This window comes from Anastrepha obliqua, chromosome 4, assembly GCF_027943255.1.
Source record: "Anastrepha obliqua isolate idAnaObli1 chromosome 4, idAnaObli1_1.0, whole genome shotgun sequence".
In the NCBI taxonomy this organism is placed as follows: domain Eukaryota; kingdom Metazoa; phylum Arthropoda; class Insecta; order Diptera; family Tephritidae; genus Anastrepha; species Anastrepha obliqua.
Genome location: NC_072895.1, coordinates 33,217,704 through 33,289,792, shown reverse-complemented (window position 1 = coordinate 33,289,792; position 72,089 = coordinate 33,217,704). Strand labels below are relative to the sequence as shown.

General features: G+C 38.2%; 2 protein-coding genes across 2 annotated transcripts; both read left to right on the top strand.

Annotated features, from left to right (window-relative positions):
• The first annotated feature begins 18,172 nt into the window (after nucleotides 1-18,172).
• Nucleotides 18,173-66,533, top strand: LOC129244074 (neogenin). The gene is made up of 12 exons (XM_054881688.1): nucleotides 18,173-18,239; nucleotides 36,138-37,313; nucleotides 39,221-40,049; nucleotides 45,990-46,116; nucleotides 46,175-46,330; nucleotides 46,424-46,633; nucleotides 51,124-52,463; nucleotides 52,541-52,641; nucleotides 52,716-52,847; nucleotides 55,965-56,142; nucleotides 57,289-57,461; nucleotides 65,812-66,533. The coding sequence occupies exons 1-12, from the start codon at nucleotides 18,173-18,175 to the stop codon at nucleotides 66,042-66,044; spliced, it is 4,722 nt and encodes a 1,573-aa protein (XP_054737663.1). The 3' UTR covers nucleotides 66,045-66,533.
• LOC129243987 (uncharacterized) lies at nucleotides 56,260-57,169 on the top strand. The gene has a single exon (XM_054881526.1). The coding sequence runs from the start codon at nucleotides 56,459-56,461 to the stop codon at nucleotides 56,978-56,980; it is 522 nt and encodes a 173-aa protein (XP_054737501.1). The 5' UTR covers nucleotides 56,260-56,458; the 3' UTR covers nucleotides 56,981-57,169.
• Nucleotides 66,534-72,089: the final 5,556 nt, after the last annotated feature.

Sequence of the window (72,089 nt, the reverse complement as noted above, 5' to 3'; positions counted from 1 at the left end):
AAGGGTTTGCCATTATGTTTTAAAAATGATTTCGGGCAAGTGGCCGCCGCGGCTGGCTCGAATTAATTCCAGCCGAGAGGCCCAATTTTCGACCACTTTTTGCAGCAATTGGGGCCGTATGTCAGCAATAACGCGCCGAATATTCTCTTCCAAGACGTCAATCGTCTCGGGCTTATCTGCGTAGACAAGCGACTTCACATAGCCCCACAAGAAATAGTCCAGCGGTATTATATCGCACGATCTTGGAGGCCACGCCACAGGTCCACGGCGCGAGATAATGCGCTCACCAAAAGTTTCCTTCAATAAATCGATTGTTGCGTTGGCTGTATGGCATGTAGCGCCGTCTTGTTGGAACCAAAGGTCGTCCACATCAACATCGTCCAATTCAGGCACGAAAAAGTCATTAATCATGGCTCTATAGCGCTCTCCATTGACTGTAACATTATGGCCGGCTTCATTTTTAAAGAAATATGGACCAATGATTCCCTCTACCCATAGAGCACACCAAACAGTGACTTTTTGAGGATGTAACGGCGTCTCAGCAATGGCTTGTGGATTATGTTCACTCCAAATGCGACAATTTTGCTTATTGACATACCCATTCAACCAAAAGTGAGCTTCATCGCTGAACAAAATTTCCTTGTGATGCGTCGCGCGAACCGAACCATTATTTTCGTAATAAATTTGCACGATTTGCAAACGTTGTTCAGGTGTAAGTCTATTCATTATGAAATGGCAAACCAAACTGAGTATAAATCAAGTGAGAGCTGTCAAAAAGACCATCTACGAAAAAAGTAGTGCCAACTTGAAAACCTAACCTCTAAAAAAACACCCTTTAGAACTTGTTAGCAAGAAAGATTCTCTATTGGGTTTACAGACTGTCATTGTTATCGGTGTTAATGCTGGTTCCTAAATAAACGAAGTCTTTTACAACCTCGAAATCATAGCAGTCAACAGTGACGTGGGTGCCGATACGCGAGTGCGCCGATTGTTTGTTCGATTACAGGAGGTACTTCGTTTTGTCCTCGTTCACCACCAGCCCCATTCACTTTGCTTTTTTATCCAGTTTGGAAAAGGCAGAACTAGCAACGCCAATAATAAGGCCGATGCTTTTAATATCGTCGGCATGTGCCAGGAAATGTACGCAAATGTACGACATATTAAATTCCTATAAATGAATTTTGTTTTTGTATTTTATGATAATTAGACCTCAAATAGCTAGCCCAGCCTGCCTGCATTATAACCAATTTCATTCTCGACTGTTAAGCAGGACTTCGCTGACACTTGCCACTGCTCGTAGTTGACCGCAAACAGATTTGTGCAACTAATTGCATTGAATTCAATTCAATTAAGTGCCCAGTTGAATTTTTTTTTGTTGCATTCATTGTTATTTGGTTGATTGCAGCATTATATTAAGTTTAGTTTTCGGTCGAGAGACTTCATGCCCCACCGCACATATCAGCGTTCCCAACAGACTACTGTGGCCGACCACAGTCCGTCCGATGATGCAACCGCCTGACTAACTGCCACCACTGGATAATTACATCATCAGAATCATGCACATTTACTGGGGTACCCCCGAGGTCAGGCGGGCAGACAGGTAGTGCTCGTATGATGAGTTGTTTGTAGTGACGACTGTCCTGCTCCTGTGCAAATAATTCACTTTCCTGCGCTTGGCATTATTCGGCAATGTGGCAGGCAACATGACATGTTATGGCAGCAATATGCGAGCTTTACAAATGCTTCATTTAGTTATTTGTTGTTAATACATACATACACACACAACTCGTCCAAGTCCTCTGCCGCTTAACCGCTTGCCCGCTTCCATGCAATGCCGAGTGAGGCGGAAGCTGCAGAAACATGACAGTCGACAAGTTGCAATTTGCATTTTAATTTTAGCAATTGTTTGTCATTATCACAAAACAATTGCAACTGTCTGCCACATATCTGCTTAGCGCCGAATTGAGTGTTTATTTGCAGAGCTGGTGGCCAGCTTCGTTGGGAATAAATCCACATAAGGGTTGCTAATTAAATCAATTTTATTTGTGAAAATAACACAAATGCATAATGAATGAAGTTTACTATGAATCGCGGCCAAACAGTGCGTGTTTCCTATTCAAATCAATTTGGGTTCGAAGCCCACTGTGGCATGAAAGAGCTCGTTCTCGGCGTGTTTTGGCAAGCTCCTGAGTGTATTTGTGCCAAGATAAAACTTCTCATGAAAACCGGCTGCTATTCGCGGCATAAAACTGTAAGTCCCCCCCGCTGTAGCGCAACATACCTCTGAATTGAAGGAGAAATTCGGCCAAACATCTAACAAAGGTTGCATGCCGGTGTATACTTGAATGCTTTTATTTAAAATTTATAATTTGAATCCAAACAATAAGCGTTAATTGAATTAATACTATCAATAATATAGCAGTGGTACAAGATGGCGCAAAATTAAATTATTATTATGCCATTTGCTGCAGGGGCCGAAAGAACATACAGCGAAGGAGAAATATAAAGCTTTAGATCCGAAAAAGCGAAATACTCAATATTCACAGATGGATCAAAAGCCCGAAACTCAGTGTCTTTTGCCGTCCTACATTTATGCTAAATAAATTAAAAGCAAACCAAAATTATACGCGAATTGTTAAGGCCAAAGTCGCGTTTAGTATGCTCCGCAGTATTGGCGATCAGGTCAAATTGGGCAAAAAAATAAGCTGCGAATATTCAACTCTAACGTGAAGTCAGTATTAAATTATGTTTCGGAAACCTAGAAATATTCAAAATCTATTGATCATTGTGGCAGATTCTAAAAATAATGTAGCCTTCTCGCACATCAAACGAAGAGCTCTGGGATCGAGCCAATCAAGTATGGGCAAGCAATGAAATCAATAAGCTGAAATGGCAATGGATGGGACATACACTTCGCAAAGATAACAACTAGATACTTGTATTGCAAAACAAGCACTGAGGTGGCACCCGCAAGGATCCCGTCAGCCAGGTGTCCCTGCTAAAACCTGGCGAGAACTGTCGATAGCGAACTGAATGGCAGTGGGTATTCATAGACCATATTATGCAGGGAAGCAAACAACAGAGTTACCATAGAACCATAAGCCATCCAAACAAAATCAAACTTTGTGGAACCACCGCACTCACCAGAATTGGGCTTTAGCAACTTCCATCTGTTTCCAGACCTAAAAAAATGCAAGCGTGGAAAGCGTTTTTCATCAAATGATGAGGTCATAACAGCTGTGGAAGCGTATTTTGCAAACCTTCCCGATTCTCACTTCAGGGATGGAGTTCATAAATTGGAATCTCGGTGGAAAAGTGTACCGATGTTCAGGGAGACTATATTGAATAATAAAGTGTATTTCGAACCATAAAATAGTGTTTTTCATATCGAACCTCAAATCGTATTGAACGACCTTCTTCTCCGTCTTCTTAATGGCGCCATAACCGCTTAAGCGATTTGGCCGAGTTTAACAAAGTGCGCCAGTCGTTTCTTTCTCTTATTAAACGACGCCAGTTGGACACACCAAATGAAATCAAGTCCTTCTCCACCTGATCTTTCCAACGCAGAGGAGGCCTTCCTCTTCCACTGCTACCACCAGCTGGTACCGCATCGCATGATTTCAGAGCCGGAGCGTATGTATCCATTCGAACGACATGACTCGCCCAACGAAGCCGCTGGTTCTTTATTTGCTGCGCTATTTCTAATCGTCGAAAAAGCTCATTCAGCTCATTGTTCCATCGTCTGCGATACTCGCTCTCACCAACGTGCAAAGGTTCAAAAATCTTCCGCGGTCCGAAATCTTTCTCTCAAGCACGCCAAACGACGCCTAATCGAATGTTGTAATCCTCCAAGCTTCTCGTATGGCGCGATAGGACGGGCCTTTCATGGGTCTTCTCCAAGAATTATTGTGAATATCTGATCGATTGTGGATTTTCTAGGTCTAAAGTCTCACTGATAAGCCCAATTAGCTGGTTTATAGTGGGATTCAACCTTTCACACAATACACTCGCTAGAGCCTTGTACGCGATACTTAGAAGACTAATCCCGCGGTAATTGGCACAGATTACAGTATAACCCTTCTTATGGATTGAGCAGAGCACACTTAAATTCCAATCGGCAGGCATGCTTTCATTCGACCATATTTTGCATAGAATCTGATGCATGCACCTGACCAGCTCCTCGCCGCCATGTTTGAATAGCTCAGCCGGCAGTCCGTCGGCGCCCGCGGCTTTATTGTTCTTTAGCTGCGTTATCGATATTCTCACCTCATCATGGCCGGGTAGCGGAACGACAGTTCCGTCGTCAACGATTGAGGTATCGGGATCTCCATATTCTCTGTGACATACAAAGCTGTCACTATTTAACAAGTTCGAGAAGTGTTCCCTCCACAATTTAAGCACGCTCTGGATGTCAGTCATCAGATCACCGTCTTTGTTTTTACAGGAAAACGTCCCGGTCTTAAAACTTTATGTATGCCGCCGAACTTTCTGGTAGAATTTTCGGGCATTGTTCCTATTGGCCAACATCTCAAACTCCTCGCAGTCACGTGTTTCGGCCTCCTTTTGTTTTTTTGTTTTTTGTTTTTATAATACGTCGGTCTTCCTTTCTTAGCTCCCGGTAGCGGTCCCACATGACTTGCATTGCGCCCGATCGCTTTCATTCTGCGGCAACATGGCATTCCTCGTCGTACCAACTGTTTTTTCGAGCTCGCCGAATTCCGAGTTCTTCTTCGGTAAAGAACAAAAAATGTTGCTCCATTGCTCGTGCATGCCGGATTGTTGGACAGTACTCTCTGAGAGCACGAGTGAGAGACGAGTGGCGAATCTTCTGGCTGATTGAACAACCAAGTCTGCATGAAAATAAGTAGGATTCACATAATTTTTATTTGCGAAGTTCTGATCAAACACGCAGCCTTCGGATTAAAAGTCGATTTATCGTTAAAAAAATCGATATGAAATGCGTAACTCTATGCAGCTTCACATCACCACATGGGATTATTTATTATGTGCCATATTTTTTATTTTTCTTTTATTAAATATGTATTAGAAATATAGTATGTACTTTGGCTCATCTATTCAATTGAGACATATAGTACGTATGTATGTATGTATGTATGTATGTATGTATGTATGTATGTATGTGATGCGTCAATATTATCAATTCATCCATCTATCGAACTACTGAATGGGCGATGAACTCAGCAGACGTTCGAAGTGCGTGTGTGCATTTTCATTGTATTGCATGTGGAAAATTGTATGCAATGATTTTCATGAAAATAAGAGAGGTGTTATTTTTATATTTCTTAATAAAATGCGCATGGAAAATATTTAATTATGATTTCAAAGTCGAAAGTTATGAAATTTTATAACTTAAATCCCATAAAATGAAGTGAAATAACACAAAGAAAATAATTAACGTAAATTCCTATATTAATTCCACAAATAAAATATAAACTTTACTATGGAATACTTCAGAAATTCAGAAATAAAATAAATTGATGAATAGGTAAAAAGAAATTAAATAAATTTTCATACGGATCTGAATCTGGTACGAAATTCGCCTTGATCCTCTTCTCTCGTTATTAATAAAATAAAATACTGATATGTGTGCCAATATTACCCGGTTTTTCGGCACTCGTTCTGAGATATTTCTCTTAAGCGGTTAGGGGTAGTTAAAATTTTCAAAAAAAATTTTTTTTTTTTACATTTTCTTAAAGTATAATATTTTAAAAATATTGTGTGAACATTTTAAGTGAATCCGACAAATACTTTTCGAGTTATTCAATGATTAACAAAGGGCGCTCGGGCGCTCCGGAGCAGGTAGCCAAACTTTAAAAGCTATGTTTTTTGAACTGGTGATCACTGTAACTTTGAAACCGCTTGGTAGTTTTCAATCAAATTTATACTGCTTTTGAAAGGCATAAAAAACTTGGGCCTGATCGAAAATTTTTTTTCAAAAATTTTGTGTTTTTTTTTAATTAATTGACGGTTTTTTATCAAAAATTTGAAAAATATTTCCTGAGGCCGCCATATTGTTCATTTTGAAAAAAGAGCTTCGTTCAGGCACAAGATTATCTATTAATAAGACTAATTTCTCTTGTCCGATTGATTTTAGATGAATCTCCAAGGACTTGTGATGATCACCGCAAGGGACTTCTGGAGAAACCGGCTCCACACAAACAGCGAAAACTTTTACAATTATTAATTTTTTTTTTTTGAAATTTTGCTAAAGTCAAGTCGCAACATGATGTATTAATGCTGTTTTTATTTTTGTAAAATGAAGCAATTGACTACCAAAATCATCATTTTTTCGGGTCTCTGACTTCTCCTAACCCCTTAAATTTAATAGGAATTCTATGACTCTAAAGCCTTTATAGAAATTGCAAACATTTTAAAATTGATATTTCAAAATTTTATCAAAACTTTCAACTTTTTAACCAGAATTTTTAGAATTTTTCTGTTTACGCAATTTTATAGCCCATTAAATTTTAGTTTCAAGTCACTAAAAAATATCCTTGATTTTTGACAATTGTTATCTGTTGAGGTATCACACGATTTCTTCAATCAAAATACTTGCTCGATTTTTTTACAAGAAAGAAAAAGCTGTGGGTAGTTATATATGTATATTAGGCCGGGTCGATTTGTGGGGAGGTAAAAAAATCGCCCATTGCTCTCTGAAAATCATATTCTAGGGATCAAAATAAGAAACTTTGCCGAAGGAACCATACCTCTAAAACGAATTCTGATGTCTCCCAATTTGGGTCGAACTTTTTAGTTTCTTTTCTCATGTAAAGGCCAAAAATTATGATATTTTGAAATGTATGGGGAACCCCCAGGGGAGTTCCAGGGGGTGTGCCACTGGGATGGGTGGATCGGTCGTCCAAACTTAGTGGGGGTCGGTCATACATTTGGACTCGATTGGAGCACTCTAAATGGGTCAAAGTGGGATTTTTCGTTCGACAATTTTTAAATCGACCCGCCCTAATGTATATATATGATTTCCTTTAACTCCTTGTCGAACATAGGGCATCAAAAATTCCAGATCGCCAGCGAGTACGGTTTTGCGCTATAACCCTCAATTCGCCCCATTATAAGCCAAGAGTTGCCATTTCGGATTCGGTTGATCTTCTCCAGGTTGAACGAGGTCTTCCAACTGCACGCTCTGCTTGTTGGGACAGGTTTCGCCTTAACGCTTGTTTAGCCACGTTGTTGTCGTCTTTTCGTAGTGTGCTGACCAATCCATTGCCATTTCCTTCGCCGCACTTCACAGGCAATCTCGACCTGATTGGTAATCCTAAGCAACTCAGAATTGCTTATTTTACGGGACCAGAAGTTTCTTAGTATGCGTCGAAGGCAGCGGTTGATGAATATTTGAAATCGTTTTATGATTGTCATTGTAACCTCATATATCAACACAGATCTAACGCTTCCATTGAATATTTTCAGTTTGGTACCGACGCTTATGTTGGTGTTCTGCCATAGGGGCACGAGAATATCAAATGCAAACTTCGCTTGGCATATTCTTTCTTTAAAATCTATGTCAAAACCTCCACTTATGTCGACACTACTCCCGAGGTAGCAAAACTTCGCCACGCTCTCGAACTGCTGCCCATCGACGTCCAATGACTCAGAGGTGGTACTATTGAGATACAAGGCTTTAGTTTTATTGAAGTTGATTTTTAGTCCACTCGAACGATTAGGTTAGTTTAGGCTGAACTGGTTGACTTGCAGTCACGCATAGACCGGTTTGATCCATAGCGACACCAGATGAAGTTCATTAGTTATGTGTTTCGAAATAGTCCACCCGCATGGTGTGTGTTTCTATTGCGAATTTAAGGAGACATTTCCAACCTAGTGCTGAGATATCTTTTAATCCGTCAAACTCTGTAGTCCCCAGATATTTAAAGCTTGTTTTGAATAACTCAGCACCTCCGCAAAGGAACTGTTCTACTGTTTCTCTTGCGCCCTGCTGCCTATATTTCCTGCATTCCTCGCTGTCCGAGATTCATGTCTTATAAACAAACGCTACAACTAGGCTGTGTCCCGTCAGCACTTTCAAGAACTTTACAAAAATATATAATAACAAATTTCAAAAAATTCTCCTAAAAAATGCCACACAAATTATAAACAGATCCATGTATTCAGTTTGAATCTGCCTATTTTGGCAATTTTTTTTTTGTTTGGTTTATGATAAACCAAGCTTAGACATATGGTAAACAAACTGCTTCGACACATTAGTGATTTTGTTTTGGTATCATATACATTTGGTTTTGTGAAAATGTCTGATTTTGTGCCGAATAATCGTCATTTGCGGGAAGTGTTGATTTTCCTCTTTCATTCGAAAAAAAACGGCGGCTGAAGCGCATTGAGAGTTATAAAAAGTTCATGGAGATGCTGCTTAAAGTGAAACAACGTGCCGAGATTGGTTCCGTCGCTTCAAAGACAGTGATTTTAATGTTGACGACCGTCCGCGTGAAGGAAGGCCAAAAACCTTCGAAGACGCTGAATTGGAGGCATTGCTCAGGGAGGATCCGTGTCAAATGCAAGAAGAGCTTGCTTCAGTATTAGGAGTTACCCGACAATCCTTTTTCAAGCGATTGCATGGTTTGGGAATGATTCAAAAACAGGGGACTTGGGTTCCTTATGAGTTAAAAGCAAGGGATGTTGAACGTCGTTTTTTCGTCTGTGAACAACTGCTCCAGCGGCAAAAAAGGAAGGGGTTTCTTCATCGCATCTTGACGGATGATGAAAAATGAATTCATTACAGCAATCCAAAGAAAAGAAAGTCATGGGGACTGCCCGGTCATGCTTCTACGTCGTCACCTCGGCCGAATATTCACGCTGCGAAGGTTATGTTATGTATTTGGTGGGACCAAGTTGGTGTTATTTAATGGTCTATGAATAAGTTCGTGCGGTTTTTTTTCGAAATTTGAATTTCGGATCATTCCCATGGCTTTTAAACGTTTGGAAATGGTTGATTGATCAACTCCCAAAGTTTTTGCAACCTCTTCTTGCGTTTGAGCCGGATCTTGATCGAGCAATTCCTCCAATTCGGTATCCATGAACTTTGGCGGCGCGGCCAAAATCACCACTTTTAAAGCGTGCAAACCACTTCTGGCACGTTCGCTCAGCTAGAGCATGCTCACCATAAACTTCCACCAAGATACGATGACTTTCGGCTGCTTTTTTCTTCATATTAAAGAATTCCCCGCAAAAACACATTATTTGGCACGAAATTCGACATTTTCAAGTGTGGTAAAAATATTGTTGTTTACGCTTCAAATAAAAAACTTATACTGACGTTTGTGCCTTACGACAGTAGCTCTCCAATGAATGTTTGGAAATGTGGATCGATGGAATAATAATCAAGTTACGCCATCTGTTGTAAAACCGCACGAACTTATAGACCATTATTATGAACTGTTAAAACCAAGCGAACCCATCACTGGGGATCGCTATCGACTTCAATTGATGCAATTGATCCGATTGAGCGGCCCCAATACGCGGAGAGGCATGAAAAAGTGATTCTACAGCATGACAACGCTCGGCCTCACGTTACCTAATTGGAAGCACGTTAAAACCTACCTGGAAACACTAAAATGGGAAATCCTACCCGACCCGCCATATTCTCCAGATATTGCGGTCGATGGCACATGATCTAGCTGACCAGCAGTTCCATTCATATGAAGACATCAAAAAATGGCTTGATCCGTGGATAACCTCAAAAGACGGTATATGAGATCTACCAGAAAGATGGGAAAAAGTATTAGCCAGCGATGGGCAATACTTACTTTGAATGATTCACTTGTAACCATTTTTTCAGAATAAAGTTGTGTTTTCAATATAAAAAAAAGCGAGGACTTAATTGCGGGCCTAATAATTATACAAAAAAACAAATCTGTTCTTTTCTAATATTACATCCGCTACTGCACTTGGTTGCGTACGTATATTTATATTTATTTATATACAAATTTATTTATATTTACATCAAAATATGCTTCAAGTAAGTAATTACTGCGGTTGCTTTGTACTTCTCAATGGCTAAACTAAATAATGCCGCCGATTTGCTGCTGCAATCGCATTTGTTGCAGTTGGCAATTAATCAAGCTCATCATTAACCAACTCTCCACAACAACAACAAAAACAAACGGTTTCAATCACATCTCCAACACAATTCAAATCCCCCCTTCACATCGACTTCAATGACCTGACAGAGACAACACAGCGCAGTAACACACACTCGAGCAGCGCTAATGAAATATTTACCTGCACAAAATAACAAATCAGTTTTCATTAAATGGATAAAGTGGAAAATTCTGAAATCCTGAAGTCGGAGCAGGATGCGCTGCAAGGCTCATTGATGACAAATTGTTAAATCAATAATTAAAACAACTTTGCCCTGCCACATACGAATGTGGCGCAGTATTGGAAATACTGAGCGAGAGAGAAAATAGTGCAGTTATCTTCAGTGCTGTCAGGTAGCAAGCTGGAGAATGATTTTGTTGGCTTCGATTACAATTACAAGATGCAGGAGTGGGGTGTTTTATTGTATGTATTTTCTATTCTACTGACCTGCCTTCAACGGATCCAATTGATTAGTTTGTAGCAAATGTGACGTTGATAGGTTTCCCCTGTCGACAAAAGGATGTCACAGCATTACGGTTGCTGTAGGATTTGTATGGATTTGGTAGAGACATTTATTGGCAGAGTTGACTATTGCAGTTGATTGGAAAAGAGAAAACATGGCTGAATTGAAGGAATTTTAATCTCGGCGCACACACATGGGTCAAATGTCAATCATCATTAGGGGAAGCCTTTACATTATTTTGTTGCATCAGTTGGTAGAGGGATTTCTATTAAGTACTATTTATATGTATTTTCTTTGCATGCAGCTCCGTGCCATTCAGTTATGGCTGAGAGAATCTACTATGAATGAATCAGTTGATGGCTTTTTAATATTTATTGGATTTTTGGGTCGTATTTAATTTACTTTTAAAAAATATTGATGCATAGATCTGATGTTTTGCTTAGACTGCATGAAAACTATCTATATCGACAACAATCATTTGACAGCTGAGACTGCGTTGATATTACTATTAGTAAGGTTTGGTAGTAAGGTTATGTAGCCGCGTCTCACATAGGAACAACGATGCCACTTAGACAACCTGCTCAAAATGCAATCAGCTTAAAGGAGGTTGGCCTTCGGAGTCAATCTCTCAAGGGACATGGTAGCATTTTCGGGCAGTTAACACCGTATTTCTCCGAACTCCGAACAGATCTCTCCATCCGCAAACTGGAGTTTGAGGGTCGTGCTAGGGCAATCTTTTCAAATAGGCAGGATTGGATCGTGGGGAAAATCTGCACCGAAGCTTGCACCTCTGTCTTCACTGACGGTTCTAAGATGGAATCGGGAGTTGGAGCAGAGATTTTCTCTAAATCAACCAATATTTCAGTCTCCTTTAAACTGCCGAATACTGCTAGTCTTTATCAAGCAGAAGTCTTTGCGATCCTGCAGGCATGCAAAATGCTTAGGGAACGCGGGAGCGAGGGAGATATTAACATTTTCTCCGATAGTCAAATCGCGATCAAGGCTCTGACGACGCCATGGGGCAGAGCGAAACTAGTAAACTCCTGTCAGGAGGAGATCAAATCTCTTGGGTGTGCGAGTAACATTTCTCTGATCTGGGTTTCAGGACATAGGAACATAGAGGGAAATGAAATTGCTGATGAGCTTGCAAGGAAGGGGACTGAATTGGCCTCAGACACCAGTTAGCTGGAGCACCGGCATCTTCCTGATAGTTGCTAAAGGGGAACTGCACAAATTATTTCTCAGGAAAGCGCAGAAAAGATGGAGCTCCATTTCTTCATTTCGAAAACCCTTTGGCCCCAGTACAATATACGAAGGACTCCTCGCCACTCAATTTCCAAACTCGTAGCTGTGTTTACCTGCCACTGGACGATCGGCACACACGCGGAAAAGCTAGGGTTACGATTTAACCCCCATTGCAGAAGCTGTGGGGAACTTTCAGAGAAGGAGACTTTTGAGCGCTTTCTCCGTAAATGTCCGGTGGCTAGACGGTTAGGATCACTGGGTGTTCCTTTCTTCGACAGCCTGAGGCATTAGGCCAACCTAAATCCCAACAATCTTCTCCATTTTATCAACAGCTCCGGCTGGCTGTAGATATCTGCCTGTTGGAGGTCTCATAATGCTATCAAAAAGGCGCTTTAGTGCTACTTGAGGGGTGCCATACTGGCAGTTCAACCATTTCACTTACCTACCTACCTACCCTAGACCACGAAATGGGTGAGCCGCAGGGACTGGGCTACATTTCCCAAAGCCTAAAAGGTTATTAATACCTAAAATCAATAAATATAAGTAGAATGGGGACTGCCATTCATTTGATTGTTGAACGAATATTCGTATGCTTCATTCTGCCAGAATTCATCCACTATTGGCTTGAAGATTTTTGCACTAAGATAAGTTCAAAGAGGAATACCGTCGGGGCTTGCTCATTTATTTATACGTAGACTTTTTATTACTGCTTAAATTTCTGCTTCCTCTAAACTATCGCAGTTGATGCCTTCCGTCTCGATGTGAACAATAAACCCGCGTACTCTGATATTCGCTTCTGTAGGGCCAAAAAACATATATTAATATGTTCTTCTTTGTTGCTCGATTCGATGCGGCCATTATCATCCTTCAGTGGCTTGAGTAGGTAGGTAGGTTTGGCAGCTGCTTCGCACATAAGAACAGCGATGCCACTAACACTACAAAATGGGTCCGTTGTGAGCCGCACAGGCTAGGCTACAGCTCTGGACAAAGTATAAAAAGTTATTGAACCCTAAAGTGTATAGATTATCTATATTCATTAGGAAGTAGGACCTTAAATACCAGCGGTTCCTGGCTGTTCTGGCTGTTCTGACTAGAGCCGGGCTTGTGCAAAAAAGGTGTTGAATTGTTTCCAACTCCTCCTCATTTCTACAGTTACGACAGAAATCATGCATGTAAACGCCTAATCTCCTGGAATGATTTCCTATGAGACAATGTCCTGTGGGGACCCCTACTAAGGTCCTTATTTTAAGTCTACTCAATTTTATAATATTCTTGGATAGTTGTAAATGTAGCCGTGACCAAGCAATTTCACAGGTATTGGCACTAATCTATCATTGATTTACAGAATTGATTAGTGCGTCCATAATAAGAGGCTTACAAGTTGCGAGAGGTACACCCATAAAATTATTTATGGTCGGCATACAGGTACCTGCTCTTGCAACAGTTGCTACAGTTCCCTGGTATACCTCTGTGGCCTGCAACCCAGCATAAGATAATACGATACTGTTTAGCCATGCCATTAAGAGATTGGCGAGAATGTAAGACACTCCTTGACGTTATTTGGAATGCATCCAGAGTCCGTAGGGCAGCTTGGCAGTCAAATAGAATGCAGATATCTTTTTTGATATTCTGTTAATCTCTAACCGTCTTAAGGCTGCATGAATAGCGTTTATTTGGGCTTGAAAAACTCTACAGAGATCCGTGATAAAAAGCTCTTCGCAATATGACCCTGATCCTGCACCTGCAACCATTTTAGAGGCGCCCGTGTAGATCTGAACTGGTGTCTTGGGTGGATCTTATTCAAGTCATTCCAGGCTAAAAGGGATTTTCACTGAGTAGTTCCTTTCGAAGCAGAATAGAATAGAATAGAATAGAATAGAATAGAATAGAATAGAATAGAATAGAATAGAATAGAATAGAATAGAATAGAATAGAATAGAATAGAATAGAATAGAATAGAATAGAATAGAATAGAATAGAATAGAATAGAATAGAATAGAATAGAATAGAATAGAATAGAATAGAATAGAATAGAATAGAATAGAACAGAATAGAACAGAATAGAGAATAGTGATAATTACAATCCCCAAACAGTTTGGCAAATCATCATGAATCGTTTAACCTCAAAACCAAGATTCCAAATTGTGGAAATTTACTTTGAAACAAATAAATCTGTTTACGATATTCATAGAAGTGTTGAAAAACACACTAAAATGTCTTCTTCGTCGTTCTCAACTTGTTGGCCTTTGCCTTGAGACTACGTGGACAATTTTATGCAAGGATCTTGGCAAGAATTGAAGCCAAATGACCAACCTTTGCGTCGTTCAGATTTATTATTCAGATTTATTGGAAAAAGTAGTCAAAAATTTGCCTGATCGAATCGACCATGTAACTCATAGCCGCGACGCTCATTAGCCGAATATCATATTAAGAAAATAAATGTCATGAAGTTATCTAAGAGATCGTAATAAAAAATTCGCTCCAACAATATTTTTGTTTTGTTTTAAGATTTTAAGTTCTCAAGCTCTTCAAAAAACCCCCAATACAAGCGAAAGTAATAAAAAATCTACGACACAAGCCTTTTCATTTTAAAAAATTACCGTTGTTAATTTTCACTCTCAATGTCGGCTCCTCTGCTTTCCCTAATCAGCGCTTCCATGGTTTCCCCATTTACAAATACAGTGAAATAACTCTGATCTTGAAATTAATTAAAACGTGCTTCAGAAGCTTTCGCTTCGCAACTTTTCTCATAGTTTGCCAAGATAAATCCCTCAGATTATTTTGCTGGATGAAAAAAAACAACCAATTCCAACAAAACGGAAGGATTTGCGGAAAAACAGGAAACCACAAATTAAACTGGAAAAATCGCACTTGAGAAGAATGCAGAAAGAAGTTGAATAAAATAAGCACTCACTTCCACTAAGCCGCAACGCCTAAAAGCTGACACTAGCGAACAATAAAATGCAGTAAAACTAAGCAATTACTCAAGCAATTCTTTCACATGTGTGCGGTTTGCCACACAAACGAACACATGCACATATACATTTACAATTGCATGTATGTACATGTGTGGTGGCATGTTTTATTGTTTCGGCTTGCCGCTGCTTACGAGTACTTTGCGGCATACGAATAGAAAAAGAATAAAGCAGGAAATTTAATTAAGTGCAAACCGCATATAGCAACCAAACAGCCATCAAATGATGGTAACCGTTGGGCCGCCAAGATGGCAACATGGCAACTGGCAACAACTTTTTCCTCTATTCTATTTCTAAGCAGGCAAAAGAGCAGGTACAGTGACTGAGGTCAGCATGCGATTGTACTAAGGCATAGAAAAAGATAAATTGAAACGAACACAAAAAGAAAATTATTTATTTATTAATTATTCATTTATATATATTATAAGTTAATACCGAGTTCAAATTAAAATGAAGTTGAAAACTAACGTATTTTTTTCAAAACTTGCGACATTCAAACGCTGCAGACCTCCCACATTTTCATTTCGGCGACTAGATTTCAAACCAAATTATCGCATCAGGGGATCGGAAAACCTAAGAAGCATCCGCAGAGAGTGCCAGTTCGGTGTGCTGCCATCAAAGCTAATGCTTCAAATATGTTGTTGGGAACGCTTTTTCGGTTACAGAGCCATGTTTGCCATATTTTTTTCGGGTTGGATTGGATGTTTGATATGTACACAGCTTATCAACCGGTCGAGATTGAGTGCGCGCGTCAGCGTTTCGTTAAATCGGTGAACTGATTTTCCACATATTTTTCACTGATTCGCTGTACTTGTTTGAATATGGTATTATATATTTTCAAAGATTATTGAGCGCAGACTCATCTGTGAATGACAAAATAAGAAATGGAACCGATTGTTTTTTTTTAATTAATATACAAAAAAAAATTCTTAAGAGTTAAAAACAAAAAAATTAAAGCATATTTTATCCGAAAAAATATTAATAATATTAACTAAAAAACAGCACAATTTTGCTTATAAGTATATTTTATTCGAAAAAATTAAAAACAAAAATTAATAATTGGTAAAAAATTAAAAAAGGGGGGGGGGGGGTATACCGTTAATTGTGGAAAATAACATCAGGCAAATGACCACCACGACCACGCTTACAGGACACTATCCTTTTCATGAAATTTTCCATAACCGAATTGCAAAGTGGCTGCCCTATGTCCTCTATAGCCTCACGAATTCCATCTTTGAGGTCTTGAATCGACCCTGAGCTGTCCGCGTAGACCTTCTCTTTCACATGGCCTCAAAGAAAAAAGTCACAATGTGTTAAATCACAAGATCTCGGTGGTCAATTGTGATCACCTCTTCGAGAGATAACACGGTCCGGAAACTTTTCCCGTAAAAGATCAATGGTTTCGTTGCTTCTGTAGCACGTAGCGCCGTCTTGTTGAAAATATACGTTGTCCAGATCAATACCATCCAATTCTGGCCATAAAAAATCGTTAATCATCTCTCCTGCTTAACACCTAACACCTGGAAACCCCTTTATATGTTTTTAAGGTTGCTGGGTCCGAATTCGTTGTCAATTTGTCCTTGCGGGGGCAGTTAAAGGTCAAACACCGAATATTCATCAGAAATTTTAAAAAAGCTGATTATATGTTTCTGGGGTTGTGGAGTCCGAATTCGTTGTCAATTTGTCCTTGCGGGGGCAGTTAAAGGTCAAACACCGAATATTCATCAGAAATTTGAAAAAAAGCTGATTATATGTTTCTGGGGTTGTGGAGTCCGAATTCGTTGTGAGTTTGTTCTTGCGGGGTTAAATTGAAGGTCAATTCAAGTTCAAACACCGAATATTCACCGGAAATTTGAAAGAAAGTTGATATAATTCCTTATCCATATGCCCTTGCCTTTTAAAGCCACTGTAAGCAACGCTAATATAATTCACATATCAAAATGTGCTGAGTGCGTTTATCAACATATGTCAGACTTTCCAATGGAAACGTTAGATGGCGCCTGCCAACAGTAAAGGGGCCCAAAGCCACAAATATAAATATCAACCCTCGTACTTATATTTGACCACCTAACATTAGAAGTACCCATATCCGTAAAACGGTAAATAACTGAGGTCAATAGTCCTTTAAATGTTGCATTGGTTCCCTTTATACTCGCGAACTTTTATTCAGAAATGGGCGGTGTGCTTCAGCCTAAGTGACCTTTTGGGTTTACAAAATGCCAAAGCTAGGCAAATTTGCGCTAACAACTCTTTATGTATTAATTAACAATAGTTTTCCACTTGTATTTTTACGTTCAAATATGCATTTCAAGTGTTGTTGCCTTTAAAATTCAGTTAGCAAAACAAAATTATTATTGAACCTGGCAGCGACGATTAAGCAGCAGCCAAGTGGTGTTCCTGAAATAACAATGGCAGGCCACAGCACAGAGGTCATTAGAGAGACTTGTTAGTGCAACGGCCTCAAAAGTCATAGTTAAATGTTGTATGCTAATGTTGCACGATGGGCAGATTGGCAGCCGAGAAAGGATGCTTGATGCTTTGAAATTTTCTACACTCGTACTTGCGCTCGGTATTGAAACTTTCGACGTGCTTTCATGCGATGCATACTTACGAGTACACACGCATATATACACACATACACATGGAAATAAAAGTTGCATGTTGTTTTATGGGTTTCGCAACGAACTGAGTTTAATTTGCATTGACGCTTTCGTTAGTAATATCGCAACGGATTTACGGCTAATATGTTTTGGATAGAGAAGGCAACTAGCAATTAGTTTCTTAATTTTCTGCCACAAACCTGCCAATGCCCGAGAGCCAGCTCGCATACTCGTATTGGCAAATGTATTGCGCCTGTGTCGTGTACTCGAATTAGTTATGCAGCTCCACCAGCACCAGCAACACCGCCGGCACCGACAACTGCCCTTTTTTCACGCTGCGACTGCGACTCCCTACGTTCATTTAATCGAAATCTACAGCTAAGTAAATCCCATTCAGGGCTTAGTACTATGCGCATGCAACTGCAGCTGCAAAAGCAATGCAAGGAAAAGCGCAAACAAAACGCCAGCAGCCCCACCAAGCATCGCCACACCAATAGCAGCAAAATCAACAACAGTAGCAGTGTTGGGATGGCTGGTTGGAGGCAGCAGGCGCTGCAAATATTGATACAAGGCTCATTAAACGCCCACTTATCAGCGATGGAGGTCTAGCATGCATACACTTACACACACACCAGCCCAACTACAAATGCTGTTGGTGGCACACGAGCTGTTGCTGCAACACATGCATGTGGAAACAACAGCGATAACGCCAGCAGCTGCTTGCCACTCTTATTGCAGCCAAAGCGGCCGATATTGCCACAGCAATGATATCTCAGCATCAGCAGCAACTGCCAGTCGACACGCCACACGGACACATAGGCATGTATGGGTGTATGTGTGTACGTAAATACATACCCTGCAGGAAAAATATAAGGAAATTTCTGTTTCAGTACCACTCCTCTTTCAAGAGTACTTTACAGTACAGTAGTTTAACAGTCAATTGCCCATCGGAGTAGGCAACTGCAGATAGAAACAATTAAATGTACTATAAACTGCGTGTTGTGTGCTTTCGAGTGATTCAGATTCACTTTAGAAAGTGCCAAATGTACTTCGGAATATACAAAAAGATGAACTTTGATTTCCGGCATTTTAAATTAGACATCAGACACTTCTACTTCGTTAAATAACTATAACACCAGGACTTACTGACAAATTTTGACAATTTCTTTATTTCTATAAACAAAATTTATTTTTTAATATTTTTTTAAATTTTTTTTTTCTTTAATATATTTTTTTTTAATTCTTTATTTTTATTATTTTTTTTAATATAAATACACATATTTAATATATTTAATATTATATTTTGAAAATTTCTTTATTTTCTATAAATTTTTTTTTATTATTAGTATTATTATTTTATTATTATTATAATTTTTTTTTTTATTATTATTATGTGTTTTTTTTTGTTTTTTTTTTTTATTTAATATAATTTAATTTTATATTTTTTTTATTTATTGTATTTATTTTGTTTTATTTTTTAATATTTCTTTTTTTCTTTAAAAACCACACATACAAGTCCATGTTTCTAACTTTGTGAAAATTAAAAAAAAAGACAAATTTTCATAAAAACTTCAGACTTTTTTAATCAGAATTTTTCAAAAAAAATTGGTACACAGTTTTATAGCCCATTAAGTTTTGTTATAATAAAGGCGGCCGCCGTAGCCGAATAGGTTGGTTCCTGGCTACCATTAGGAATTCACAGAGGGTAGTTTCGAATCTCAGTGAAACACCAAAAAAAAAAAAAAATGAAGAAAAACATTTTTCTAATAGCGGTCGCCCCTCGGCAGGCAATGGCAAAGCTCCGAGCGTATTTTTGTATTGAAAAATATCCTCATAAAAAATATCTGCCGTTCGGAGTCGGCTTAAAATTGTAGGTCCCTCCATTTTCTGGAACAATATCAAGGCGCACACCACAAATAGGAGGAGGAGCTCGGTCAAACACCCAAAAAAGGGTGTACGCGCCAATTATATATATATATATAGATAATAAAGTACAAGTGTGAAGTGGCTCAAAATTTTCGTTGATTTTTGAGAATTTTTTCCCCAATGCGCAATAGCATTTTCTCAATATAACGAATGCGCGACATTATTTTTGTAGGGAGAAAATGCGCAGCACCGTCAGGGAATAAATTCTCAAAAATCAACGCGATTTTTGAGCCACTGAAGGCTGACACTTTATTGCACCAATATTTAATAAGCTATAAAACTGCGTACTCAAAACTTTTTTGATTAAAAGTTTGAAAAATTTGTTGAATTTTTTATAAATCTCGTACAAAATTTGAAACTTTGATTTATGTATTGGGTTGTCCGGAAAGTAATTGCCGATTTTACGTATAAACGGCGTTGATAATTGTTTTGAACAGCTTGTGACTATTTATTTTAATTTTTTCTTTTAACAGTTATTAGCTGTCACTTTTAGCTTGCTTTAGAAAAAACAGAGCCCACAAAAGAGCATTTTCGTCATATTTTACTTTAGTATTTCCATAAAGAAAAAGCGCAGAGAAGCTTGCTAAAAAGTTGCGTGATTTGTATAGTGATAAAGCCCTAAAAGAAAGACTATGTCGAAATTGGTTTATCAAAGTGATGTCGATGCAGACGTTATCAAGGCTTTAATCGAATTGGATCGTCATGTAACTTTGCGTGAGATTGGAGAGAAGTTAAATATACCAAAATCGATCGTTCATGAGCATATGAAGAGTCTTGGACTGGTAAAAAAGCTTGATATTTGGGTACCACATGAATTGTAAGAAATTCATTTAACAAACCGAATCAACGCTTGTGATATGCATCTTAAACGCAATGAAGTCGATCCGTTTTTGAAGCGGATTATCACTGGTGATGAAAAATGGATTGTTTACAATAACGTCAATCGAAAACGATCATAGTGCACGAGCATGATGAAGCGCCAGAAACCACTTCAAAGGCTGATATTCACCAAAAGAAGATTATGCTGTCAGTTTGGTGGGGCTGGAAGGGTGTGGCATATTTCGAGCTGCTTCAGAGGAACCAAACGATTAATTCGGATGTCTACAATTGGACAAATTGAATACATCCATCAACGATAAGCGACCAGAATTGATCAATCGTAAATGTGTCATATTTCATTAGGACAACGCTAGACCGCATACATCTTTGGTCACTCGCCAAAAACTGAGAGAGCTTGACTGGGAACTTTTGATGCATCCACACCATATAAACCTGACCTTGCACCGTCCGACTGCCATTTATTTCGGCCTTTGCAAAACTCCTTAAATGGTAAAACTTTCGGCAATGACGAGGCTATAAAATCGGACTTGGTTCAGTTGTTTGCAAATAAAGGCCAGCAGTTCTATGAGCGAGGCAAATAATGAATTCGCCGGAAAGATGGCAGAAGGTTATCGAACAAAATGGAAAATGTATAATTGATTAAAGTTCATTCTAAGTTTTAATAAAAATGTATTTACTTTCTTTTAAAAAAATCCGCAATTTCTTTCTGGACAACCCAATATTATTTCTTGTAGGATGAACTTCCTTCGACAACCATCTCCCATCGAAAATACTAAAGACGCCTACCCAGGAATGAAAACGACAGATTACTTGACTAGATTGAGTCTCCGAAGATTGACTTTTGAAACCAAAAGTCTCTTGACTTAAATATCCCATGAATTAATTTCCAACTTTACTTAATTTTTTTATTAACTTATGTGTCGGTGATCTGCATCTGTCGGACAAGCCTTCTTTTTCTTGTTGAGCGCGGATGGTTCCATGTGTAGAAGTCCACGCAAGTGAAGAAAGTACCTGATTGCCATTCACTTGTGAGTGGCCAGGCCGATTCTTCTATATACGGTCCAAGTAGCTCACAACTTCCGGGCTTCGCCCAAGTAACCTCCGGATAGCTCCCGAACATCCGTTTGAGAGGGAGCTAATGTGAGAAGGCGAGTAAAGTCAAGGTGTCTGATTGTGCGCTAAGTTTGGGACCCGCCGCGTAAAAATCCCTCGCTAAAAAAAATTAAGATATCTTCTTTATGAAATTTTCGATGGGGTAAAAAACATTAGAAAAAAATATAACCGACTGAATACAGGTTGGTATGAGAATAAATGAAAGTTAATAACATCCTGAATGTATTTATAGTGTTTATATATAATATAATTGGCGCGTACACCCCCTTTTTGGGTGTTTGGCCGAGCTCCTCCTCCTATTTGTGGTGTGCGCCTTGACATTGTTCCACAAATGGAGGGACCTACAGTTTCAAGTTGGCTCCGAACGGCAGATATTTTTTATGAGGAGCTTTTTCATTATTCTGATGTTTCACCGAGATTCTCTCTGTGAATTCCGAATGGTAGTCACGCACCAACCCATTCGGCTACGGCGGTCCCCCATTACATATATAGGGTGGCAAAAAATGTATCAACCTATTGAAAGATTTATAGTTTTTGCAAACGGCGTCGTACGCCAATCATATTTAACACTTGTAGAGTACACAGTTGCAGTATATGTACAAACAGACATGCAAAAAGCTCGTGAAATTCAAACTAGAGATTAAGATCACTGAAAAAAAAATTGTTTGTATTTACTAAAAAAGTTATCCAAAAATCAAATTGGATGATTAATTTTGCGGCATTTTTTTAGCCCATTAAATGTTGTTATAATAAATTTTATACAAGTATGGGGAAAATGCGCAACATGAATATACGGATTGCATGACATTATTTTTATGTGGAGAAAATGCGCAAAACCTTCGAAAAAAATTCTCAAAAATAAATATGATTTTTGCGTAAAGTTCAAAAATTTCCGTCTTTCAAAACATTTTTTTTCTTTTATTTAGTAAAAAAGTTATTCAAAAATCATATTGAATGATTAATTTTGAGCCACCATACATGTATAAAATACTTAATTTAATTATACAATAATTATAATTAAATAATTATTTTTCATTTCAATTTGAAAATGCTTTATTTTGGAATTTCCATTTATCCTTTTTAACATTTATTGCCTTTTTTGCATTTTTTTTTTTTTGTTGAATGTTGCGGCGCTTTCGTGTTTTCTTAGATGGCGTTTGGAATCAGCTGATCGCAATTGGGGAAAATTGTTGCAGTCAGCTGATAGACAACTTACTTACAGTCGACATTTTTGATGAAATTTTTTTTGATAATTTTTATCAAAAATTTTTGTTCATATTTTTTTTGAAAATTTTTGAGATTTTGCAAAAGGTGTACAAAGTGTGAAACTTTCAGTTATATGACTTTTCTTTATAGTATAACCTATATTTTTATAAACAAATTTAAAAAAATTTCAAAACTTTGCAAAATGTCGCTATGCTATAATATTATTGTGGCCGCGACTGTAAAATTTTAAATATTACATTTATTCACCGCATGGCAAGGAAAAACGTAAATAAATAAATAAAAAAAAACATATATAATATACATTAACTGTTAAAAATGATATTATAACTAAACAATTGCTTTTACGTAGAATGGAACTCTCAACCTCCTGGGTGCTATACTAATGATCCACTCGATTGGTTACTGTGACACAGCTGTTCTTGGTAGAAATCACTTTCATCGCTTCTTCTTCTTCTGAGAAATCAACTAAATTTCGTCTTATATAAGCCTTGTTCGAAACTATCGGAAAACACTTGCAGAAGGTACCAGATCTCATCTCTCGGGAATAGTACAAGGTGGCTCAAAACTATTTATCTAATTTTGTTTTTGAAACTTATTTATTAAATAAAGAAAAAGTTATTTTGAGTTAAGTTCTCAAGTGTCAAATATGATTGGCGTACGACGCCACTGGCAGAAATTATAGCTCTTACGATAAAATGATTTATTTTGCCCCACCTTGTAATAGTTCTAAGCTATTGGAAAAGTGACGTGCTATCCATGTACAGTTTCTAGTTGGAAAATAGAAGGTCTCATCTTCCTTAACTAGTCATTCTTCTAAATTCACTAGAAATGCGCCCATTCTGTACTACTGGATTTCCCCACAGGGGATGTCTGAATGTGCGTTGAAATTGTGGCTATTGAGATGGCTCTTGGCATACTTGAATTGACGATAGTTGAATGGCGCATAAACGACATGCATACGAGTGTGTGTCTGTATATATAAAGTGCAATGTTGTTGGTGTCAACTCGCGTCTTCTTCGCAATGTGTCGATATTGCCAAAGCAGTTTGCGGACATTGAAATATGGACATATACGAAATCATACGTTTTTTGCCATTTTTTGAGCCGAATGTAAATGGCTGAAGACAAGAGGTAGGTAGGTTAGATGACAAGAGTCCCCCAGGTACACTACAAGTATCACTTACGTGCCATTTTGATACCATAATGTGGATCACTACCTGCGAAAAGAAAAACTTAGGGAAGAGAAAACCGTCTACAGCCATCCAGTGCTGTTGATGTGGTGGAGGAGAGAAAAGGGAGAATTACTTTAAGCCATTACCAAAGGGCACGCTAAGGAATCTCTTGCGCCTAGCCGTCAGAGCCGGACATTCGCAAAGAAAGTGTTCGACAGTCTCTATCTCTGCAAGATCCCCACAGCTTCTACAATAGTGGTTGTACGGAATTCCAAGCTTCTCCGCATGAATACTGATCACCCAGTGACCAGTGAATACCGCAGTGAGTTTGGAAATTGAATTGTGGGGGACTCCCATCACCTTAAGCGTTCTGTTTATATTGTATTGAAGCCATAGTGTTTTCGAAGTAGCAGACGATGAGACAGACCTCCATCTGTCTTCCGCTTTTTTTAGAGAAAAAATTGTGTAGTTTCTGAAGAAAATAATTGAAAGGACTTTTTTTGTCTTTATAAAAATTATTTCTTGTAGATATTTCACTATTACAAAATCTTAAATTTAGAAAGATTATCTCAAATTGTATGAGTGAAATGATTAAAAATAAAATATTTCAAAGGCGTCTTATTCAATAATTTGAAGAGTCTCCTTTAGTATCAACATATCTTTTATTCATTGCGACAATGAAATTGTCAAACTTTGCAATATTTTTGCAAAAATACCGTTATATTTTAACTTTTCGACAAAACGATCTGTTTCGATCCAACTCAGCCTCAGGAACCAACGAATCAGGAAGCACCTACCATATTTTAAACTCTGACACTGTACTAGAAATTATGTTCCCGAAATTATTTAAGCTATCCTACATAATGCTGGACCCAGTAGAATTCCAATGGTTCCTGGTTTCGCTTCCTCAAGGAAGCTTCTCCAAAAATGATTGGCTCTCACAATTCTAGTTATCTTTGGTACTTTTTGGCTGATCGTGGAATATATAACCAGATAACAAAAGTCTCCCATGCATGGCTCCCACGGCAGCGCTATAGTGCGGAGTAGATTGAGACATTTCGGCCATTTGCAGCCAGAAGAAAGGCACATACACTCAGTCCAACCCAGCTTTATGGCAAGTTTAATAAGGGAACTGGGTCTGGATGAAGAACTGTGATGAGTAGTAGGCACAAAAAGCCATGAGATCGAATGCAAAGCTGCAATTAATCTAAATTTAATTCTAAAATAGTTCCCGCGGTAATTTCGGTGCCAGTGCTTTCTGTCAATTCCTCCTACTGATATGAAAGATCACAATTTATTAATTTTAACAGTTTGAAGCATACCCAAGCTCTTGTTTTTGCGCTCTTTTAACTGATCTTTTCTTGAACTGGGCGCTTTCACAACTCCATTTCCTTTTTCATAAAAACTTTCGACAGCGGATTTCATGCACTCTTACATTTCGGTTTTTTTCATCTATTCGCAATGACCTATGCGTTCAGTACTCTTTTGCAATAACTTCTCAAGAAAATAAATTACTAATAATAACAAAGTATTGCGTTGGCAACTAAGTAATTGCGGATTTAACTCATAGATGGCTTCAGTTGAATTTTTAGGTTTGCAGACGTAGTACAAACGTCAGACACATTTTGTTATTTGATAGTTGGTAATTCAGCAGTCAATCAGTAAAATAAGTTTTTTGATCGGTTGCGTAGTTTTCGTTTGGCGTTCGTTAAAAAATGGAAAATCAGAAGGAACATTTTCGTCATATTTTGCTTTTTTATTTTTGCCAAGGGAAAACCACATCGCAAGCTCATAAAAAGTTATGTGCTGTTTATGGTAACGAAGCCCTAAAAGAACGGCAGTGTCAAAATTGGTTTGCCAAATTTCGTTCTGGTGATTTTTCACTCAAAGATGAAAAATACTCTGGTCGTCCATTTGAAGTTGCAGAGAAGCTTTATGTATCACGTACATGCATTGAAAATCCATTAAAACCACTTAGCTATGTTCAAAAAATCGATACATGGGTTCCTCACGAACTGAAAGAAACGCATTTAACGCAATGCATTAACAGCTGCGATTTGCTAAAGAAACTTAATGAAAATGATCCATTTTTAAAACGACTGATAACTGGCGATGGAAAATGGGTTGTTTACAACAACAACAAGCGGAAAAGATCGTGGAGCAGGTCAGGTGAACCAACTCAAACAACATCAAAGGCTGATATTCATCAAAAGACGGTTTTGTTATCAGTTTGGTGGGATTACAAAGGAATTGTCTACTTTGAACTCTTACCACCCAACCGAACGATCAAATCTACATGTCTACATTGAACACCTAACGAAATTAAACAATGCAGTTGAAGAAAGGCGGCCCGAATTAACAAATCGAAAAAGAATTGTATTCGATCATGACAATGCAAGGCCACACACATCTTTTGCCACTCGGCAAGAATTATTGGAGTTTGGTTGGGATGTTTTGCCACATCCACCATATAGTCCTGACCTTGCACCATCTGATTACTTTTTGTTTCGATCTGTACAAAACTCCTTGAATGGTAAAAATTTCAATAATGATGATGATGCCAAATCGTACCCGATTACAGTTTCAAGCCGACTCCGAGCGGCAGATATTTTTTATGAGGAGCTTTTTCATGGCACGAATACACTCGGTGGTTTGCCATTGCCTGCCGAGGAGCGACCGCTATTAGAAAAAAAATAATTAATTTTTTTAATTTGATCTTTCACCGAGATTCGAACCGACGTTCTCTCTCTGAATTCCGAACGGCAGTCACGCACCAACCCATTCGGCTACGGCGGCCGTTATTTAGTTCCATGAAAACATTGTCTTTGATTTTCTAAAAAAAATCCGCAATTATTTAGTTGCCAACCCAATTCATTCTTTCCTTCCGCCGAACTCTCTCGCCGATTTTCTGTGTCCATATTTGAATGTCTGCAACTGTATCTATTTGCCTATTTGCTGCTGATGTTCAGCGTCTACGTACTATGACAATAACAGCAGCAGCAGCATGACTAATCTAAATTGCGCTTCATTTGTGTGATTAAGTTTGGCTTGGCTGCCTTAAAGTGCTGGAAAGGATTTGGCAAAATTAGGAGAATATGGAGAATGTACAAACTGATGAATATGCGATGAGCCTCAAGATGATCGGATGCATACATTTGCGTTGTTTAAAAATTCAAGTACTTTGAGTGCATCGCTTTTTCCAACTGAATATGTATTTAGGTAAATGACCAACGGTGGCGTTCTAAAAGTGGCACTTTAGAGAATTTCGAGATATCGCAAAAAAATGAGGAAACATCGATTTACTAATTTAATCAATTCCATCTCCATCCAGAGGTTAAAAAAAAGAACGAATGATGGCAGCTTAGATTCGAGTTTTTCTGATTCATAGAAATATTTCTTAAAGCATATTTTTGTACCCAATTCTTTCTTCCAGACGCCAATTTGTGCGGTGTGGTAAGGATTTCGCGGCGAAGCAGGAGCCTACGAAAAATTGTAGGTCTATGGATAAGTTCGTGCGGTTTTACAACAGATGGCGTAACTTGATTATTATTCCATCGATCCACATTTCCAAACATTCATTGGAGAGCTACTGTCGTAAGGCACAAACGTCAGTATAAGTTTTTTATTTGAAGCGTAAACAACAATATTTTTACCACACTTGAAAATGTCGAATTTCGTGCCAAATAATGTGTTTTTGCGGGGAATTCTTTAATATGAAGAAAAAAGCAGCCGAAAGTCATCGTATCTTGGTGGAAGTTTATGGTGAGCATGCTCTAGCTGAGCGAACGTGCCAGAAGTGGTTTGCACGCTTTAAAAGTGGTGATTTTGGCCGCGCCGCCAAAGTTCATGGATACCGAATTGGAGGAATTGCTCGATCAAGATCCGGCTCAAACGCAAGAAGAGGTTGCAAAAACTTTGGGAGTTGATCAATCAACCATTTCCAAACGTTTAAAAGCCATGGGAATGATCCGAAATTCAAATTTCGAAAAAAAAACCGCACGAACTTATTCATAGACCTATTATATGTCTGACAGTTGATAGAATATCAGCAATAAATAATGCATCTTATGGTGACCAGGTTTCTTCTACAAAATTTTATGTACGTTTCTGTGGACACTTGGCAAAGCAAACTATTTGACTTTGCTTTAAAATTAACAAATTGGTCTTGCGTAAAGTATTCGCTAGAAGCTACATATATCTGGGTTATATAGACGGCGTTAAATTTCTTCAAAATCAGCCTCCCTTGAAGCCAGTCTCGAAAGACGTGCTCTGTGAACTGGTGCATTGTTTTGGAGAAACTAAATTCCATTGCCAAGTTTGTCTTTTTTCACAATCAATTGGGATGTTTTTTCAAAAGTGCAGCGTATTATTCGGTGTTCTTTTTGCTTATTTTTGGAAGATAATAAATTGATAAAATTCCTTCAGAGTCTCAGAAAAGGTGCAAATACATACCTGAATTTTCCACTTTGAACTTCTTTGGTTGTTTTAGTTAGGTAAGTAGGTGAAATGGTTGAAGTACCAGACTGGCACACCCAAAATACGAGGGGGGTTCAATAAGTACCTGTGTTAGAAATGAAGACACCATTTTTTCAAAAAAAGCTTTTTTTATTTTTTAACATAGTCCCCATTTACACTTCTCCCAGCCATTTTTTAACCTCTCCAAAAAATAGGATTTGTCGAACTGTCCAAAACACGCCTCTGTCTTGGCGATGACTTCTTCGTTGAGCCTCAATTTTTTCCCGCGAACAATTTCTTCAAGTTCCCTTCAAATAAAAAGTCATAGAGAGCCAGATCGGGTGAATACGGGGTTGCGGCAGCCACTCATAATGTAATTCACGCAGTTTGGCGGCGAAAACTCCGGATGTATGTGCTGGTGCGTCTGCCGGGCGGCCTGGTCGTTCCTCATCAAAAACGGATGCTCGGCCACGTTTAAATGCGTTGAACCAATATCAAACTGTGATCATACATGGCGAGGCGTTCCCATAGCATCCCTCGTCCCTCGCAGCACAAAAGCGCCGTTTTGATACCATTTTGAGACCTCCATCAGGCAGATATCTACAGCCAGCTTTGATGGAATTTTATAAAAGCGTTTTTAGTTTCTGCAATGGGGATTAAATAATGAGCCTAGCTTTTCTGCGTGTGTGCCGATTGTCCGGTAAACACAGCTGCGAGTTAGGAAATTGAATGGCGTGGAGTTCTTAGGACTTTCTGAGATGATTCTTTCTTAATGGGATAAATGGAATGCATACATACATTTTCACATCCCTCAAGGCTATTTTCGGAATAATGAACTTTCTTTCTTGAAACAAGTTTAAAGTAGCTATGCTGTAAATGCTGAAATTGAAAGAGCCTTAAAAGAACTGAATTCCTTCTCAAATTCTTTATACTACTGTGGGCAAAAAGTAAGGTGAATTTATTTGTCAAACTTCGCGGGATTAAAATTTCGCTCTAGTTATTTTTTCATGATTCATGATTCGACCATGTCGCAGAAAAATGTTTATAAGTGGTACAAAGACTTCAAAGAGGGTCGAGAACGTGTTGATGACTTGGAGCTCTCCGGACGACCATCGACGTCAATAAAGTGAAGGAGTTAGTGCTCAAAAATCGTCGGTTGACTGTTAAAGACCTTACTGATATGATCGAAATATCAGAAGGATCTGTGAAAACCATTTTGAAAGACCATTTGGGCCTACGAAAAGTCAAATCTCGTTTGGTACCGAAAACTCTCAGTTTCTTGGAAAAAGTCGTCGCGTTGATGTGTGTGAAACAATGCTTTCAGACTAACAGGACAAGCTCAAATGCATCATTACGGGAGAAGAGACTTGGATTTATGCTTACGACCCTGAAACAACCGACCAATCAAGCGAATATCGTGCTAAAGGCGAGGCCAGACCGAAAAGAGCACGTCAAAGTCGTTCAAAAATAAAGGTCATGATGACAGTTTTTTTCGATTTTCGTGGTGTGGTGCACTATGAATTCCTTCCACCTGGCCAAACTGTTAATAAGGAATATTATTTGAGCGTTATGCGTCGTTTACGTGAAGCAATTCGTCTAAAAAGACCAGAATTATTGGCCAACAACTCTTGGTTTTTCCATCACGATAATGCACCGTCTCACACTGCACTCGTTCTTCGTGACCATTTCGCCAAAAATTCCACGCATATCGTTCCGCAACCACCGTATTCGCCTGATTTGGCTCCGTGTGACTTCTGGCTATTCCCAAAACTCAAGAGACCCCTCCGGGGAACGCGTTTCGAGTCGATTGAGGAGATAAAAGCTGAATCGAAGAAGGTGCTGATGGCTATACCGGAAATGGACTATTTGGCATGTTTCGGGGATTGGAAAAATCGTTGGCATAAGTGTATTTCATGGAGAGAGGATTATTTTGAAGAGGATGAAATTGATTTACAAGAATAAATAGAGATTTTCATTTTACAACCAAATTCACCTTACTTTTTGCCCACAGTAGTATATATCTTATTCTTTTATTCCTCTATGGAACATAGGGCTTCAAATTCTTCAGCCTTTGGTTTATTTTCGTCTAAGTCGATCTTTATAATATTTTTAGACGGAAAAATAGTAACCGCTTCCAGCCTCCGAATAGCTCGCCAGCAAGCAGCCAGCAAAGCTTCTAAGGTTTTATTTTTCATTATTCGGAAAATTAAGTAATAATTTTCCATTAGTTTTATGCTATTAAATCTGAAGCTAGTATTTATTGCACCAGACTGATATCGCGTAATCTTAAATGGGAACTCACAAATACTTCTACAAAGCCACACAGCAGCAGTTCCTCTGTTAATTTAAAAATGTGATTTAAAAATGCGCCGCAGTTTTAAAATAATTACTTTTCAAAGTTTTCCACTCAGCTGAACAAACTCATGCAATGCTTTGATTTTATTGACAAACCCCAATTATGTACTCGCTCTTACATAACTTTTTTTATTTTTTCGAAAAATCCACCTTCGCCGCACAACACAAAACAATAATTAAGCTAAGAGCCCCTTTTGATGGAACCAGAAGCAGCATCATAATCGGGATCAACAGTTTTAAATTAACAGCTTTAATGGAAAGTAGCCGGTGGTATGAATGACTTCTCGCCTTTGTTTAGAGTTTATCCATACAGCCTGCTTGACGTCATCACTGTTGATGCATCAATATTTGTAGGTATGAGATCCTCCCTGCATTCTTGCATCGCAGCGAATGGGCGGCTAATTTGAATATAAAGCGTTGCACACACACATACATAACTGTGGCAATAACGAGATGCATAATGCTTTGAAAGGGTTGCACAGTTCAATTGAATCAGTGTGAACAATTCTGCATATATACTTAAATACACTTGGCGGCAAAACGATAGCACGTGGACATTTTGACCGGTTTTGACTATTTATTTACTTATTTCGTAATTTCAATTATTTTTTTTTTTTAAACATAGTTCATACTACAACAAGAATCATATAAAACCAAGTTTCGGACTTTGTATAAAATTTGTAAAAAATCGACAAATTTTCATCGAAATTTCACACTTTTTAAACAGAATTTTAGAAAAATTTCAGGTACGCAGTTTTATAGATCATTAAATTTTGGTATAATAAAGTGCAAGTTTAAAGTAGTTTAAAAATCGCGTTGATTTTTGGCAATTTTTTCTGCTGACGGTGTCAAAATATAAAAAAATGGGAATAGGCAGCGTCCGAAAACAATTGTCAAAAGTCAATGTGATTTTTAATTTAATTGAAACTTACACTTTATTGCACCAAAATTCGATGATCTATAAAACTGCATACCCGAAATGTTTGTAAAAATTCTATATAACTAAAACCATATAAATCGAGTTTTAAAATTTTATTAAAAATTAGAAAAATTCCACAAACTTTTCATTCCAATTCCACGGTTTTCAATTATAGTTTCTGCAAAGATTTTTGGTACGCAGTTTTATAGTTTATTAAATTTTAATATAATAAAATGCAAGTTTAAAGTTAGTAAAAATCCGCTTCACTTTTTATAATTTTTTGCCTTGGTGATGTTGCGCATTTTTTCCATATAAAAGGCTTCCGAATAGACACTTTATATGGAAGAAAATTCTTAGCGCCGTATGCAAAAAAAATTGCCAAAATTTAATTAGCTTTTTCAGCAATTTCAAACTTGCGCTTCTTACATTAAAATTAAATTTACCTAAAGAGTAAATCTTTTAAACTTTTAACTCTTTTAATTGTAATGTAAAGCAATAGCATCGAGGCTTTACGCGGATAGAGGCCTGTGTGTAAAGAGTACGTCTTCTAATGATTTTATTCTCCTGGCGGATAACCCTAAGGTCATGCAATCCATGATTAATATTCTGGAGAAATACTGCGCTGAATGGAATATGGAAGTAAACCCAAATAAATCGGAGATGATGGTCTTTAGAAGAGGTGGACAACTTTTCCAGGCAGAAATATGGTGGTACCAAGGTGAAGAAATTAAGTTGGTGGCAGAATATAGATATCTTGGTGTCATTCTCACACCCAAAATGGCATTCGGCAAGCACTTAGAAGCCAGAAATAGTTCAGCAAAAGCTAGTATTAATTGCACATGGAACGATTTTTTAGTAAAACCATTCATTTCATTAAAATCAAAATGGAAGCTGTTCCAAGCGGTATGCAGAGCGATAGAAACTTACACAGCCCAAGTCTGGAGTTATGCCTTATTTGATGAAGTAAATAAACTTCAACGTTACTTCATCAAAAAAATCCTCAAACTACCAGAGTTCACTTTGAATTATGCCATAAAACTAGAAACTAATTTAGAAGGCAGCCACTTTTATGAAGTATATCTGGAACACCATTTATAAATACAATTGCAATAGACTCCCACACAAACTCACACAAGGCATTTTAAGTAAAATTGTGTTTTGGCTAAAGCATCTGAACGACATGGGAATACAGTTCGATCTGAAGTTTGAAAAAACATCACCGCAACAGACTGGCAAGATCGCTGTGTGCAACTTTTTACCAAAAGGAAACTAAAAGAACTCAACATGGCAAGGTACAGTCAAACGCAACGCGACTTTATAAACATTTAGATTACGCAAAAGGGGAATCATATATTAAAGAAGAAATGCAACCAGCTAACATTACAAAAATTTTCAGAGCAAGATGTAGTTTACTAAAGCTAAATGCAACCACGTATGGAAGTACCCAGAAAATTTGCACCCGCTGCAATTTAAACGAGAAAGAAGATATGCAGCACTTCTTAGGAAGATGTCCGGTACTGAAGGAGATCAGCCAAGATACCTAAACGCAGCGAAGCCAAATGAAGCAGAAGTAACAGATATACTTAATGGCCACAATTGGAAAAGACTAACTTGCTTTATATACTCAGCCTTACGCTATAGAGAATTTCTTATTGCAGAGTTTAATTTTTGATTAATTTTTGAGCTGCGACAGACAAGATTGTTATTGTCACAAATTTATTATTTCTTGCTTTATGTATTTATATATTTAAATGAATTATTGTATAAATTATTGAAATGTAAGATGCAATATTTTTAAATAAATAAAGAATTACTACTACTACTACTAGAGTACTTTTGCATCTTAAGTTCCATATTGAAATATTGAATCGGTAGTTGGTGAAGATAGGTGACCATCCCAAAATTTTTTCAGAAATTCTAAATAAAAACTATAAGATTGTGAAGAAAAGTTTGTGGAATTTTTCTAATATTTTAATCAAGTCTATAACTTGCATTTGAATGGTGCTTCTTTAGTAATGAGCCATGTTTTTATTAAAAAATAATAAACATTAAAAAATTAAATAAAAATAGTCAAGTTGGTCAAAATGTTGATGCCATTTGTCGCGGGGTGTATGCGCTCATACATTTATGTAGAAAATAAATTTTGTTACTGCATGCACTTGTATATAGGTATATATATGTGTGTAGGCTTATATATTATGTATGGGGTGTTTTTTAGCTGCGTGAGAATTATCGATATCGATAACTGTGGTTTGACAGCTGAAATTGAGTTGATGGCAAACTGTGTTGACATTTCTGTTCAGGCAAGTCTTCATGAATCGTTTAACGCCAGAAAAACGCTTCCGAAATGTGGAAATTTACTTTGAAAAAAAAAAATAAAATTAATAAAAATAAATCCGTTCGCGAAGTTCATGGAGCACTGGCGACATCATCGATCCTTATTTCTTTCGAAATGAGGAAGGAGTTGGCGTTGCGATGAATGGTGAGTGCTATGGAGCCATACCGGCTGAACTTTTGTTTCCAAAAATTTTATCAGCTAACCATCAACGACATTTAGTTCGCACAAGACAGCGCAATTTGCCATACAGCGCGCCTAACGATCCATTTATTGCAATATTCCAGTCACTATTGACGCCATACGGCCAGATTCATTTGAAAGTTTTGACTGATTGAATGGCCCATGAAACTCGTAGCCGCGGCGAACATGTGCCGAATTTCATATTCAAAAAATAAATACTACGAAATTATCTACTAGGTTATTAAAAAAAAAAATCATTCCAAGAATATTTCTGTTCGGCTGCCGCAGCCGAATGGGTTGGTGCATGACTACCATTCGGGACTTCATAGATTCGAATGAAAACGTTTTTTTTCTAATAGCGGTCGCCTCTCAGCAGGCAATGGCAAACCTCCTCATTCTGCAATGAAAAAGCTCTTCATAAAAAACTATTTGCCATTCGGAGTCGACTTAAGGGGACAGATACCTGTAAACGGCCATATTTTCTCTGATTTTCATTAAAATTATTTAAAATGAAAAAGTCAATATATTTTTTTCAAAATTAGCATACAGTTTATTTATACATTAAAATAATAGACATTTTTTGTTTTATTTTAATCATTTAAAATGGCGGATGTACACTCAATTCTTCCAGGAAGGTCACAGCGGGGCTTCTCAATCGGCGGGCATTGTAGCATCGGCGTCAGTGACCTGAATACAAGAAACCAAACATTTCTTTGTTTATTAATGTCATCATTTCTATATAAATTAAACAAAAATGAAAAAAAAAAAAAAATCGCGGAATAAAATGCTTCAAAAAAAATTAATTTTGGGGCGAATTTTCCTACTATTTTTGCTACGAAAAAATTATTTTTTTGAAAAATTTTCGAATTGTAAATTCATATAGAAAGTAAGATGGGTCAATAACTTTTCGAGTTATCGTGTACGCCAATTCGAAAAATATAGTTTTGAGAAAAACGCGTCGAAAGTTTGAATACAACGTAACTATACCTCTCCCAGCGCTCGAATGCAAAGAATAGAGACGTCACTGTTGACGATCTATAATATAAGAAATACTTAAATTTACGTTCTAAAAATTTTTTGACATTTTCTTAAAGGGTTATATTAACATTTTTTGAAAAAAAAAAATTTTTTTTTTTGAAATTTTACAGGTATCTGTCCCTTTAAAACTGTAGGTCCCTCAGTTTGTGGAACAACATCAAGACGCACACCACAAATAGAAGGAGGACCTCGGCCAAACACCTAACAGAATTAATTTTTTTATTATCATTTTAAGTTCTCAAGCTCTTAAAAAACCACCCGATATATTAAAAGTTTTACTCAAGCTTGTGGAAATTTTGCCTTAGAATAAAAAGAATAATAAATAATGCATATCTACATACAAACTTGCATCTAAGTGTGGTGCGCTCTCGCTCGGAACACTCGGAAAATATGTCAACTGCAATCATCATCCGGGCGTTAAAACAAAACATACCTCGAACAAAGGCCAACAATGAGCTAAGGACTTGCAAATATCTGCGGGAGTTGTAACTCCTTCCACCAAATCTGCTGACTTCTGACTGCCGTTGCCATCAGGGTGAATTCGAGATTGTGTTGCATCAATTGTTTCATCATCATGTTTACAAGCTGGCAGATTGCCGCAGCGGTAACAACAAGCTGCCATCCAGCCGCCACCAGGGCAATCAAATGAGTCACCCCCATCCCACATCCCACAATTGTGGCTTCAACACAGAGCAGCTTGAATGCAGCGGTACTAGCAAATGCTTAAATTGGGGTCAGGGTTTCTTTTATATTTTGCACATTTGCTCTGCATGAGTCTGCGTGTGTCTGTGGGTGTGTGTGGGTGTTCGTAGGCTCATGCTTGTGCTCAAGAGGCAGCCCAATGGGGTCTACACTGGCGCCGGCACGCATTAAGTGGCATAATGAAGCCTCAGGCGGGCAGGCAGGCAGGCAGGTCGTTCGTCTTTTTTTTTGTTGTTGCACGTGCAGTCGGTAAACATGAGTACATGCACGACTGAGTGAATGAAGTCATATATAAATCATAGTCCTGCGGCGGTGGCATATGTGCAACTGATTACTTCATCCTTTGTGTTTCGCTTACATTCACTGCAATTCATTTGCTTTCAGATCATATCATTATGTTAATATCTTGCATTCTATTCTATTTTGACTGACATTCTTTTCTGCTATTTCTTTTATTTCTTGCAGTGCTCACCTTTACAATAGAGCCACAGGATGTGGTCGTGCCGGAAGGACATTCGGTGTTGCTGCAGTGTGGTGGCACTGCACAAATCGGCAAGTCTGGCAAAGTATTGCCGAATATACGTTGGCGTGCACCAGATGGCCAGGATTTGGGTATAGTGGGTGATACATTCCGCACTCAGTTGAAAAACGGCTCTTTGTACATAAGCTCCGTGGAGGAGAATCGCGGCTTGACCGGCTCCTACCAGTGTCTGCTCAGTGCGGATGGCATCGGCACCATTGTTAGTCGTGCGGCCGTGGTATCCATAGCACGTTTGCCCGACCTAAATCAAGACTTCATCGAAACGTATCTACTACCCGGTCAGACCGCGTACTTTCGCTGCATGATCGGTCAAGTTCAGCCGGGCATCAAGCACGCGGTGCAATGGATCAAAGACGACATGCCGCTAGTGTTGGACAAATTACGCATGGTTGTACTGCCGAATGGCGCATTAGAAATCGATGAGGTGGGCATTGGCGATCGTGGTGCCTATCAATGCAATGTTACCTCGGGTAGTGTGTCGCGCTTGAGTAGCAAGACAAATTTGAATATCAAAAAGATGACAGATCCGGGTAGTGAAAGTCTGGTGGCACCATCTTTTCTTGTCGGTCCCTCACCGAAAACCGTGAAAGAGGGCGATAGCGTCACCTTGGATTGTGTGGCGAACGGTGTGCCCAAACCGCAGATCAAGTGGTTGCGCAGTGGCGAAGAGTTAGATCTCAACGATCTTGATTCGCAATTCTCGATTATCGGTACGGGCTCTCTGCAAATTTCCTCGGCCGAAGATACAGACTCGGGCAACTATCAGTGTCGTGCTAGCAATACAGTCGACTCGCTCGATGCACAAGCCACCGTACAAGTTTTGGTGCCGCCCAAGTTCATCAAGAGCCCGAAAGACAAGATCGCCCACGAAAAAGAAGAATTAGAGTTGGAGTGTTCGATACGCGGCAAACCCACGCCGCTGATCCAGTGGCTGAAGAATGGTGACGTAATCACACCCAACACGTACATGCAGTTGGTGGGCGGACACAATCTACGCATTTTCGGTCTGCTGCAATCCGACGCCGGTATGTTCCAGTGTGTCGGCACGAACCCAGCGGGTAGTGTGCAAGCGGCGGCGCGTCTCCGCGTTGTTCAAACCGGTGAGTAGTAGAACCCACGAAGGTCAGATATCAACTTGTAAATATGGAGCTAACAGTTGCCAAACCATTGAGTACCTACTAATGCCAAATACGAAGCGCTTTTAGTAATCAAAATTAAGCTTTTTGTATTTTTTGTATTTGTCTTGAGAAGCTCTGTGAATTGGACGTAATATAAAAGCAACTGGTTTAAATATGTACATTAAACCCTCTAACCTAGTGAGACCAGTAATCTGCGCTTTAACAACCTTACTGTATAAAAAATTCGTTGGACGCCTAATTATATTTTTCGGTTTCCATAAAGGGTGATCAATTTAGAGGTATCTGGTTTTAAATTGAAATAAAAAAAAAATAATGAAAAAATTCAAATTGATTGGGCAATCTTTATTATTTTTGTGCTGAATTACTCATTGCATTTATTTTTGAAAGTTTTTTTTTCTTGTTCACTCCACTCGAGAGCATAGGACCTGGACAAGACTAAGTCTTGCGTTGGTTTCGTTAATCTATTTTGCTTTCTGGCAGGGTAGGTGATTAGCCTTCCGGTACCAATTTTTGAAAGATAATCCCTTTGAAATGTTGGCTACAACTGCGCCGTAATTTGGCCATCCGTAAACTCCAATTTTGAATGACTCGCTGGAGGACTTCGGTCGGTATCTCGTGAATAACTTTAGTAATTTTGGCTGCCAATGACTCAATCGAAGCTGGTTTACGCACAAATCATTTAGAATTTACATACCCCCCCACAAATAAAAGTGCGAAGGAGTGATATCACACGATCTTGGTGGCCCATCCATTGATCCGAGACGAGAGTTAAATTGCTCACCGAAACGACGGCGCAGTAAACTCATTGTTCCACGGGCTGTATGGCAAGTAGCGCCGTCTTGGTGGAACCAACTCCATCCGTGTTGTGAAGATCACGGGCTTGAATTTCCGTCACCAGAAAGTCGTTTATCATGGCGCAATAGCGTTCGCCATTCACTGTTACATTGGCGGCAGCCTCGTCTTTGAAGAAATATGGGCCGATGATTCCTCCAGCCCATAGGCCGCATCAAACGATTATTTTCAATGGATTTAATGGCTGCTCTTGCATGGCTTCGGGTTGCTCTTCAGCCCAAATATGGCGGATTTATTTATTGACATAGCCATTGAGCCAAAAATGGGCCTCATAGCTGATCGCCAAAAGTTAGCCTGAGCGCGTGATGAACACTTTTCACAAAGCGTCGATTTTCGTTATTCAATTGTAAGCTTTGTAAACGTTGTTGAGGCGTACGTCTCTCCATGATGAAATGCCAATGAATACTTAGAAAAATTATGTATTTAATTTGACAGTAGTCACGCGTGATCTGTCAAAAAATCCTATTGCAAAAAGTACCTCCAATCTGATCACCCTTTATTAGACATAACCTGCCAAGTATTTGCTTTGAGTAAAGGGTGCTTTGAAAGCTTAACTTTTTTTCTGCGACTTGGGAATACTAAAAATATTAACCTAGCAAATTGAGTAATTAGCAAGTAAGGAGTCCATGACTCATTAAAAATCATTCCTAAAGCTGATGCAAACCTTTCCCGCTCATAACAAATTAGTACTTAGTTTTGTTACTTATTTTGCTTACTTTTTTTCTTTTAGCTTAATTAATGTAAATAAATCTGCTTTCGATGTATACCGGATCGGTGCGCTAATCCGAAAAAAAACTGATTCGTTGATTTTATTTGAATATGAATATATAATTTTTGTTGCATAGCAAATAAATATTTTAAAAATTGTTTTCATTGATTTTTTCACAAATTAATTTCCTTTTTTGTTTTTCCATTTTTATTTGTTATTTATTTTCATCCACTTCCTTTCACGACACGCAACATTATTTTAACACATCACAAATTTTCCCACCATCCATCCTTGCCAATATCCAAAGGTAAATCTAAAAATTACCGTCCTCCACTTCCGCAAACGTCAAAATCTCAACTACTACCATCAGCTTCGCCCATGCGACGTCGCAAGGGCGGCGCGTCTGTAGAAGGGCGCTCTAAATCAGTTGATCCTTTTGACACGTTCGGCGATGCTATTGACGCTTCTATGGGTTCGACGCGTAGTCTCTCCAAAAGCGCACTGGACAGTTTACTCTCACAGCGAGGTAAAAAGTTACCCCAACCAGAGAGACCACAAAATGACAACAGTTATGGTGAATTTGCATCACTCAAAGACGTCGAACAGTTAGACTTGGAAATGGAAGACACGGACAGTTCATTGGAATTGCCAACAAGTACGCATGAATTTAGCGGTGGTGATGACCAAGAAGATGATGATGACGAAGACGAAGACGATTATGACGATTTGAACGCCAATCAGGAGTTCATTGACGCTTACAAACATGGTGACGATCCAAACAAAGTACTGAACTCTTGGAAGAACAAAAACAAAAAACAAATATCCTCAGCCACATCCAATTCACAAGCGACATCATCAAGTTCCTCCTACTTATCCTCAGATTTAGATGGACTCGAAGGTGGCATAGGCATTACCGGCGTAAGCAATACGGATAGCAGCGGTGGCATTCTGCAGTCTGTCGGTGGCGTGACGCATATAAATGGTGCACTATTGAGTCGTTTGCCGGGTCCACCACGCGATTTGGTTGCGCAAATCGTGAAGCCACGCTTTGTAACGCTCAGCTGGATGGAGCCTATGAAAAATCCAGTGGAAGTGGTATCCTACACCGTATTCTACAAGATGAACAACAGCGAACGGTAAGTCACTAGAACTGAGTCGATTTCTGACTAAAACTAGAAAGTCTAATAAATTTAACAACTATATTTTATGCATATTGCAATTTTATATTATATATAATTGCAGTAATTTAGAATTAATGTTCGATTTTTTTGTACTTGTGTCATTATTTGAGACCCAGTGATTTTACGCTGCATCGATAGCTTAAACAATTTTTTTTTTGTGGGGTTAGGCCACTGCTTCGGCGTCGCATTTTTCGTACATTTCTTTCAGCAAAACAAAATCAAAATTTTTAAAAACCTTTTTTTTAATGTATAAGTACTTGTCATAAACTTGTAGGGACAAACTTACGCTCATAGCCCATTGCGATGCCTTATGGGGAACTTGTGCAAATATTCCTAAGGCCAATGCGAACTTTACACGAACTTTAGAAGAAGTAAGGAGCGTATATGTATATACATTAGGCCGGGTCGATTTGTGGGGAGGCAAAAAAATCGCCCATTGCTCTGTGAAAATCATATTCTAGGGATCAAAATAAGAAACTTTGCCGAAGGAACCATACCTCTAAAACGAATTCTGATGTCCCCCAATTTGGGTCGAACTTTTTAGTTTCTTTTCTCATGTAAAGGCCAAAAATGGTGATATTTTGAAATTATTGTATGGGGAACTCCCCAGGGGAGTTCCAGGGGGTATGCCACTGGCATAGGTGGATCGGCCGTCCAAAGTTAGTGGGGGTCGGTCATACATTTAGACTCGATTGGAGCACTCTAAATGGGTCAAAGTGGGATTTTTCGTTCGACCCAAATTGGGGGACATCAGAATTCGTTTTAGAGGTATGGTTCCTTCGGCAAAGTTTCTTAATTTGATCCCTAGAATACGATTTTCACAGAGCAATGAGCGATTTTTAAATCGACCCGCCCTAATATGCATATATACAAGGTGAAGTCCAAAGAAACAAGACTGGCTCATAAAATGTTTTTGATGGCGCTATCATTAAAAAAAATATCTTTTTAATGAGTTAGTGCGTTGGATGTTACATCCCTAGTCGACGTCCACAAAAAGCTTGCTGACATTCGGTTCAGTGGAAGCGAAGTTATTGCGTCAAAAGTGTCAGTATGTCTGTGTCATCAGTACAAAAATGAGTTTCGAACAAAGAGCTGATATCAAATTTTGTTTTAAAATCGTTAAAACGTTTAACGCAGCATTTAAATTTATGAAAAAAGTTTATCGCGATGATTGTCCATCTCTTGGAAATTGATTGTCCATCTCAAAAATTAAGTCGATGCTCATTTGTTTTTACGATTCCAAGGAAATTGTCCACAAGGAGTTCGTGCGAACGGACCAAACCGTCAACGCATTTTTCTATATTGGCGTTTGTTGTATCGCATTAGGCCGTCCAAAAGGCTTGTGCCGATATCCTGATGGGCATTCCGGTGAATGCCCTGAAAAACTCTTTCGAAAATCTTTTAGATCGTTCAAAATAGTGTATCGAGGCCAGAGGGGACTATTTTGAATAAATAAACTCGAAGTTATCAGACCAAAGCTCCTTTCGTTTCTATGTATTTTAGCTCAGTCTTGTTTATTTTGGACTTCACCTTGCATACATATATATATATATTATATATATATATATATTTTTTTTAATATAGAAAATGTATAAAATTTTTTTTTTTTTTTCAAAGTATCATAAAAGAAGATGGAGAATGCATAACTTTTCTTCGATGAAGACTTTTGCGGAAGAGCGCGAGGCTAACCAACCGCACCAGCACATTTTAGTTTCCAGTGAACAAATATATGTATTTTATATTTTTTTAACTAAAAATTAAAAAAAAAAAAACTTTTCGAAAATATTTTAAAAATCTATGTGACACGAGTATATCCTTACGTCCATGCGGAATGTAATTGTGAGCATACATTTCAAATTTCAAGTCATTCGCTCAACATTTGTTCGATTTATGCGTTCGGCCGACTTCAAAAATGTAGTTTCGAGAAAAACGCTTTCGCCACAAAAATATTTAGAAATTTTTTCCCACTTTAATCCTTTGATTATGTCATTTTTAAAGTATTAAGGAATTAAAACGCCGCTGAAGCCAAATGTTGATGATATTTGGGATGGTATTCAGCTCATCAAAAGTTCATGGGAAGTGGATGTTGATGGATTATCAGCTTTTTTGTCAAATAATGTTCTGTTCTTGCCTAGACACTTCTGCTAATCTTTAATAAATCGTTAGCTTGTGAACAATTCATAGATGCCTAGAAAGTTTCTATTCAAAGCTGGGAATAAAAACGACATTGCGAACTACAGGCCTATTTTCAAACTTTCAATGGTTTCAAAGTACGTTGGGCATACATTTTGTCAAAAAAGTACCGATAATTGTTCAATAAAACGGAAAATAATTGTTGAATCATCAAAATTTATTTTATCGCCTTCAAAATAGGCTCCATTCGAAGCAATACAAAATGCCAACGATTAGTCCCAGTCATCGAAGCACCTTTTAAATGCGTTTAAAGAGATCTTCTTCAGCTACTTAAGCGAATTCTCCTTAATAGCCTCTATCGACTCAAAGCGACGTCCGCGGAGAGGCAATTTAAGTTTTGCGAAAAGGAAAAAGTCGCAGGGGGCTAAACCCGGTGGTTGGTAAATATGATGGTTGTTCGATGATATTTGTCGAGTTTTTGGCCACAAAAGTGTTCACAATATGAGCCTTGTAAGACGGTGCTTTACCATGGTGCAATATCCAAGAGTTTTCATTCCACAAATTTTGCCGTTTCCTACTCACATTCTCTCTATTAAATTTCGCATAACTTCGCAATAATAGTCTTTATTTAACGTAGAACCATTTGGAAGGAATTGCGAGTGCACAACACCACGATAATCAAAGAAAACGAGTAACGTGACTTTCACTTTTGACCGACTTTGACGTGGTGTTTTGGGGTTTCGGCTCATGAGGATAGCGCCATTCAGCCGCCTGTTGACTGGTTTGCACGCCAAACTCATATTCCTCGTCTGGTCCATTACATTGGGTCCGAATTCACTTGCTCAAGCATGCCTTCAGCCACCTTCGTCGGATGAATTTTTTGAAAGAAATTCAACTCTCTTTTAAAGAGTCGAGCAGGCACGCGACTCATGCCAAATTGATGGTGTAAAATGTTACGAGCTAAGGTCACGAGCTACCTCCCTCAAATGATGGTTTTCCATCTCCATTTCCTTGACTTTGTCAACGTTTTCATCCGTTGAAGACGACCAGATCGGTGCAAATCTTCTATGAGTTCTCGTCCCTCTACAGAAGCCTTATACCACTCGTTGACCCGTGTTTTTTGATAAAGCACACTCGCCATAGGCTTTCTGCAACATTTTCAACGATTCGGCACAGGAACTCCCGTTCAAAACACAAAATTTAAGACAAATTCTTTTTTCGATATTATTTATCCATAGTTAAAATCGCAGAACACACCTGCAGTTGACTGATATAATTAAATGCCAAAAACAAGCTAATTGACAGATCTCGCTCAATCTGAGTTTTTAGAAAAGTTTCGAGTGGGCAGTTTTATAGTCCATTGAATTTTGAAAATTATGAAATAAATAAAAGACAAATACATGGTGCGCAACTAAGTTCCCGCTGTCTGTCAATAGTTGCCGCCAGCGGTGTGTTCTAGTCGATTGTAACATAACCAAAACGGCATAAACCAAACTTAAACATATGGTAAACAAACTGATTCGACACGTTAGTGATTTTGTTTTGGTATCAGATACTTTTGGTTTTGTGAAAATGTCTGATTTTGTGCCGAATAATCGTCATTTGCGGGAAGTGTTGTTGCGGAAATGGCGGCTGAAGCGCATCGAGAGTTACAAAAAGTTTATGGAGATGCTGCTTAAAGTGAAACAACGTGTCGAGATTGGTTCCGTCGCTTCAAAGACGGTGATTTTAATGTTGACGACCGTCCGCGTGAAGGAAGGCCAAAAACCTTCGAAGACGCTGAATCGGAGGCATTGCTCAATGAGGATCCGTGTCAAACGCAAGAGGAGCTTGCTTCAGTATTAGGAGTTACCCGCCAATCCATTTCCAAGCGATCGCATGCTTTGGGAATGATTCAAAAACAGGGTACTTGGGTTCCTTATGAGTTAAAACCAAGAAATGTTGAACGTCGTTTTTTCGACGTTTCGCCTGTGAACAACTGCTCCCACGGCAAAAAAGGAATGGTTTTCTTCATCGCATCGTGACGGGTGATGAAAAATGGATTCATTACAGCAATCCAAAGAAAATAAAGTCATGGGGACTGCCCGGTCATGCTTCTACGTCGCCGCCTCGGCCGAATATTCACGCTGCGAAGGTTATGCTATGTACCTATTTGGTGAGAGACCAAGTTATTTTTTTTTATTATTATTATTTATTACGAACTGTTAAAACCAAGCGAAACCATGACTGGGGATCTGTATCGACTTCAATTGATGCGATTGAGCCAAGCACTGCGCGAAAAGCGGCCGCAATTCGCGGAGAGGCATGAAAAAGTGATTATACAGCATGACAAAGCTCAGCCTCTCGTTGCCAAACCCGTTAAAACCTACCTTGAAACACTGAAATGGGAAATCCTACCACACCCGCCATATTCTCCAGATATTGCGCCGTCCGATTATCACCTGCTCCGATCGATGGGACATGATCTAGCTGACCAGCAGTTCCATTCATATGAAGACATCAAAAAATGGCTTGCTCCGTGGATAGCCTCAAAAGATGAAGAGTCTTACCGCGACGGTATGCGAGATCTACCCGAAAGATGGGAAAAAGTAGTAGCAAGCGATAGACAATACTTTCAATGATTCACTTGTAACCATTTTTTCAGAATAAAGTTGTATTTTCATCTACAACACAGCGAAAACTTAGTTGCGCACCTAATAAATTGTCAAAACTTGTCGTCAATAAGTGTCTGTGCTTTAGTTATTTAACGCATTCTTATATTCGAATATTCTAACTCAAAATGTGTATTTAATTTGCATCTAAAAAACAGATACGTACTTGAAAGACCCTATATAAATCGCTAATAAATTAATATCCCATAAAAGCAGAAGTTTTCTTATGGTTTGCAATGCCCGCGATTTATCGGTTTTCTATTTCGTTTACTTACTTTTGAACACAGAAATCGTCCTTTCAATTAGCGAACACAAAAAGCCAATAAAGTGATTCATTTTCCAGATGAAGGCAAAATGTGAAAATTCATATTAAAAACAAATCGTCGACACTACTTTGCTTTCACTTCTCCCATTCACTTTTGAATTGTCAATGTCTTTTCTTCTGCCTCGCGGCGGAAGTCGTTCGAATCCAGACTGCTTCTGCTCCGTTGGCACCAACGTCAATTCAATGATTTAATTTGAAAACAGCTTTTGCAAATTGCCAAGTAGAATTTCCTTATTTTGGCAAACGCAATTTACTGTTTTTCATGTAGTTCCTCTTTCTGAGCTCCTTTTTTATTTTGCGCAATAATTTTATATTTTGCCCCTTTGTCAAATTGGCAACAGGAAAATGCTCCGAATCTATTCAAGCGCACTGAGAACCAGACACACCACCCACTTGGTATTTGAGTGGCCCATTATTGGTGAAAGAGCTGTGGTGGCGTCACAATTGTCATGGGTAGACGACAAACAAATAACCTCTTGCCAGAAACAATGGCATTTGGATGTTAAGCAGCTACTAAACACCTGAAATGAGGTGGCGTGCGAAAAAATCGGCCAAAATTGTTTACAAAGGACATATATTCGCTTAATTTAAAGATCTTTAGGGAATTTTAAAGGCCGTAGAATAAGTTAAATGAGTATTCGCTTGCTCATACATGCATACGTACAAATATACACTAAGGAAAATATTTCATAAGTACATTCATGTGTAAAATAAGCATTGTTATTATTCTCAACATACAATAATTACTTTTATTTTTCATTCGTTTCGCTGTTTCGCCATTTATAGTGAACAAAAAATCGTTACCAAATCCCACGATGATCAACAGGTGAATATCCAAAACTTGATGCCTGGCAAAACATATCAATTTCGCGTGGTGGCCAATACGAACTTTGGAGCTGGTGAATCTTCTGAGGTGGATATAAATTTTTTTACTTATTTTTTTACAAATTTACAGTATTGTAATTCTACAGGTATTGGAAGTGCTGACGCAACCGGAGGAGAATATCGCTGGCCCACCACGCAACGTCGATGGGCATGCGACCAGCGAAAGAGAGATTTTCGTAAAATGGGATCCTCCGACAGTAACTAATGGCGAAATTCTGAAGTATCGCATATACTATTCTGAGGTATGCAGTGCCGCCGATCGGTCAATGCCATGCATCTAGCGTAATACTCAGTCCTGATGTGTTGTAATATTTTTTTTTTTTTTTTTTTTTCAGAATGACAGTGGCGCTGAGATGTATCACGATAGCACCTCTTTGAGTGCTGTGCTCTCTGAGCTTCGTCCGTTTACCGAATACACAATTGCAGTGGTGCCATTCAACAAGAATGGCATGGGTGACCCCTCAAATGAAATAAAAGTCAAAACTTACTCATCCACACCAACTGAACCCCCCAATAATGTAACGCTTGAAGTGACGAGCTCCACGGTGAGTTAAGAAATTTTACTGAACTCCGTGCATAATTTTGTGTTACTTTAGTCAATTTTACTTTAAGGGGTTAGGGATAGTCAGAGGTCCGAAAAAATGATGATTTCCAATAATTTTTTTTTTTTGCTAGTCAGTTGCTCTATTTTACAAAAATAAAAAAAATAGCATTAATATCAGGTCAGTCCATAAATACGTGCGTATTTTACACATAATTTCACTTTTGTACGATTTTTGTATACAAAAAATTATTCGCGGAATATAACGGAACTATTTATATTTTCTTTGATATATTGTGCATTCAACAAGTGATTTTATTCGCGGATAGAAGCGCGTGTTGTTAAAAAATAAAATGGAATCTTCGAACGCGTATAAGAGGCATATTTTGTATTTTTTTTATAAAAGTGGTAAAAAGGCAAGAACTGGTGCTGTGGAAATAAACTCTGTTCACGGAGAGGATACCGTGAGTGTAAGGACTGCGCAAAAGTGGTTTTCAAAATTCCGAAGTGGTAACTGCGACGTGGAGGATGCCCCGCGCGTTGGTCGTCCTGAAGTCTTTAACTCCGACGACGCCTTGCTCGAACTCGTGGAAGCTGAGCCAAATTTAACAGTCGATATAATAGCTCAGAGGTTAAATTCATCGCATGGAACAGTTCACAAACTCGACACCTGGTTCAGTTGGGAAAGGTTTCAAAGCTGGGAAAATGGGTTCCGCATAGACTTTCCGTCGCCAACCTTCAGCAGAGAGTGAATGTGTGTTCTCAGCTGCTGCAACGGCTTGAAAATGAAAGTTTTTTGAACCGTATCGTTACTGGTGATGAAAAATGGGTACTTTACAATAATCCTGTGCGCAAACGCCAATGGTTAGATAAAGATGAAACATCAGAACCGACCGCTAGAGATGGCCTTCACGCCAAGAAGATTCTCCTGTCTATTTGGTGGGATATGGCCGGTATTGTTTATTATGAACTTCTGGAACCAAACCAGATGATAACTTCTGATTATTATTCCCATCAGCTATCAAACCAGAATGAGGCACTTAAAAAAAATCGACCGTCTGTAGTGCATAGACCCACTGACCTGATACATCATGTTTCGACTTGGCTTTCGCAAAATTTCAAAACAAAAAAATTAATAATTGTGAAAGTTATCGCTCTTGTGCCAGATCGAACCTTTTTTTTTTAATGAACAATATGGCGGCCTCAGGAAATATTTTTCAGTTTTTCGAGAAAAAAACCGACAGTTAATTGTTAAAAAAAATCGAAATTTTTGAAAAAAAATCCTTTGATCAGGCACGAGTTTTTTATGTTTTTCAAAAGCAGTATACATTTTATCGAAATCTACGAAGCGGTTTTTAAGTTACAGTGATCACCCGTTCAAAAAACATAGTTTTGAGAAAAACGGATTTAAAGTTTTGCTGTCGGCTCCGAAGCGCCCAAGCGCCCTTTGTTAATTGTTGAATAACTCGAAAAGTATTTATCGGATTCACTTCAAATTTTCACACATTTTTTTTTTAAATATTATACTTTTAAGAAAATACAAAAACAAAACCATTTTTTTTTTTTAATCTGACTACCCCTAACCCCCTAAGTTAGGGGGGTCTTTACTTGAATTTTCTTTACTTCATTTACTATATTTTATGTTTATTTTGCTTTTATTTACTTTACTTTGCGTTTACTTTGTTTTAATTTGTCATACTTTAATTCACGTTTAATTTACTTTACTTGACTTGACTTGACTTTGCTTTACTTTTCGTTTACTTTACCTTAATTAACTTTACGATTATTTGACTTTAATTTATTTCACTTAACGTTTAATTTGCTTTCATTAATTTTGCTTTACTTTACTTTATTTTTGCTCTTACTTTGACTTCTTTCGCTTTACTTTGCTTTATTTTTGCTCTTACTTTGACTTCTTTTGCTTTATTTCACGTTAATTTTGCTTCACTTTACTCATTTTTTATTTGCTTTACTTTGCTTAGAGATTAATCCCAGTTCCTTTTTGATTTTTTATTTTATATTTTTTTAATTTTTTGTGTATATTTTGTTCTTGCTTAATTCTCAAAATAACAACAAAGTTAAATGTAAACCAGGTTTGGTAGATTATAAACACATAAAATTAAGAAAAAAGGCAAATCGGGCACTCTACTGCTGCTGCCTTAGTGCCTGATGTGTCTTGCCATCGCTGCCAAAAGACGCAAGCACTCTAAAAATTGTTGGTGCTGTTTTTGTGTTTGTAGATTAATGTATATAAAGTTTTCTCAAGCTCCACTCCTCTACATTTTTTTTTTCACATAAATAATTATATCTTTGGAAAATAAAAAATTGGTATCTTTTATTTATTTTATAATTTAAAAAAAATCCTTGGATTTACTTTTGACTCACTCCGGGGCGAAAGCTGAAATTTTTTCTTAGGCATTTAATTTTTCTTTGCATACAAATCTCACTTTCACAACAAGTACCGCCATGGCTACGGTGGCATATTTTTCAATTAAAAAAAACTAAAGAAAATTACGCTAATAACAATAGTTGGGTTCGATAATAAAATTAGTCATCACCCCTTTATGAAAAAATTTCAAAGGTGAGCTCTTTAACAGACCGTTATTCGAATCAGCCGTCACTTGAGGTAGGTTTAAAAAACAACTGAGATTGTGTTAGTGATATACAAAAGAATCAACCAATGACACTTTCTTGCCGTCTGAACAACGACTGACTGGACGAGTGTGTGAATATATGAAATGATCGGGCAGAATTCGGCTGGCGAATCTCTCGCACCGTAGCAGCCGAAGTTCTCCTCACAATTTTGTTTTTCACAATAGTTATTGGTCAAACCTAGTAAATCTATCATCGTTGGCCATCACCAGCCATTAGTGCATATGAAGAGCGTAAGCAAAATTCTCCTCTATCTTCTCTAAGAGAAGAAAAAGCAAAAAGTTAAGAAACGGAAAATTTTTCATCACTTGCAAAAAACCCATGAATGACAGATTACAAGGTATGGTTATCCGAAGCAAAATTATGAGAGTAAGTAGCGGGGTTGCTATACCAAATTAGAATTTTTAATTTTTACCAAATATCGATAAAAAAACAATACAATTTAATATCTTAGGATGGAAAATTAAAAATAACAAATATTTTTAGCATATTTCTTTGCCATAATTAGTGCTTTTTTTTTTTTTTTTTTTTGTTTTTTTGTTTTTTTGAGAAATATCTCATTTTTTATGCAGCATAATTATGCCCGTTCATTTCACATGTATTCGTACGCTTTTCCAATCAGTCGTTGTTCAAGCGGCATCGAAGTAAATTGGGTGGTGGCTGCGTTGATTTTTTCTTATACTCGTATCACCAACAAAGTCAGTTTTCCCATAAAAAAAACCATCCCCTGTTAGGTCAGCAAATCAGCTGATTCCTTTAAAATCGCTGAGAGCCGATTAATAAACCATACTTTTACAATTTTTTCCACCGTGCAAAAGCAAGTAGAAGAAACATACCTGCTGAGTTTGTTTACAAATTTTTCTGTTCTTCAAAGAAAGTACCTTAAATGTACCTACTTCATATACTCACGGTTTTTGTTAAAAAAATTTAAATTTTACTTTTTCTGACTATAAACTGCAAATTTCAAACCGGCGTACGGACAAAAGTGACCAAATTTCAGATTGCACAAAAAATAAATTTGGAAATTTAGAAAAAGTTCAATCATAGCTTCCAGATCACATCTTTTCGTGATGGATAATTTGTGCTGGCCAAAATTTCTCCAGCATAAAATTAATGTCTTTCTTGCATCGAACTGTCATTTTGTTCCGTCAATGTTCAAGTGATGGATAAATTTTTGGCGTTAACGAAGACATTAGCCTGCTTGCAAACATTAACAAAGACGACTAATTTTCATTTGATAAAAGGACTATTCTTTTCGCCATGCGTTAGTGAGTGGCGAATAGATATAAATGAACGCTGGAATAGAGCTGCCTAAAATTACATTTGTTTGTAAGATGAGTTATATCAGTTTGACCCCTTGCCGTGCTTTAACGAGTCTGACTCGAGATGAAAATTTTGGTCCAAACATGAATATGACGAGCCAGGCTCGTGAATAGATAATCGGGCCAAACGTAAATATCACGAGCCGAGGTCGTACACAGATAGTCAGATCAAACATAAACATCACGTCATTGAATGTTACATTCTATCTGTACGCCACCAGAGTTAGTCTCGAGTCTCATAATTGCTATTACGAGTACAAAGTATTATTCTGATCTGTTTACCACGCGTTGACGCGTAACACTTGGGCCAGTAAAGTAAAGTAAAATCACGAGTAAATTGTTTGTTAAGTTAGTCGAGCAGAGAAGTGGCGAGTAGAAGAGGTCTCTATTCACTTTTTACACATTCCTTTTGAATATCTATTAATGCATGGCTATTATACATATTTTCCTTTACTATATCTAAGCAAATTTCATTTTTGAAGCATTTTTCAATAAGTCCCTGACGTATATTTCCGTTTAGTCTGTCACTGTGCACTGGGAGCCGCCAGCTGAAGAGGAGCGCAACGGCCAAATTACAGGCTACAAAATCCGCTATCGTAAACTGAAAGATACACCCCAAGTGAAAAGTACACCAGCAAATATTCGCTACTTCGAATTGAATGGCTTGGAGCGGCATTCGGAATATCAAATTAAAATTGCTGCTATGACAGTGAATGGTTCGGGTCCATTTACGGAATGGAATCGTGTCATGACACTTGAAAATGATCTAGACGAAACTCAGGTGCCAGGTAAACCGGTTTGGATCGGCATACATCCGGGAGGTGATAGCATTGCGCTGCATTGGGGCCCACCACAGCAGCATGAAATCAAGATACGCAGCTATGTACTAGGCTGGGGTCGTGGTATACCCGATGAGAACACAATCGAACTAAAAGAATCTGAACGCTACTATGTGCTGAAAAATTTAGAATCAAATACGGAATATGTGGTATCGCTGCGTGCACGCAACGTCAAAGGTGACGGTCCGCCAATTTATGACAACATTAAAACACGTGACGAGGAACCACTCGATATACCAGTACCGCTAGAAGTGCCAGTTGGCCTGCGCGCCATTACCATGTCCAGTTCATCGATAGTCGTCTACTGGATAGACACCACGCTGAGCAAAAACCAACATGTCACCGATAATCGGCACTACACTGTACGCTACGGCATTTCCGGCTCTAGTCGCTATCGCTACCACAACACCACCGATCTCAATTGCATGATCAACGATCTGCGTCCAAACACACAGTATGAGTTTGCAGTCAAAGTGGTAAAGGGGCGGCGTGAATCGGCTTGGTCCATGTCGGTGTTGAACAGTACCTATCAAAATGTGCCAATCACGCCACCGCGCGAGCTGACCGTGCGACCCGATGAGCAGAATCCACAAAATGTCATTCTACAATGGCTGCCACCCAAGCACAGTCTGGGCCAAATAACGGGCTACAACATCTACTTCACAACCGACACAACGAAACGTGATCGTGAGTGGTCCATTGAGGCGTTCGCAGGCGATGAGACAATGATGATGTTGCCCAACTTAAAACCCTATACCACATACTACTTCAAAGTGCAAGCGCGTGTTGGAAAGGGCATCAGCAATGCGCCCTTCTCGGCGCTTGTCGCCTATACGACCGCAGCGACGGTGGTGATGCAGGAACCGAAGCCCATTGCTAAGGGCATTAGCAATGAAATTGTGTTGTACTCAGTGGCGGGCGTTGTTGTATTCGTGGTAATCGTAATTTCGGCCATTTTGGTTTTAGTGTGTCGACGAAAGCCGCAATCCACACCCGATCACAACAAGAAGAGGTACGAAGAGTGAGTGCACTATTCTTACTAAGTGAATTTATTTGGTTGAGAAACATTTCCTAACCGATTTCATAATTTTTTAATAGCTACCAAAATGTTGGTGTACCAAAGCCACCGGATCTTTGGATACATCACGATCAGATGGAGCTGAAGAATATAGATAAAAATATACACAGCACAACGCCAGGTAAGTTGAAATAGTAAATCTGCTGCGTGGTTTTCCTAATTTGTAAATGGCCTCCGTAAATTTCTTCATTGCAGTTTGTAGTGACGGTGCTTCGAGTAGCGGTGCCTTAACATTGCCACGCTCTGTGGTGCATGAGTATGATGTAGATACGCCAGTGCCAGTTACAAATTCGCTGGACAAACGTTCATATGTGCCCGGTTACATGAGTAAGTCGCAACAAATCAAATCAACTACCGAGCGGCTGCTGCAAACATTGCAGCCTCTCGTGCATTAAAAAAAAATATTATACAGTAGAAGCCCGATAAGTGCAATACCGATAACTGCAATTTCGCGGAAAGTACAATTCGATTTTGAGTCCATAGAAAACTCGAAAAGAGCAATAAATTGCAATTTTCGGGCGCAAAAGAATTCTTGTTCCAAGAAATTTTTTACTTAATACGGCAATGTATTTGCGTTCATCACGCGCGAAGACACAGCTTTATAGCTATGCACAGTTATGGCTCTCGGAATTATTGCGACCAAAAACACTGTTCTCACGCTTTGTGATTTTTGATTTTTACAAATAACTGTAAAATTGTAGCGCTGATATCATAAAATATGGCATCGAATCGTTTGTGACATTCAACACGCGTTAGTTTCAAGCTGGTTCTTGAGAGTAAAACAATCGTTGGGAGTTTGAATCATTTTTTTTTTTGCTTTCATCAAATAAAATCATGGGAAAAGTGAAAAAGAATCTACATTTTCTTGCATTGAAAGAAAGAGATGAGATTCTCCAAAAAATTGAAAAAGGCGTTAAACAACGAGATCTTGCATTCGAATACAAAGTTGATTGCGCAACGATTTGCCGAATAAAAAAACAATCCCGTTCATTAAAAGAAAATGCATACAATTCATTTTCACTTGGAAATAAACGGAAAACTTTGCGGTTTGGCAATCATCCAGAGCCCGAGAAGCGTTTGTACCAGTTTTTCATGAATCAGCAGCGACGAAATGCTCCTGTTTCTAGCTTGATATTGAAAAGCAAAGCATTAAAAATATTTGATGAAATAAAAAAGGATGGAGAACAATTCAATGCAAGTGATCGATGGTTTTCGCGATTCAAGACGCGCTTCGGACTTCGCTATTTGACTGTGACTGGTGAATCATTATCTTGTGATCCAGAAGCCATTGAGTCATTTAAGGAAAAATTGACGGCGAAAATCGCTGAAAAAGGATATGTAACATCACAAATATATAATGCTGATGAAACGGGGCTCACAAAATCGAAATTTTTTTTCTTCACTCATCTTATAGTAAATCATTTCAAGAATGTTGTGTCAAAATTTTAAGTGGATCGGAGCAGAACTCTCAAAGTTATAGCCTTTGTAGGCACTCTACCTCGAATGCGGAGCATCGATAATTTCTCAGAGTCATTTTTTCAAACGCGTTTTTCCCGAAACGACTTCTTAAAAGTCGGTGCCAATCACAACTCCGAAACTATTCAACCGATTCTTTTCAAATTTGGCACACGTTTTCTAAATCAAAAATACCTCCCCCCTACACTGTTTTTTTTATTTTTATTTTTTTAAGGTTGTTTTTCACTTACAAATATGGCGAAATTTTTCGCCAAAAATGCTCGTTTTACGTTTTTTTGCCACCAAAACTACAAAAATGAAAAAAAAAAAATTTTTATTAATGTAGGGGGGGAGCATTACGTCATACTTTAACTGAAAAATTCGACTTTTTTAGTTTCAGATGATTCTACGACGAATACCGATTGGCACCGCAGAGCACCTCTCGAAAAACATATCTCCAAAAAAACTCTGTCATGGGCTTATTTGTCAATATTTTATTATTAATATTTTTTAAAAACTTATTGAAAAGATGTACAATAACATGCAACTGATTTTATTAAAGTATCTTAAGCCATATTTCTGTAAAAAATTCAAAAAAAAAGTGTTTTTTTTTAGCGCTAAACCCTACACCCCCTTTAAGCCCCATCTCATCCGCCCGAAGAAGAATTAGTTTGTGATGAGATCGAAGTGATGTATTTTCCGGCCAATTGCACAGCGATTTTACAGCCAATGGATCAAGGTGTTATTAACTTAACAAAAATTCAATACAAAACATTGCTAACGGAAACCATAATTAGTGAAAAAGATTCTTCATTACATGAACTATTGAAGAAAATTGATTTGAAAACCGCCGTGATCATGTTGAGCCAAGCATGGGGGAATTTGCTCCCTGAAACGATGCTGGAAAAGCGTATTGGGTACAAGCCCAACAGTTGAAGCGATTATTGAATCTAATCCAGACGATATGCCATTGGATATCGAAATTGACGACCCCCTTCTTGTTGGAGGACTACAACGGTTAAATGAGATGGTCGAAAACTATGTGGGTGAAGCAGACACAGATGAAATCCGCAATTGGGTTTTGGAATTAGGAGTAGATGAAGGTGATAGCGAAGCCAATGAGCCCGAAGATACTACTCAAGAAGAAACAACCGAAAAAGTCCAGCATGAATCGATTTTTGGCTGTGTCAATACAATTTTGAAATGGGGTGAACAGAACGATGTACTGTCATTCAATCAGATCGCTTGTTTGCATGATATCCGATCAAAAGCACTTGAAAAGTGTTACGGGAAAACGCAATCGAAAATAACAAAGTTTTTCCAAAAAAAATAATTGAATTTTGGAGCACACACTCATATGTCCTTCCGTGTGTTCATTTTTCTTGAATATCGACCTTTTGAGCTCATTAATTGCATTGAATAGAGTTAAAATATTTTTCCCTAGGTATTCCTCGATTCACAGCAGAAATTCGCAAAAGTGCAATTTTTCGCTAAGTGCAATCATTGCTGAAATTTTCCAATTGTACTTATCGGGCTTCTACTGTATTTAGTTCTCGATTAACCCTTTTGCATCACCGCTCGAAATGCGCGATGTACTCAAAATACCTTGCGTCGGCAAGACTTTTACAGTTTGTTCTAATGAAAAAAACGTTACGGGATTACCAAAATGATTTATCTTCCACAAACTTTAATAAAATAAATAATTTATTGCGAATTATTCCGTTCTTGGTGCTAAGAGAGAGCTTTTGTTCGCGCGAACTATTCGCTCTTGGTGCTAAGAGAGAGCTTTTATTTGCGCGGAGTATTTCGCTCTTGGTGCTAAGAGAGAGCTTTTATTTGCGCGAACTATTCGCTCTTGGTGCTAAGAGAGAGTTTTTGTTCGCGGTTTATTCCGTCGAATGATGCAAAAAGGTTAAGGCACAATACGGCCTTTTATTTATATTCATGCGGGCCTACATTTGTACATTTACAATTTTTAACTCACTTTAGCTACGTCGATGAACTCTACCATGGAGCGACCACAGTATCCACGCACACAATACAACATTTCAGCCAATCGTTCGCATATGACGGTCGACACGGGACATTCGCAGCAGAGTTTGACACAACAGCCAGGCTCATTGGCACAGACACCCGAACATCCTTATGGTTATGAGGGTAATTTCTGGTAAGTGCTTTCACCTTAATTTGAATAAACTCCACTAGCAGCTAATAAATGAGGTAATCGAATAAGTATCTCCAGAAACATCATTTATCACTTAATTAAATTTTGACTGCTATTTTGCCTACCAATCGCTCAGACAATCAGGAACAAAGTGATTTATGAAAAATTTTTCAATTTTATTTCAATGCCTAAATAAAATCAAAATTTTTATCGGCCGACGAAATTTCAGTGTAACATAAATTCTTTTTTATTTGTATTTTTTTTTTATTTGTAACCATCCATCCACTGAATACGAGTACATCAAACGAAATTGAGTGTCATGTCATCCATCTGGGAGAAAATATGTGAAGTATTCACAACTCTGGTGCGGCCAACTCGTCGCAAAACGCGCGTCTGCTTTAGCCCCAGCACACTCCATCGAGAAATCATACGTCATACCAGGCTTTCGGCTTCAGCAAATCCTTTCTTCAACTTTCTCGCCGAAGTGCGCATGAAAACAAATGGCAATGAATCAGGAAGTGGGTCGATGTCACCGCGCGAGAGTGCGCGCATGGCAATAACGGCAGGTCGCTTATGGAATTCAATGTCCGAGGAGCAGAAGCTGCCGTACCGCAACATTGCACTGGAACAACGTAAATTAAAGCGTCTGCGTGGCCGGCGGAAACGTTCCGCTTCAACTAGGCGAAGGATGAAGAAACGCAAATCTGCAATACAGTGCGGCTTCCTGTTGCCACCTCAATCTCAAAAGGATGGGCGGTCATCAGGCAGCTCGACACATTCCAAGTGTGATGACAACGACAATGCTGACACTTGTTCGGATGGAACGGAGAGCAAAATTTAGTGCTAAATTTGTCTTTTTAATGTCTCAACTTTTCCGATATACTATATCTGGCATCACCCGCAATTATCTCATAACTGCGCCTGTGTATTCTTCTATTGTATTGGTCATACCCAAATGTTGTATTATGATTATTGTAAAGCGAAATTTTTGTTTTAAAAAATTTCAATAAAATCATATTTTTGTGGCAAATGATGATTTCTAATATATTTGTGATGATTTCTCATATATTAGCTGATAGCTGCACTGTTTATAAATACCTATACGAAAAACGCTGAAAGGCAAACTTTTAATGACAAAATTTTCTCTAGCAGTCCTGGTTACCCGAACGGTGGAGGTGGCAGTGGAGCCGGTCCTGGTGGCGGTCCCGCAAACAATGGTGGCGTTTCAACTATTGATAGTTCTAAGCGTGGTCACCCGTTGAAAAGTTTCAGTGTGCCAGGGCCACCGCCGACTGGGGGTGCAACACCTGTCAACAAACACAGTGAGTAACAAAATATGTCTACACTTTTTTAATCGATGTATGGTTTTTGGAAAGTACCAGATGTATAAGCTTAAATCCGCTGATTGCTCTTAGATGGCGTTAGTGAGCATATCAAGTTACCATAGAAATGCCATATTTTTTTTTGCATGGGTTCGACACCTGTTTACATCAATCACTGCACATTTTAATTTGAAGAAATCGGCTGCCGAATCGCATCGAATGCTTGTGGAGGCCTATGGTGACAGTGCATTATCGGAAACAACTTGCAGAGACTGGTTTCGTCGGTTCAAAGACGGCCATTTTGACTTGAGTGACAAGAAGCGTGAAAATCGGCCCAGAAAAGTTGAGGACCATGAATTGCAGGCTCTTTTGGATGAGGACGATACCCAATCGCAAAAAATGCTTGCCGAGCAGTTAGGTGTCACTCAACCAGCCATTTCCATGCGTTTACGTGCCATGGGAAAGGTCCAAAAAGTCGGAAAATGGGTACCCCATGAATTGAACGATAGACAGATGGAGCGACGCCAAAACACATGCGAAATCTTGCTGGCTAGGCATAAAAGAAAGTCGTTCCTGCATCTTGTGGTGACTAGCGATGAAAAGTAGATATACTTTGAGAATCCTAAACGAAAAAAATCATGGGTCGATCCCGGCCAACCATCAACTTCTTCATCAAGACCTAATCGCTTTGGACGCAAGACGATGCTGTGCGTTTGGTGGGATCAGCAGGGTGTCGTTTACTATGAGCTGTTGAAACCTGGTGAAACTGTTAATTCTCATCGCTACCACCAACAACTCATCAAATTGCGCCGTGCTTTGCGTGAAAAAAGGCCTCGTTATGAACAAAGACATGAGAAGCTGATTTTCCTCCACGACAACGCCCCATCGCACACGTCAAGAATGGTCCAAAACTACTTGGAGACAATCAATTGGGAGGTGCTACCTCATCCCGCTTATTCACCAGACCTGGCCCCTTCGGACTATCATCTGTTTTCATCGATGGGTCACGCGCTCGCCGAACAGCACTTCGATTCGTACGAAGACGTCCGGAAATGGCTTGACGAGTGGTTCGCCTCGAAAGATGAAGAATTCTTTTGGCGTGGTATACACAAATTGCCCGAGAGATGGGAAAAATGTATAGCTAGCGAGGGCAAATACTTTGAATAAATTATTTGTTTGCTTTCTATAAAAAAAAAATGTTTTTTTTTTTTTTTACTAAAAAACAGCGGATTTAAGCTTATACACCTGGTAGATGGAGTAGAGTCATGGACGTTTTCATACTAAAATACTAGGTTGTTCAATAAGTTTTGCGGCTCGACAAGAGAGGGTGTTGCTACAAGCCTAATTTTTTATTATGTTGGTACACGCTTCATATGAACGTCTGTGAAATTTCATTTCAATCTGTCAATTCATTCTTTGTTTACAAGCCATTTAGTATCGATGTGTCACACCATTTTCTACAATGAAAAAAATTAAGTCCCGTGAAGTGATTGAATTTTTATGGTTGGAAGGTTTAAAAGCAAAGGAAATTTATGAACAACTGTTGTAAGTGTATAAGGACTTTTCGGTATCAAAATTTTTTTTTTTTGTTCACTCCTCTCATCGTACATGGTTCTGTGCTTAATGCACCGTCCCATGAGATGTTGGCATCTACTAGTTCACGCAGCATCGACCTTCTCCAATTGTTTTTTGGTCGACCGCGACCTCTGCTCCCTTACGGGTTCCAGTCCTGTGCCATTCTCGTGATGTTATCTGGTGGTTTTCTCAATGGTGACCTATCCATCGGCACTTTCTGCGTTTCTGATGGGTTCCTCGTTCGTTAATCTCCACAGTGTTTCGTTACTGATGGTATTTGGCCAGAATATTCTAAATAATTCAAGACTTGTACGAATAAACGTGGCCTTGAAGACGATCCACCTCAAGAACGTCCCGAAACAGCAACAACACCAGAAATCGTAGAAAAAATACAAAATATCGAACTGGAAAATCGTCGAGTGACTGAGAGATAAGTTAGAAAAGAGAGATAGTAGAAGCCCTAGGCATCTCATTGGGCAGTGTAAGCAATATTTTGACTCAAGTATTGGGTTTCAGCCATGAAAAAGCTCCTCTTAAAAAAATATCTGCCGTTCGGAGTTGGCTTGAAACTGTAGATCCCTCCATTTGTGGAACAACATCAAGACGCGCGCCACAAATAGGAGGAGGAGCTCATCCAAACACCCAAAAAGGGGGTGTAGGCGCCAATTATATATATTTATATTGGGTTTCAGAAAGCTGTGTGCAACAAAACCACATTCGAATGCAACTTTCTGAGCAACTCAGCAACATTCAGAGCGTTTTCGTAAGGATAAAGTGGATTTTATGCGTTGATTTATCATTTTGGATGAGACTTGGGTCCACCACCATAATTCTAAATTAAAAAAAGATACTAAAGAGTGGTGTGAACCTGTGAACCGCCTCTGAAACGAGTTCGTAACGAGAAATCAGCCAAAAAGGTGTTAGTATCCACTGTTTGGGATGGATTTTGTTTCTGAATTACTTGCAAACTGATAAAATAAAAAAATCTGCATATTATTGTAACCTTTTTCGACCAGCTGCTGGAAAAAAATCGTGAAAAGGACCAAGTTTGTAAAAGAAAAAAATAATTTTTCATTAGGACAATGCACTGTGTCGTGTCACAAGAGCATTTTTACAATGGCTAAAATCCATGAATTAAAGTTCGAATTGTTTGAGTGTCCACCGTATTCACCAGATTTGGCCCCTAGTGACTTCCATCTATTTCCAGTCCAAAAAAAATGCAAGCGTGGAAAGCGTTTTTCATCAAATGATGAGGTCATAACAGCTGTGGCAACGTATTTTGCAGCCCTGCCAGGTTCTCACTTCAGGGATGGAATTCAAAAATTGGAATCTCGTTGGAACAAGTGTACCGATAATCAGGGAGACTATACTGAATGATAAACTAATTTCAAATCATAAAATTGTGTTTTTCTTATCGAACCGCAAAACTTATTAAACAGCCTAGTATGATAATAATGACGGATATTATAAAGCTTTAACAAAAGTTCAATACCTCAGTAAGTAAGTCAATTCTTATTTCTTTAAGAGTTAAGGCCACAAACTGAATACAAATTTAGAGTTTTCCTTCTCCGACTACGCCAATGCATTTCGGATGCCTATTTGAATTTCTGGTGGTTTTTAGATGTTGTTTGCTTTTATGATTCCAAACGCCCCAAATCCCCTTTCTTTAGGGTACCAATTTTATTTTCACTTTAACTACGCGCATTTTTGTCAAAAACAAAATAAAATTGCATTTGTATGCATTATTGAAGTTCAATTAAAATGCTAAAATTGAAAGTCAATTGCTTGTAATTTCATACTTCAGGCCTATGCAGCCCGCAACAAAACAATAGCACATCAATATTTTTGAGCAGTTACGAATATTTTTCTTTTCTTTATTATTACCACCTGAACTATCCTATCTTTATTCTACTTGACCCTCTCTAAACTTTTGGGTGACCTTTAAAAAGCTGACTATACTAGAAAAGTTTGAGATTCGTAACATTCAACTGTCTCTCCCTCTTCTATATATCAGTTTCTAAATTTGATTAAAAAATTAGAAAAACTCCACAAAATTTTCATTCCAATAACAAGGTTTTTAATAAGAGTTTCTAGAAAAATTTTTAGTATTCCGTTTTATAGGTTATTAAATTTTATATTGGAGGTTGAATTAGTTTTAAAGGTTTTTTTCGAAGATTTGGGGCTTTATTGTGAAAAAACGGTACAAAATATTTTTTTCGAAGTATTGGCCATCGCTAGCTACAACTTTCGCCCATCTTTCGGGCAATTTCCGGATGCCGTTTCTCCAAAATTCTGGCCGCTGCTTGGCTATCCATGATTCAACCCATATTTTGGTAGCCTCGTACGAGGAGAACCGTTGGTCCGCCAAATCGAGACTCATATGCCGGAACAAATGATAATCGGAGGGAGCTATGTCTGGACTATACGGCGGGTGGGGTAACACTTCCCAGCCAAGCGTTCCAAGGTATTTTTTGACAGGTTGAGCAACATGCGGCCGAGCGTTGTCATGTTGCAAAATAACCTTGTCGTGCCTTTTTACCGTTTCCGGCCGTTTTTCTTTCAATGCCCGGCTTAAACGCATCAATTGCAGTCGGTAACGATCCCCCGTGATTGTTTCGCCCGGTTGGAGCAGCTCAAAATATACGACGCCGACCTGATCCCACCAAATGCAGAGCATGATTTTCTTGCCGTGAATATTCTGCTTGGCCGTCGACGTTGATGCGTGGCCGGGCAAACCCCATGATTTTTTGCGTTTTGGGTTATCGTAGTGGATCCATTTTTCGTCGCCAGTCACCACCCGATGCAAAAAACCCTTCCGATTTTGTCGCTCGATCAGCAATTCGCACGTAAAAAATCGCCGTTCGACGTCGCGCAGCTTCAACTCGTACGGGACCCAATGTTCTTGCTTTTGGATCATTCCCATCGCTTTTAGACGCTTGCAAACGGTTGATTTATCAACGCCCAATGATTCAGCAAGCTCTTCTTGGGTTTGGCACGAGTCCTCGTTTACCAATTCCCCCAATTCCGCGTCTTCGAACTTTTTGGGCTGGCCAAGACGCTCCTTGTCTTCGGTGTGAAAATCACCACTTTTGAATCGTCGAAACCAGTACTCACATGTTGAAATCGACGGAGTATGGTCTGGGTAGGCCTCCTGCAGCAATTCACGGGCTTGGGCTGTATTTTTTTTTCAAATTGAAGCAGAAAAGCAAAGCTTCCCGCAAATTGCGTTTCGACGGCACGAAAGTTGACATACTCGGAGCACGAAAACACTGCGTTGTTTATACTTCAGCGAAATGACAGATACTGATAAACAAAGCCTAGGGATGAGGCTTTGTCATGAATATATATTCAGTATTACCAACGCGATAAAGTGATAAATAGCGCCATCTGCGTGTCACCTTTAAAACTAATTCAACCTCCAATATAAAAAAGTGCAAGTTTGAAGTTGCTGAAAAATCTGGTTGATTTGATCTGTCTTTGTCTTCAATCTTTGAATTATTTCCAATTAGGCTATTCACAAGAGTTCATGAAGTAGGTGATTTTCTTTCGATGATTGGCGTTGAAGACCCTTCGGTATTGCATCGAGTAGTACTTCATTAAGTTCATCGCCATGTCTTCTGATGTGCCTGGAAGGAAACTCAGCTTACAGTAAAGTTCTGCTAAGTTGGTGCCTACAACGATATCGCAGTAGAAACTATCTGCGAACCCGTGAAAACACTTAGAAGCCTCACTATTTATATAGGTGTCATCTGCGCGCATCCAGTTGGGGTCAGAAGAGCGATGTTTTGGCAGATCTGTAGTTTCGTCGGCATTGTCCAACAGGTCCTCAACTGGGCTACTCCGTAATTTACAACCGTTCTACCGCTGTCAGGGCGCTTTGTAAGTCGCCAGTAGAATTTCTTAATTGCGAAACTATACTCGGGTCATGGCTTAGAAAAGGGAACAACAGCCTTTCAGCGGCTGAGACCAAAAAAAAGATGTGTTTTCTGGTGTTATATTATAGTTTTGCAAGTCTCCATGGAAATTAGATAATATGGTTGACCTAAAATAAGATTATATAAAACATTAAGGTATTTTTCTTCTCCGCTTAAGAAACTTTGGCCGAGTTTAACAAAGCGCGCCAGTCGTTTCTTTCTCGTGCTAACCGGCGCCAGTTGGACACACCAAGTGAAGCCAAGTCATTCTCCACCTGATCTTTCCAACGCAGAGGAGGCCTTCCTCTACCACCTGCTGGTACCGCATCGAATACCTTCAAAGCCGGAGTGTTTGTATCCATTCGGACGACATGACTCACCTAAAAAAGCCGCTGGTTCTTTATTCGCTGCACTGTGTCTATGTTGTCGTAAAGCTCATACAGCTCATTCTTCCATCGGCTACGATACTCGCCGTCATCAACGTGCAAAGGTCCAAAAATCTTCCGCAGATCCTAGATCTTTTTCTCAAATACTCAAAGGGACGCCTCATCGAATGTTGTCATCGTTCAAGCTTCTGCGTCATACGATAGGACGGGCCTTTCATGGGACTTCTTATTGTGAATATCTAATCGATTGTCGATTTTCCAGGTCTAAAGCCACGCTGATAAGTCCAATCAGTTGGTTGATGGTTGGCTTTTCAGCTTTTCACACAATACACTCGCTAGCGCCTTGCACGCGATATTTAGAAGACTAATCCCGCGGTAATTGGCCCAGATTGCAGTATCACCCTTCTAGAATTCCAATCGGCAGACATGCTTTCATCCGACCATATTTTGCATAGAAGCTGATGCATGCACCTTACCAGCTCCTCGCCGCCATTTTTGAATAGCTCAGCCGGCAGACCGTCAGCTTCCGCGGCTTTGTTGTTCTTTAGCTGCGTTATCGCTATTCTCACCTAGTCATGGACGGATAGCGGATCCTTTCGGTTCCGTCGTCAACGATTGGGGTATCGGAATCTTCTCATTCTCTGTGATTGTCATTATTTAGCAGGTTTCAAAGTGTTCCCTCCATCATTCAAGCACGCTCTGGATGTAAGTGCCCCGATCGCCGTCCTTGTTCTTACAGGAACATTACATTTAGGTTTTATTCTTCTTCTTTATTTGCCAATTCGATTCCGAATATAGGCGATCATACAAATGGTGGTTAGTAATTGTCGATCATGCTGAATTCTACGCAATATTTCAGCATTCTTCTATATATCCATATTTCAAATGCTTCTGTTTTATTCATTTCAGTGGTTTTAATGGTCCATATCTCCATAGCATACAGAGATACAGACAGCACGTAACATTTAACGAATCGGATTTTTAATTTAATATTGATGTCATGATTATTAAGAACCTTTTTGTACTTATGGAATGCAGCCCTAGAAATTTCAATTCGAGCTTTTATTTCTTTTGAAGAATTCCAATTTTCGTTAAGCCAGCAACTTAAGTATTTGAAATTTATTACTCTTTCTATGAGCATGTCATTAATTGTTAAGCTTGACAATCATATATTTAGTTTTATTAATATTGCTTTTTAAACCGAAGTTTTTACTGCAACGCTTAACAACATTGACTAGCTCCTGTAGTCCACTTAGACTGTCTGATAAGAGAGTTGTGTTGTCAGCATATCTGATGATATTAGTATTTGTCCCATTTACTTGAATGCCAGTTTCTAATCCTTGGAGTGCTTCTTGAAAGATTCTTTCGGAGTAGATGTTAAATAGTAATGGTGAGAGAATACATCCTTGTCTAACCCCTCTTAGTATAGGTATAGGTTAACTTCTGCAGTTTGCTGCCAATAAAGATTGCGTATACATTGAATTTCTTTTGTATCGATATCCATGTTTTGTAGTGCAGTGTCAAACGCTTTTTCATAATCTATGAAGCACATAAACACATCTTTTTGGACATCTCTGCAATTTTCAACTAATACTTGAATACAAAATAGCGCTTCACGTGTGCCCATGCCTTCTTTAAATCCGAATTGTATTTCTCCCATTGCTGATTCGCACTTCTTGTAAATTCTTTTATGATTAATTTTCAAAAAAAGTTTTAATGAATGATTCATCAAGCTTATAAGTCTGTGATCGCAACATTTCTTTGCACATTTCTTCTTTGGTAGCGCAATAAAAGTAGATCTAAGCCAGTCTTGTGGGAATTTTCCGTGTCGAAAAAATATAGTTGAAAATTATTTCGTGGATTTCTATATTTTCGTCATTTATTAATTTCAGGATTTCAGAAGGAAGCTCATCTGGACCTGTTGCCTTATTATCCTTGGATCTTTTTATGGAATTTATTATTTCGTCTTTTGTTATAACAGGTCCTGATAAATTTTCAATAGGTTCTGACTGATACGCAGATCTTAGTGTCCGAGATAAGGGAATAAATGTATTCTTGTCAGACTATTATCTTCTCACAAAGATCTAACACAACTTCATTATTGTCATGCAATAAAAAATTAGACATACTTTTGCGATAAATTCCGGCAGTTTCTTTAAGTTTCTTGTGAAGATTGAAATCGTCATGTGATTTTTGTAGTCTTTCAATTTCTTCACACTGACTGTTCATCCAATCAATCTTTGCATCACGTATTTTGCGTCTAGTCTCATAGTTAAGGTCTCTGTATCTATTTTGATTTTTATTTTTGTAAGTACGTCGTTCTTGCATTTAGAGGAAATACTGAGTAAAAAACCATACACACTAAATTTATGGCTCCAGCCCAAAAAGCTCAAGTTAATTTTCGATTTTTATAGCAATTTTGAATTTTTTTACTTCTTATAAATTTATTTAACCGCAATTTGTTCTCTCCCGCAGCACCTGCAGTCACAATACGTCCACAGAATCAATCGCCCTACAAGAAGCCCTCATTCTCCGCTGCCACGCCTACAAACCGATTGCAAGGCGGCTCATCAGTCGCACACTCAAACGATGAAATACAACGACTAGCGCCAAGCACCTCAACTGAAGAACTAAATCAGGAAATGGCCAACCTCGAAGGCCTTATGAAAGATCTGAGTGCAATAACGGCGAACGAGTTCGAGGTTTAACAGTAAATTAAGGTAGATTAGTGAGAACGAATAAGTAAGAAAATCTTTAGGTATGCACCACCTAACAAATGGGGAAATAACAAAATTGATGTTGGGCGAAGTGTAAATTTTGTTGAAAAGTTTACAGAAACGACAAACACCTCGATAAGCTTAGCAAATCAAAATGTTACAAAATGAAAACAAAAAAAAAAAGTGAACGTATACACAATTTTTATGGTTTAATAGAAATTGAGTTTTACGATAATCGTACGCTAAATGAATTTTACTATGTTTTTGGCTGCTAATTTTCTTTTTTGCCATTATTATTATTTAAAAAATTTAGGAAGTTAGAATAACCAAAATTAATGATTTTGTGTAAATTCGAAATGAATTTTATACAAAGGATAATGGAGAGTGATTGTTGTTGTACGAGTACATATAAGCCAATACAGTAACTCACAAACAATTCAGCAGTGGTGAGCCAGTTTATAGTGCAGATTAAGTTTTAAAAGTGCTGTTATTTTAATTTTTTATTAAAAAAAGTATTTGTTTTTTAATTTTTTTTTGCAAAAATGTGTGATGTACATAACTGTAATATGTAAGATTTTCATCATATATGTATGTATTTAACGATGTATACTGGTTAAGCATTAAAGTGGAATTAATTAAAGTTTGTGAGCAAATGGAAAATGCTGCGAGCACTACAAATAACAAATAACAAAAACAAAAACGAAAACAAAAACGAAAACAAAAATGAAAACGAAAGCGAAACGAACTCAAACAATTCATTTGATTTCAACTAACTCTATAAAATATTATATTTGAAAATTACGAATTGTTAAAACTTAAGCGGCAAAAATTATATGCGGAATGTCCATTGCACAACTTGTGACACATGCGCACTTTGTAAAACACATAAATTTGCATACAAAAATGCTTGCATGCTGTAGAGAGCCAAGGTACCATAGCGCATGAAATATTCTGCAAATTACTTCAGAGAATGACTACTTCAGCGGCACTCCTTAGGTTAGGTTAGGTTAAAGCGGTTTTCCATTGTGGACACACTCAGGCTCATGGCCCATTGTGATGCCGCGTGGGGAACTAGCATTTATCCCTCCGGAAACCATTGTGTGCTATTCAAAAATTTCGCAAGATCCTTGATTTCGAAAGAGCCGAGGTCTTCTAATTCGATAAAGAAATGCCCACCCAAAATGGCGAGTATACGTCTGGATAGAGCAGGACAGTGACACAGAAGGTGCGGAATCGTCTCTTCCTCTCCCTCATCTAGACAACTTCTGCACAAGTCATGTGTTTGCACACCCATCCGCTGGGCGTGCCTACCGATTAGACAGTGCCCCGTAATAACTGAAATCAGTGTGTTAAGACTGGGCTTATCTCCTCTAAGTAGTAGTAGTTCTGTGCGTTTAGCATTGAGAGTCGGCCACAGTTGTCGGGCGATTCTGCATGTGGCTTCGTTACGCCATCTTTCATTCGCTACTCTTACAACTTCCTCGCGGATACGTAGTCTACATGTTTGCAAGGATATGCCTTTATCATTGTCTGAGTACTCATCAGTCAATTTGATACCGATTTTAGTACATCGACTCTGCAGCTTCCCTCCTTATCCGAATATTAATTCAAATTATGTCGGTATTCTAAGCAAACTACTATCGGCAAATTGCGCTGAACCAGTGTTTGAATGTGCTTCTGCTGTTGTGGTTGTTTATTGTTGTTGTTATCATCAAGATAGTCGGTTCCGCAGCTTCCGCATCTGCGAATTAAGCCAAAATTTATATCTGCTGAAAGACTGCCATACTAGACGCATTCTCTCAATGTTTTTAGGGAATATTTTATGTGATTACAAAAACAACAACCTGTTCTAACAACATTCAGGGCCTGCTCGTGTGCATACACAGTGTATACATTTCGCTCATTTGCTGCATGAGTTCCATAATCTAAAGCAAAAAAAAATATTTAGTTAAGTATGCAGAAATAACCGCAAGCCCGCCTTTTGTGTAGGGTAAAAAATGCATGGCGATGAGAATTAGCAGTGCCTCATCAGGTGAAAATATTTATTTACATTTACGCAACTTTGGCCGAGTTTCTACAAAGCGCGCCAGTCAGTTGTTTCTTTCTCGTGCTAACCGGCGCCAGTTGGACACATCAAGTGAAACCAAGTCCTTTTCCACCTGATCTTTATATTCTTCATTTATGTATGGAGGCATAGGAAATTGAAGACGGCTTTTCGGTTTTTCGTTTGACGACACCCTTGCAACAAATGAGCGATTTGTGTGTGTGGCTGCAGTATCTGTGTAATTGGAATTCCTAGCTCTGTATGTGACTATTTGAAACTACTTATATATATAGTATGTATGTATCTGCACTTCATATAAAAACATGCACAGCTGAAGCTCCTTGCCGCTATATGCAAATACTTGCGCTATTAACATTAACTAATATGAAATATAAAGGAGGTAAATCTAGATTTAAAGTTAAATGTGTTTATGCGAAACATTTTTATTCTTGGAAACAAAAAACAATTTTTTTTTTTGTACTTTTAACTGCATGTACTCAGGAAAACAATTTATTTCGCAAAAAATTTTATGCTTGGGCACAAAAAAAGTATTATTTTTTATGAAAAATCTTTACTCTTGAAAACAAAAAATTAATATTTTATGCGAAAAAATTACTTCTTCGAAACAAAAAATTACAATTTTTTTTTTTTTACTTCGAACTGCATGCACTGTCAGTATCAAAAAAAAAATTGTGCGCTATATATTGACAAGTTTTGACTATTTATTTACTTCTTTTTTAGTTTCAATTCTTTTTTTCTAAAATTATAAAATTATTTTTTTCTTATAAAAATTATAAAATTATTTTATTCTTATAAAAATTATAAAATTATTTTTTTCTTATATAAATTATAAAATTTTTTTTTGTTATAAAAATTATAAAATTTTTTTTTGTTATAAAAATCAAATAACAAAAACAATATAACGTAATGTTTCAAACTTTGCACAAAATTTATAAAAATTTGGCAAATTTAATCAAAATTTCAAACTTTTTACTCAGAGTCTTTAAATAAAATATGTATATGTATGTATTTAACGATGTAACAGGAAAACAATTTATTACTCAAAAAAATGTATTCATGGACACAAAAAAGTATTATTTTTGGCAAAAAATCTTTGCTCTTGGAAACAAAAAATGAATATTTTATGCGAAAAAATTTACTTTTTCGAAACAAAAAATCACAATTTTTTTTTTTTACTTCTAACTGAATGCATTGTCACGTCAAAAAAAATGTACGCTATATATTGACAAGTTTTGACTATTTATTTACTTCTTTTTTAATTTCAATTATTTTTTTATAATATTATGAAATAATATTTTTTCTTATAAAAATTATAAAATTATGTAACAAAAATAATATAACGCAAAGTTTCAAACTTTGCACAAAATTTATAAAAAATTTAGCAAATTTTAATCAAAATCACAAACTTTTTACTCACAATCTTTAGATAAAATTTGAGTACACAGTTTTATAACATAAATAATTGGCGCGTACATTTCTGTTAGGTGTTCGGCAAAGCTCCGCATCCTATTTGTGGCGTACGTATTGATGTTTTTTCCACAAAATGGTGGGATCTACAGTTGTATGCCTCTTCCAAACGGCAAATGCTTTATGAGAAGCTTTTTCATGGTAAAAATACACTCGGAGGCTTGTCATTGCCACAGGCTTACAGCTCATTGAAAGTAAAAGTATAAATTTCAGGTGGTTCAAAGATCGCAATGATTTTTGGCAATTTATTTTTTTTTTGCTGATGGTGTTGGGTGATTTATTCCATTAAAAAAAATCCAAAAAGGATAAAATGCGCGCGAACGCCAGCAAAAACAAAAATCTTAAAAATCAAAACGGTTTATAACCCACTTGAAACTTGCGCTTTATTATATCGAAATTCAATGGATTACACACTTAAATACCTACTTGAAATGTTTCCCGAAAATTTAATTCAAGAGTTTGAAATTTTGAAATTTTGCTGAAAATTTGTCGCATTTTTATATATTTTTTACAAGGTTTAAAACTTTGCGTTACATTGTTTTTGTTCTAGTATGAACCAGAATGCACACAGTGAGTGTTTTTTTATGAGGAGTAAGCATCCAAAGCCTAACCCCGTCAATGTGTGACTTTTACCCGAACTAAACTTCCTACCGTCAAAGTACCGATCCCCCCGGTACTTACGTTAAGTATTTCGTTGGGAGGCGGTTGAAGCACTAGGCTCAACGTCCGTTACTGTCGTGATGCAATACGTCAAAAGTGGCATCTGCTTTTTTCCATCCACTGTTTAGGTCTTTTGATGAGAGAGCCACCCCTGTCGTATCAGTACTCTCCCAAACGTCATGCCCCTGTAATACCATGGTTTCTATAGTTGGTATCGTCAGTTTGCCTGCACGTTCGCGTTTCATGGCTCACACGTTTTCTTGGCGCTCGCGTCTTCGCCTTAACTGTGTGCTATACCGAACTTGCTGCATTATTTCATCGTTCCATACGTGGTTGTATAAGAAGTGATTCATATGTGTTAGTAGTTCGCTTCCATTAACCCGCCGTCGTGTTGAAAATAAACGTTGTCCTGATCAATACCATCCAATTCCGGCCACAAAAAATCGTTAATCATCTATCGATAGCGCAATCCATTCACCGTAACTGTTGCTCCAGCTTCATTTTCGAAAAAGTAAGATCCAATGACTCCGCCGGACCATAAATAGCACCAAACAGTCACACGTTGAGGATAGAGAGGCTTTTCAACAATAACTCTTGGGTTTTCTGAGCCCCAGATCCGACAATTTTGCTTGTTGACGAAGCCACCGAGAGGTGGAAATGGGCTTCATCACTCAAGATGATTTTTCGATGGAATTGCGGATCATTTTCATGCATTTCAACAACCCAATCAGCAAAGACACGACGTTGTTGATGATCGGCCGGCTTGAGTTCTTGTGTTAACTGGGCTTTATAAGCCTTAAGACTCAAATCTTTATGCAAAATACGGTGTAATGACTTTGGTGGAATGCCTAATTCCAAAGAACGACGAGGAATGTATACAAACCTGGGTTTTCTTCAACACTTTCGGCTACAACAGCAATATTTTCGGCTGTTCTTGAGCGACGTGCACGGGTTTTATGCTTCACGTCACTAACTTGTCCCAAAAGCGCGAATTAGTTCACCAGTTATGTATTGCGGCCCGGCAAGGTGCTTCACGATGCCCAAAATGTTCGAGTTTTACGAACCGTCTCTGCCACATTTTCACCATTTTTATAGTGAATTTTAATAACTTCAATGCGTTGTTTAAGCCTGTATCGTTCCATTTTTATTAATGGCGTAGTTTCTACTTGTCAAATATCAAAAAATGACAGCTTCAAAAGTGACATCTCCGAAATAGCGGGCTATTCAAAATAACACCTGTCATTGGAAAACCCTTTATTTGGTACAGCTTCTTTGAAGTGCAGAGCAGAGGACAGAGGAAGTGTTGTAGCTGAATTTCTTCTTCATTTCCACAACTCCTGCAGAAGTCATTGTGAGGTACACCCATTCTACTGGCTAGGGTGCCGCTAGTGCAGTGACCAGTTGTAACACCGGTGAGGTAGGACGCTGGTGGTTGATCTTGTTGAATAGTCAAATATAATACAATATATTACATTGAATTTTTTGTTTTGGCTACTTGTTTCACTGTATACACTGTGGTATGAACTATATTTTTATGAAAAATAATCGAAATTAAAAAGTAAATAGTCAAAACTTGTTAATATGGGGTGTATACTTTCTTTTGGCGCTTACTGTACATATAATTTTATAGCTATACACTTTCCGATTTTGCAATTTGATTAACTACTGAATTATTAAATGAAATATTTTAAATTTTAGCCATTTTTTAGTTTTTTTTTAATTTTTTTATTTTACATTTATTTTTTGAGATATAAAATATTTTTTATTTTAATTTTTTTAATTTTTATTTTATTATTTTATTTTATTTTTTTTATTTTTTTGTATTTTTTTTAGCATATTTTGTT

Bases quoted from the DNA above. Each gene is read 5' to 3' on its own strand.
- LOC129244074 (XM_054881688.1), top strand. From the start codon at position 18,173: ATGATATCTCAGCATCAGCAGCAACTGCCAGTCGACACGCCACACGGA. The intron at 18,240-36,137 runs GTATGTGTGTAC...TATTTCTTGCAG, and splicing joins ACACATAGGCATGTATGGGT to TGCTCACCTTTACAATAGAG. The intron at 52,848-55,964 runs GTAAGTCGCAAC...AACTCACTTTAG, and splicing joins ATATGTGCCCGGTTACATGA to CTACGTCGATGAACTCTACC.
- LOC129243987 (XM_054881526.1), top strand. From the start codon at position 56,459: ATGTCATCCATCTGGGAGAAAATATGTGAAGTATTCACAACTCTGGTG.